The following is a 72,089-nucleotide window of genomic DNA, read 5'->3' on the forward strand; positions in this document are numbered from 1 at the left end:
CGTTGACACTTCAGCGTGAAAAATACTCAAAGCATAGGCCTACCTGAAGCCGGGGTTAATGCGCCTGGGATGGCTTTTGAAGTAGCATCGCAAATGAGAGAAAATTTAGAAAATTCCACAGACAAGGGGTGCTCTTGAACCCTCTCACCGTCTCTGAAAGCATAACCGTGGCTCAACAGGTAGATCTATAGGCTAAACTCATTTTTCAGGCACCTGACCGACCGGGTTGACACTTCAGCGTGAGAAATCGTGGGTGTGGCGTGTGAGTGTGTGAAACTAATCAAATGCGTGTGTCTCACGGTCAATGCGTGAGAGTTGGCAGCTATGAGACTTCCACTTTCCAAGTTTCACTTTCACTGTCGTTGTGAGCTAAAAGGCTACTATATGGGAAATACTTTGAAGTTCCTTTTGAGTCCAAACATGAATGGGTTTCTTTAACCTATGCTACACTTTTCCACCAAGTTGTGCGAAAATTGTAGGCTACCCGGAGTTTTTTTTATGTTGACAGACAAACCGCACTACAGTAGCCTACATGGTGCAGTAAATGGAAGCTCTTAGCGTGCAACTAACGTCTATAAAAACAATATATTTATGGAATAAAACTAGACACCTCTGATTGCTGTTTAAGGTTAAACTGCGATGATGTGAACACCAGCCAGCGGAGGGCACTTACATAGCCTAGGCTACCATGCATGGACGCGTAGGCTATATTTCCTAAAGGTGTTTGAGTCGTGACTCACTCGGATCTTTCACCCGTGTCTTTAAATTAACCCATGAGTCGCGAGTCTCTAGTATCATTAACTTGGATCAGTTGAGTCCTACTACAATTCAATCTAAAACGATAAACAGCGCCACACACAAACCTCTTGCAACGTTAGCTAGCCTCCTAGCCCTAGCCATCGTAGCTGCCAAAAATATAACAATTTCGTAGGCAACCACAACTCCACAAATCAACTCAAGCGACTGAGTGAGCAGCCAGTCCGAGATAACTGGTTAACTTCCTGCAGAGCCGGAATCATTGCAGACTCACAGACTATGGGACTCAGATTGGAGCGGCTGAGTAGCAATCCGGGTTAGTCGGATCAGCCGGCCGGTTAGGCTACGTTGAGTACGAGTCAGTCTAATCAGCCGGCTACGTTGTCATGAGTGGATCTGCGAGAGTGAGTGGATCTGCGAGAGTGAGTAGCTCCTTCTCGAGGTGAAAAGCAATTCCACAACAAAAGCCATTCTTTCACTTCTGAAATAACATTCAATGTTCTGCATGTAGCCTAGACATAATTAGATTTGGTGTATAGATGTAGCATATTAAAATGCAATTAGGTCGTGCAGACAGTCCGAACTGCACGCTCATGGAGCTGCTTGAGTAGGCTATCTACCCGGGTCAGTCAAATCAGCCGGGCGGGCCGGTTACGTTGTTATGAGTGCGAGTCAGCCGAATCAGCCGGCTACGTTGTCATGAGTGGATCTTTAGAGAAGCGAGTAAATCCTCATCAAGGTGAAAAACAAATCCACAACAAAAGCCATGCTTTCACTTCTGAAATAACATGTTCTGCACGCATAGCCTACTATAAAATGCAATTAGGTCATAAAGACAGTCCGAAACATTGCAAGCTCTGTATGGAGTTGCTTGAGTAGGCTACCTGAGTCAGTCGGATCACCCGGGCGGACCGGTTACATTATGTTGTTATGAGTGCGAGTCAGCCGAATCAGCCGGCTACGTTGTCAAGAGTGGATCTTTAGAGGAGCGAGTAACTGCTCGTCAAGGTGAAAAGCAAATCCACAACAAAAGTCATGCTTTCACTTCTGAAATAAATGATAGCTTCAGCGAAAGTTCTACTAGGAAGACTCGTAGTGTAGCTTACTCCTCCCATGCTTACACGGAGCCAATCTTAGCATTGCCTACTTTCGGGAAAGCCCTGCAATCTGATCATTCACTCATTCAATCAGCGCTAGCCTATAGGAATTCAGTGGGCTGGACGGATCCGAGACGGGGCCTACGCCAAAGACTGTTACCTATTCAGGACTCTATCATGCTGGCCCATCTAGTCACGCCATCAGTCACATTGATTGCTGACTCGAATTGCCGTTTTAGCAGGATCCTCTGCAAATAATGTGTACTCTAATTTCCATTCTCCTATTTTGCCTTGGCTGTTTTGTTTTTGCCAGATATGCTCACCAAGGTGATCTACACGCCTTCCCCTCGCCAGGGAGGACGCGCAAAGTCCTTTTACATTCTCCTCCCAATCTTTAATTTGCTAACCCCTGCAGGTGCATCATGCCTCCCCTCTTCTGTTGAGTGGATGCAGTTCGTCAATGGAGAAGCAGTTCCACATATCACACTAACATCTACTTTCTTACAGGGATGGCAGTGCGGTTCACGGAATCACTAGTCACGCCATCAGTTACGATGTGGAGATCATAATGTTACTCCAGTTCATACTGGATCATGTTTCAGTTCATACTGGAGGGGGATCATCCAGTTCCGCCTTCACAAATCTCCCCGAAGGCCAGCGCTTTGAGGATATCTCCTCTTAGCACGGCTTAAAACTAGCCTTCCTAATCCCAGCACTTATCACCTGTCTAGAACTGACTCTTGACTGTGTAAAACCGGCACTCACGGATGCACTTTTCGTTATTGTGCTCTACCTTCTAAATTGTTTTTAATTGTGGGAGAATTGTTTTAGCTTTAACCTGTTTGCCGTCACGTTGGTCTAGGTTGCCCTAGACGCTGGTTGCCCAGCTCACTGTCCAGGTTGCCTTGGGCGCCGGTTGCCGACGCTCATGTTTGCCCTAGACGCTGGTTGCCCAGTTTGGTCCAGGTGGCCCTGGATGCGGTTGCCCGGCCGCCATGTCTGTCTGGGTTGCCCTGGACGCTGGTTGCCCAGCTCATGGTTCAGGATACCGCTATACGGTCAATGTTAACTGCCTGATTCCGGACTTCGACGCAATTGGATGACACTACGTCTGTCATCTGTTTAGATCGCCTCTGGCCCGCTATATCAGCTACACATATATTGGTTCCCCGCGATGCAAGGGTCAAAAGTTACGTGCATCATACTCCTTGCCAGACTCAAGTCTCTCCCTGAGCAAACGCTTCCGTGAGAACTCTGGATTCCCAGGGTACATTGTCAGTCGCTTTGATTAAAAATGTCCTGGCCACATGGAATGTCACGTGAATGCACACCCCTCCACTCACTCAGGGGCCAGTGCTTGGCGCATGACTAATATAATTTCTGCATCCAGTTGGGCGATATGTATTGCTTATTCTCTCCTCATTGCTACCTTTACTCATTGTCTCTCCAGCAGCCAGTTCTAAACTGTACTATCCTGCCACAGTGGTGCAGCTGGTATAGCAAGCTCGCGTTAAGTCATTCTCAGAGCTCCTCTGCACTCTGAGATGCATAAGCACCATGGTGGTACCCCAGCACTCATCTGTTCGTTGTCTCGTCATATTTCAGTTACATATGTTTCTTCCTCCTGTCACATACAGGCATGAATTGTCCTGAAGTCCTTTGTTCACGCCGCAAGGTCATGCTTCCCTCGCGATTACTGATGCTGCTCATCTTATTTTGGGGGGCTTTCCAAGAGCAGGTGCTAAGGTGTAGCTCACACGCATCCATCTTGGCCTTGGGTCTGCAGCTCAATGCATTCATCTCACTCTAGCCGCTGCAGGTGAGCTATCGAACCAGAACACACATCTGGCTTCACAAGCACTAGTCTTCTACAAAACTAGTCATAATGCTTATCTATTCTAAATATTAAACCACATGACTTCGATCTTGAATATACTCAAGCACCCATATCAACTAACTCATTGCTCTGGTCCCAAGCATCTGCAACCACAAGCTCTATTCCCCTGCATTGATCCTGAGTACATCATGTTTAACCTTTTAACCCTAACCATGTTTTGCTTCCCTGGTCCCCGTTCACTACCTTAAACTACGGCTCACACTTTACCTGATTTTCAGCAGCCATCTAGCTAACGTGCTGCTTAAATGTAACCTCTCTTCAAAGAGGTTCACTTCTCACTCATTCCGCATCGGCGCAGCCAAGACTGCCGGCCAAAAAGGGCTATCCACGTCATCCATCAGGATGCATCAAACTAACTCCTCTTGACATTTTCGATGCTCAGAAGTTGCTCTCCCATGTTAACTCAGGTACCTCATTTTACCTTCACAAATCCTGGTGGCGGTGGTTAAATTCTGGCATTCGCCTTGCACTAATCGCTGAAACATATTGGGGCCCAGCATGCCGGTAGCTTGTGGTGATTTAGTCTCAGCCATGGGCATGTTGCCCTTTTCACTGGTTGCCCAGCTCGTTCGACGCTTATGGTTCAGGTCACTTCTGGGTCGCCCGGCTCGCGGATGCACGCCTAGGTTGCCCCAGACACTGGTTGCCCAGTTTGGTCCAGGTTACCCTGGATGCCGGTCACCCGCCATCACATCGGGTCTAGGGGTTGCCCTATACGCTGGTTGACCAGCTCATGGTTCAGGTCGCACCAGTCGCCGGTTGCCCGGCTCGTGGCGCCGCCTAGGTTGCCCTAAACGCTGGTTGCCCAGTTCGGGTCCAGGTTGCCCTGGATGCCGGGTCGCCCGCCGTCCACGCTGGTCTAGGTTGCCCTAGACGCTGGTTGCCCAGCTCACTGTCCAGGTTGCCTTGGACGCCGGTTGCCCGGCTCATGACGCTCGTCTAGGTTGCCCTAGACGCTGGTTGCCCAGTTTGGTCCAGGTGGCCCTGGATGCGGTTGCCCGCCGCCATGTCTGTCTAGGTTGCCCTAGACGCTGGTTGCCCAGCTCATGGTTCAGGGTCGCTGTCGCCGCCGGGTTGCCCGCTCGGCCGCCTAGGTTGCCCTAGACGCTGGTTGCCCAGTTCGGTCCAGGTTGCCCTGGATGCCGGTCGCCCGGCCGTCACGTTGGTCTAGGTTGCCCTAGACGCTGGTTGCCCAGCTAATGGTCCAGGTTGCCTTGGACGCCGGTAGCCCGGCACGTCTCGTGGTCTAGGTTGCCCTAGACGCTGGTTGCCCAGCTCGCATAAGCACTAAAGTCCAGGTTGCTCTGGATGCAGGTGGCCTGGCTCGTCACGATGTACTAGCTTGCTAGTCACTGGGCTTCCCAGATCGTGGAAGTGCTTATGGTCCAGGTTGCCCTGGACGCCGGTTGCCGTCTCGCCGCCGCATTGGTCTAGGGTTGCCCTAGACGCTGGTTGCCCAGCTCAAATCCCACTAAAGCCGCAGCATGCTTCTAAATCCCAGCTAAAAATTCTGTCGGCGCCCTGGCAAACGCACCCCTCGCCCAGTCATGCTGTTTAATTCATCTTGTATGTATACCCCACCAGATTACAGTCACCCCCTGGCGGGCATCACTCATCCTTTTGGGGTATGGTTAACAGATCCTCTCAGCTGGACTCTTAAAAGACTGTTACCCATTCAGGACTCTATCATGCTTGCATCCAAGCCCTTACAATTAAATTGTTAACTGATTCTATTCTGTCTACTGAGTCTTTCTGGTAGAAATGATAGCCAGTCTACTGGAAGACTGTTTAATCCCTCCCATCTTGTCTTATTGTATAAAGCCCTAAATCTGTCATTCACTCATTCAATCAGCTAGCCTATAGGAATTCAGTGGGCTCTTTAAATATGACCACCAACACTGAGTTACTTTGAGTCCACCTCCCTCCAGCCACCTGCCAGCAGTCCACGCCCATCACTCATCCTACCACATCTTCCTTCAGTCACCGCCACCAGTTGGTCCCCTCGCCTGGGTCGGTGGGCTCCTGCCTTCATCCATCGGCAGGAGACGAGATCCTCTCATCGCTGGACGGATCCGAGACGGGCCCTCGCCAAAGACTGTTACCTATTCAGGACTCTATCATGCTTGCATCCAAGCCGTTCCTTTACTAATTAAATTGTTAACTGATTCTATTCTGTCTACTGAGTCTTTCTGGTAGAACATATGTTCTGCACGCATAGCCTACTTTAAAATGCAATAGGTCGCGAAGACAGTCCGAAACATTGCAAGCTCTGTATGGAGAGTAGGCTAGCCTACCTGGGTCAGTCGGATCAGCCAGGCGGGCCGGTTACGTTGTTGTTATGAGTGCGAGTCAGCCGAATCAGCCGGCTACGTTGTCATGAGTGGATCTTTAGAGGAGCGAGTAACTCCTCGTCATGGTTAAAAGAAAATCCAAAACAAAAGCCATGCTTTCACTTCTAAAATAACATATATTCTGCACGCATAGCCTACTTTAAAATGGAATTAGGTCGCGAAGACAGTCCGAAACATTGCAAGCTCTGTAGTTGCTTGAGTAGTCTAGCCTACCTGGGTCATTTGGATCAGCCGGGCGGACCGGTTACATTATGTTGTAGTGTGAGTCAGTTGAATCAGCCGGCTACATTGTCATGAGAGGATCTAGACGAGCGAGTAGCCTAGTTTCTACTCGTGTCAAGGTGATAATAATAATAGGCCTAATGAGAATAGTAGTAGTAGTAATAATAATAATAATAACAATAATAATAATTTATTCACTGCAGGGCATTTCTACGTTCCTGTTTCTATGTCTACATTGAAAGTCAATTGCTTAGGCTAGGTTAAGACAATAAATAGTCTGGCTCAAACTGCTTTCTTTCCCGTGAGTGGGTGGAGGTTTTGATGCTATTATATAAGGTTATATTATATTTTTATATTATATTATATTAGGCTACCTAACAGTATGATTAATAGTAATATTAGTTGCCTAGTGATAGCAGCCTATTAGAATAGATTCCTAGTAGCCTACTATTAGTATATAGTAGTGGTAATAAACATTGTAGCAGAGTAGCATTAGACCTAGGCAAACTTTTCTATTGTTAACACAACAACAACAAATAATTAATTATTATAATATAGGCTACCCTCTCTGTCAATAAGATCAAAGTTTCTGAACATGAGCACCAAAAAGATGAACAATGTGTGGATGCACTTTGACCAGGAGAGCAAAACTCTAAAGGCTAAATGCAAGTACTGCAAAAACCTGGTTTCAAATCATGGAGGATCCACATACAACATGAGAAGGCACTTAACGAAATGAAGCACCCCACTGCACTGCTTGAACGTGAGGACTGAATTTCTTTTAAGATTTAGCAATACTGACTCAAGTGACTCAAGTGACTCGTTCAACCCGGATCAGTTTAGTGAGTGACTCAGAATAACCCGGATCCTTAAAAGGAATCGAGTTTGACAGGCCTAATATTTCCCCACAAACCAAGCGGCTGCTTGGACAAATCCACTTGAGGGGTGGGGCAGAGGGGCGCGATCGTAACACACACTGAACCTGTCATGAAGAGGCCAAAATTATTGACCTGTCACCCCCCAATCCAAATGGATGCAACTGCATTTATAGGCTAGGCCTAAGTCTACACAACGGGCCGCAAATAGGCTAAATAACTTAAAAATAAAAAATAAAATAAAAATCCCGGAGGTCACCGGCCCACATGTGGACCGGCCCACGGTTGTACAGATTACCAGTCCGAGCCTGACCACACCTGTCTTCATGGTCAAATTGCTGCTAATTGACTTACTATCCATTTAACTCTGGATGTCGCTCAACACATAATGTGTTAAATACATAAATGCATTCGACACATCATTCATGCTGCTTCTGACAAGCGCGAAAACCCCCCACAAACCTTTACATAAGGCTTCACCTGTCCCGGGTCTTTTCCGGTTCGGTGTCTGTGATGAAAAGTTCGCCGGTAGAGAGTGTTGTTCTGTTGAGGAAGGCCCTGGGGGCCCAGGGGAGTTGGCCCAGAAGTGTCAGGCAATAATTCAAACAGAGAGATCCTCTCCGGCCCGCTCCATATTTACACACCAAACGGAGCCCCGCGGGACGCAGAACTAGGCTTTCTCTGAAAACGCCATGCAGCGAATCTCCAAAGCACTTTTTCCCCTTCAGCAGAAAACAAAAACTTAGGTGGTCAAGTTGTGGAAGAAAGCGAAAGCACAAAGGTTGTCTTTGCCCTTGTGGTTGATTACACTGACCTGTAGGACTAGCCTACTTAATTCTACTATGAGTAACATATAGGCTACATCAAACATTTGGTGTAGCCTAGTGTGTGTGTACAATATAAATTCACTTAATAGTAATGTCAATTATTGTTGTTCTGACAGTAATATAGGTATCCTCCTGTATTCTCAAAAGTTCACTATACTAGGCCTTAGCCTAGGCCTAATGCACCTACTTCACCAGTTCCTACGGATCAGCCTGGGCTTCTGGGATTCCCAAACTGTGGTAGGCGTACGTACCACCGGTAGTACGCGAGCTTATGGGGTACGCGAGATAAAAAGGGCAATGTCGGAAAGGTGTCAAATCTTAAGCCTATGTTTTTTTCTTTGTGTTTCATAATGTTGTTCTCCACACTGTTTTTTAGTGCGAGAGCTCATAGACCAGTTGCACATTTTAATTTTGTTATTTGTTATTATGTAGGGTGGCTAATTAAACATGATGCCTGGAATGCATTAATAGAATGCGTTACGTTTTTTCATGTGTCGAATGGTGGGATCCGAAGGGTGTAGCCTATAGGTGGTGGTGCGCGGGGGTAAAGTTTGGGAACCGCTGGCCTACATGTAGTTCTTATCCAGTGCATGTTGTTTTGATTGGTCTTTCGAGACAGAACTGTGTAATTGTGCAGTTTTGAGACTGCAGAATTAATTAGCCTACTGCCGAACTGTAGGATCTATTTTCACCATTGACTGTATAAAATAGGTTCTAACCATAGGCTGTGGTGTTAACCTGATGTAAAGCCGTTTGGGGCTTCTCGTTGCTAAAATGATGCATTCTGAATGACAGATGGCGCTGTCCAGAGTCTCTCACTAGAGCTCTGGCGCTGTCCCTCCTGAAAATTCTATCTGGGTGATGTAGGTTCTAAAATCTAAAACCGAATACTAATCAAGTAAAGATGACGTGCCTTGAATTCTACTTTGCACATAATACCATGGAAACAAAACAAACATTTTATCAATTGCTGGCTTTTGACTTTGGAAAGTGACTCGCAAACGAATTTCTGGCTTATCTTTCAACATTTAATAGTTCAAATATTTCATTTTTCGGCCATCGTCTGATTTGAAGGTAAGTCGGAATATGCGGTTTAACCGTATTTTAGTATTTTACCCGTATTTTAGCTTACTTCTAATGATTATAGCGTTTTCAAGATCAAGACCAATTGAATTTGAGGATGATGACTTGAAGTGAGGGTGTGTGTGTGTGTGCGTATGTGTGATTGGGGTGGTGTGGGGTAGCCTATCCTAGAGCTTAGGCATATAGTCTGTAAGCCTACAGGCCTATGTTTTTCCCTTGACCGAAGACAAGTTAGGCTATATTAGTCTACATTTAGCGAATTTGGTAAATTAAAGGTCAATTTGTGATTCTGTTGACAGTTATCTGGTATGGAAAAACAGACAACACCACCAGTTGTTATGGAGGGAGCATCACACCATCACTCTAAACTCTTTGTTGACAAGGCTCAGCAGATCAGAGAGAGCATTGGGAGAGATAGTGCTGAGGTGGACACCCCTATGAACGTTGTTACCCAGAGCATCCAGTCTGACATTGAGGTAACTCTGTCAAAGACCAGGAGCTGTTTGGGTGGAGAGACCGCTAAGATGAAGACTGATGTGGTGGGTCCTAAGGAGGAGGTCACCCCGAAAAAGCTGGAGCCTGCCTCTAACATTGACCTCAAGGAGATTGAGATGTATTTCAGCGCTCTTGAACAGGACCAGGGGAGACTACAGCAGCTCCTGCAGGAGGAAAGAGAGGAGCAGGAGATGGAGCTCACGGCTCTGAAGAGGGAGAAATGCAGGAGAGAGCCGGGTGGAGAGAGAGGATGCCCTGCTGTCTGCTCTAAGATCTATGGCTGTCAGCAGACAGAAGTTGATGAAGGAACTCAGGGGCCAGTCAGCCACTCTGGTGGTGAGATATGGTTTCTTGCTTTTCTAGACTACAAGATTCATCATTGTTGATGAGTGCCATTGGATTGAAAGTGGTTGAATGAGCTTCCAAAGCAGTTTAACATTTATATTTTCGTGTGTTTTATCTTTCAGAGTATCACACACCTGGGTGCAGCAACTGCAGTGAGCAAAGAGGGGAATATCAAGAAATGTTGGTGTTAAAGAAACCCCCCATTTGCACCATGGGTTGTGCTACTTCACACCATGAAGACTGACCAAGCAGAGGATGATCACATTGTACTTTTTACTTTATAAATATTATTTTATGTCTTAAAAATATGAAATATTTCACTTTTCACTTTTTATATATTTTTATATTTTGCTCTCTATATTAAATAAATATTTAGATATTTTTACAGCAGTTTTCTGGACTGTCAGCCATTCATTTCTTTATTTTGCACAGTAATGATATGCCCTGTAATTAATAATCATTATACCTACACTACTTTCTTATACTGAATAGAAAAGAGTGAAAAGTTCATCAAATGCAAAAACTACAAATAAATAAAAAAAAGCAGGAGCTTTTGTTTTTTCATCCAAACACAGACTCACAACAGTGGGGTTGAGAATCGAACACAGGGCGACCAATTGTCTGGTGTTAACAAATGTAGATAATAATGCCCCTCACAGACTCATCAATTCAATTATATTAATCTGCATCATCTATATTCACACAAAGAGGGAACCTCTCATTATAGCTATAGCACAGGGCCAGGCTAGGCCAGGGTGACACAGTGCATTTGGCCTTTGAGGAGAGAAAATGGAGAAACCCCCTTGGTTTGGTCCACCAGGCCGAATGTGAATCTTTCTCACTCCTTCTTAACTTTAGGACTGAGGACAATGGTCTCTCATTTGGTTAGATAAATGATATGAGAATATGAGTATGTTCTGCTAGATTTTACAATGCCCTTCCACACAATTTTGAGACTCTTGTGGTGAGTCATAGTATCGATACTCATCAGATGTCTGAAATTATCCACAGTTATAACGTCATTTCATGTGTGGCAGCGTTAGAGTGAGACTGAGGGAGACTTCATAATGAATTGATTATGACTTAACCAGCTGCAGAAATTGAATACTGATGGTATCTGTGTACCAGACAAGGGACCTCTAATGAAAATTAATCAGTTTTCCAGTGACATATTGTTCCAAGATGTAATAGTGATTAAAATCTCATTAAAAGTTGTCTTTGCAGTCCTAGATTATATAATACTATGGTGTTAGAGAGGAGATAGAGACAAAGTGAGAGGGCACAAATCTGTTTAGTGAAAGAATACAACTAAGCCCATTTCAGTTATAATTGTGGAGTTTAGGTCTAGTAAATTACCCACCTAAAAGGCACACAGGTGCCTTGCAAACCCCACCAATAACCCATTTTGCACTGATAAAAGTCTTCTATCATGCTGACATCTTTTGGGATTGTTGGTGATGTCATGGTTTCTTACATTGTCGTGGGGTTTTTCAGACCTGAACCACAGAACACTTCATAGCCTTGATGGCTAGTGGGAACAGCAGTAGTGTCTGTCTGTCCTTCACGTGACTATTGCATCGCTTCCTGTCACTCTCCATTGTCCTGTCATTAAAGACATAATAAGCCCAATATATACTTAAAAAAAAGTAATTGCTTATTAAAACATGAAAAAGTGGCATTGTTTGCATATGTTGCTTTAATGGTGATGATATTCACTTACTATGCAGTTGAATGTATGAATTTGAAGAGAGTTTCCCAAAGTATTAGAAATGCAACATTTCCCTGAGATGTTACATGGTAACATGGTAACATGGCGTTGAACAAGATGGCTTCCTTGCCTGAGCTCTCTTGTTCATTATTCAGTAGTAAGCAAAGTGTACACCCATTCAGATGAAAGGAACCCATTTGTGCATCTTATGTTGTGCATAACAGGAGTTTCTGCTGACTTTGGTGCACCTGAACTTGGCATCCTGACTGCACCAATCAGATGGGATGCGTCGCAGAGGCACTGAAGTCCCTTTTTCATTATGCATACAAAGCAGCCGGGGAAACTCTGGTGGGAGCAACACTCATACTCATTAAAAAAAAAGCCCAAGCCAAGCAAATGTATCTGTTCTGAATTGTGCTCAAGAGGCCCGGTGCTGCTTCAGAGTGCATCACTTATAGAATACGTAACATTTGCTCTGAAAGTGCTGGCTATCACAACACACTGTCAAGCTCTTCCTTAAATACTTATTCCTTAATTTTGTGGACTTAAATAATTAGGGTTATAGGGTGATAATGAATTAAGACGATTAATTCATACAGATCGTTATTCTAGAATTGTGATTTATTTTGAATATCAATATTCATTCTTGCAAATGATTGCTGCCATTTTTGTATTCTATATATTTTCACTGTGTCTCCATCACAATGCACAATCTGATCCTCTGTTAAATATGAGCCTGTAAGGCTGTCAGACACTAGAGGGCGCTGAAGCACCACCAATGCTCTCTGACAGTTGACACCTGCGTTTTCATCTAATGGCATGGCTGCGTTCTGGCTCCAGCAGAAGATCTAATGAATATTTTGGTTGGGTTATTGACCAGGACCTGTGCACAGCTGGGATGGAATTAAACATCAGTCTCATTACCATAAGTTCCTGGCCACCACTCAAGTGACTGATCCTACTGCAGGTTTCATTTGGTTTATGAGAAGCAGATTCAACTCTCATTTCTACAGCAGTGGAAATAATTATTATTTGAGGGAAATCATTATCAGAGGGAGTCTCTCAATGACCACTGGCACTTAGTACTTTGAGAACAAAAATATGATGCTGTTGAGAAGCCAAAGTTCTGCATAGAACATTTCTCACATGCAAAACCCTTTGGTTCATCATTGAAAGTTGCTGTGTGTGAGAGAAGTTCAGAAGATGGCTTGACATAGAATAGAGTTCCATGGAAAAGAACTCTTGAAGGATCATGATCTCATTTCTTCCTCTAAGAGTATAACATGCCGTAAGCTGCTTTTACACCTTCTGTAAAATGACTAAATACAACATCCGTCCAATATCCCCTTCCCATTATTTTCTCAGGGCCATTCTGTGGTATTTTCTGGAGGTTCCTCTCAATCCCCGCTGGACACTGGCTCCTGGCTGACTCCGTTCGCTCTCTCCCTCGGCGAGGTGAGCGCTGATCTCCAGATGTCTCGTGCCCCCCTCTCTCTCCTGGCTCCCCGCATTTGCATGCGCCTCCCTGGCCACCTGTTTTGTTTCCCGCTGCAGCAGGCTGCATCCTCTCCCTGCCAATTTAGCCTCTGATCCAGTGGCACTGCCTTTCTCTGGCTCCGGGATATACTGGGGAAATGGGGGGATTATGTGTGTGTGTGTGTGTGTGTGTGTGTGTGTGTTTTGTGTGCGTGCGTGTGTGCCTGGGAGCGTGCGTGCATGTGTGTGTGTGTGTGTGTGTGTGTGTGTGTGTGTGTGTGTGTGTGTGTGTGTTATTATCATGAAAGAAAAAGAGGGTGAGAGAGAAAGATAGAGAGAGCAACCATGTGATATAATAGCAAATTATTGCCACAAGTCACATCCGCGGGTGGCCTCAGTATAGATTTACATGTTTGCATAGGCCTTAATTTCATTCAGATTAATGAATGACCTGATCAAATAACATCTGGAACATTCCAAGAGGCTGAATGTTAATTATTCATGGAGCTCCACAAACACCAAATGAGTTTTTCGCAGCTGACTGAAGAGTATGTCAAAAATAAAACCAGAGAATGGCAGGAAATATTATATGAAGACCTCCAGAAATGCTAGGACTGGTATATTTAAAGAAGAACAGTTGTATTACTTGGCCCCATTTGATATCTTTTTGGGTTGAAATTTACTACAAGATGAAATTGAAATTGAACCAATGAATTTGGCTAACACTAAAACCATCAACTTCTAAAAGGCTATACAATGAAAGTGTACAGGGCATATGGAAACAACAACATTTCCACAACCAATGAACATTTAGACCCCCCAAAAAAAGTAGTACCCACTACCCAGGCTGAAAAATACTGGAGTTCTCCTTTAAATGCGCCTTTATTACATAGTGTTAGAATCCATTTGCTTATTTACTTTTTTCTGTAGACAGATAAATTACGCTTTAAGTGCACTCTTTATCTGATTTGAATAACAAATTACTGTCCTTCTCCATTTGAAAATATAACCCGATACATAATAGCATTAAACAGATGGATTTGTGTTTCTAAGCTATTGGCAGAATCAGTCCAGGCCTTTTGTTGATTCTGAAATGAAGAGAGTAGGCTAACTCTGTGGTCTTAGTTCATTTCTCTCTGTTGTAATAAAGTGGTACACACAGCAGCTGAAGTGGTTGACTTGAAGCTGTAGTTATCGATCTCTGCATCCAGGTAGTCTAACCAAAAGGCTTAACAACTATGGCTGATACACTTTTTTCTTTCAGTTTTCAGTGTATATACAACTGCCTTTGCTGAACCAAATCACTGAATATAGAGGTTTCATTTTAACTTTTGAGTCATGGTTACTGTTTCTTAGAGAAATGTTCAGTGAGGATGTTTCTATGCATAGGCCTTTGATGATACAGAAGGTTTTTAGAGCTTCTGGTGTCAAAGGAAGGCATTTGCAGAATGAATGTGCAAATTGTCATTCAGATTCTGATACAAGGTCACAAGTCTTTTCCTCTGCCCACACACACACAAGTAATAACAGCCGTTTGATCTCTTTGCTGTTCTCCGTCTGTGTAGAAATGGATTATTTCACGGCCTCCTGAATGCCATACCTGGGAACCTGGCCTGTGATATACCTATCCTATCCATTCTCGTTACAGACCAATTGATTTCAGGTGGCGTGGTGGACACGCTTTGGAAAGTAGGTCATCGAACCCTTATACTGGCTGATGGGTCGCTTTGATATAGAATTGGGCTTGCACACCAGTCCCCGAAGATTTTCATCTCTGACACATTTCAGAGTAAGAAAAAAAAAATCAATCTCATCTGTGTCTGTCACAAACCAGTGACAGAAATAGGAATGGGGCTAAGGTGTCTGAGGAAAGCCATGACTCAATTACTTTTTTCCCACTCAAGGCTTCCCCAATTTCATTGTGGGGTAGTACAGTGCAATTTGAATTAATTAGTGACGACACTTTCCCCTCTAAAAAGGCTTTCGAGTAATGGCCCTTTTATCAGGCAAGGGCGATTAGGAGTATTTTACAGTAGGGTGAGGTGGCTGTGCAGGCCACCAACAGTATTTTTCATCCTGATCAAGAATGAGATTGTGAGGGCAATGATGACGATCAGAGATCATCATTGGAATGTGATGTGAGAGTGTGTAGATGTGTGCGTGTGTTTGTGTGTGTGTAAGTGTGTGTACTGTATATGTCTGTACAATGTATTTGTCTATATCAGTTGTGTGTGTGTGTGTGTCTGTACATCAGCTGTGTGTGTGTGTGTGTGTGTGTTGTGCGTGGGGGGTTGAGGCGATGCTGTAATTACTTTTTGGTGTGTCACGCTCGGCTGGTCGAGGTGAGTTCCCTCTCCGGAGGATGCAATAGCCACTCGGGTGGACAAGGGAGAGCCTTTGCCAGCAGTCCTCCCCGACACACACACACACACACACACACACACACACTCCTCATCTCGTGGTCTTGTCTCACTGATTCCCCTTGGTGCCTATAACACAGTGCTGTGCCTGTACCCATCACAATATGCCCCGTTGGCCCACAGAAATCAATGCTCATCTTCACCCTGCTGCTATATTTAACCAGGCATTACAGCCTCCAGCATTGGCTGTTGATTGGGAAGCTGGGCCTCGCTGCTTTACCCACACAACCCCCATCTCTTGCTCTCTGGACCTTCTCTGATCACAGATACAGATAAGAGTAATGAAACAGAAAGGCTCAGGAAATGACCTTTAACTGAGCGGTAATGTGCTGAAGTGCACTGGACGATGCTTATCAGTCCGTCTGTAAAGCAGTGGTGCTGGTCAGCAGGGGGTCCACAAAGGTGATTGTCCGGATTAGATAGAAAGAGTCCCTGGCATCTGCCTTTTCATCACCAGTTTTGTTACCTTTTTTGAACCAGAGCAAATATTCACGTTAATTAGATTTGGATATTGACTTTGGAGTCGAGGGGAAATCATTTGATGTATTTGGGCAGCTGGGTACAGAGGCATCACAGAGCTTTTGTAGTTTAATCAGATGATTTTATTCAAACACAAAATGAATCAAAAGTCATAGCAGGTCTAATGTTTTGAGAGCAACTACTCATCTCATTCAACCTTTGCTTCAAGTTTACAAACAAGTTTAGCTTTGAAAACTCAGACTGAAGTGGTGATGTTAGGAGGAACATTTCCCCTCTTTTTTTCCAACAGAAGAAAACAAAACGCTGTTTATGGCTGATAATTCTCTAGTGAGATGGGCTAATCGAGCATTATATTTGTATCCTCCAACCTTACCTTCATACACCGTGTCAAACACAGACGGTGCCAAGCGCATAAACAATTGCGAAAGCAACACATTCAGGTTGTAGTTATAGAGCAGTTTAAGCTTTAATTGGAGTGTGTGGCGTGGCGTTCCTGCTCCCAGCCACCCGCCATCAATTATACAACAACACAGTCTGCCAGGGCTATGGAATTTCCCAGAGTTTCATCATGAAGGAGCAAGTCGAGTCTCTAGAGTGATTTGATGTTGCGTGGGCAACCTGGGGAGAGGCCGACATGACTGTGAGCTTCTCCCAGTCATTACGGGCATGTCTCTGTCTCGGTTACCTTGACCTATGTGTTTGCGTGCCTCTAATCTCCATCGGCCCTGCTCTCCCAGTCAGCGCCACGGGGCTCCCCTGCTTGGCGGGTAATTTGCTCATTTGCGGCAGCGCACGAGGAGGGGGTTCAGAGTGGGAAATGGACCTTCAAGAACCTTGAAACATTTTAGGCACTAGAAACGGGATGTCAAATTTAATATGATAGGGGAATTCATAAAATGATAGAGTGCTGTCGAGAATGAGGACAATCCAACGACATTCCTTTAATCTTAGGCCTACTGTAAAATTGCACTCTAACCCTAAGTGACAATTTGATAGACCACAGTCAAATGAACAGTTTTATCATATCATTCAAAGAAAGCTGCCAAAGTATGGCATGGAACACTATGTTCCCTCTCCCTGACTCTCTCTTTCTCTCTCTCATTCATCTATCTACTCACAGCTCATCATTGGTCCACACGTTGATGGGGAAAATTGCAAACAAGTAATTAGGAGCACCCAACCAGACTACGGACTAAATGGATGGATAATTGCATCGGAAATTTTCGTGCCTCCTGTGTTGCTTCTAGCATGTTATTTTTGCAACGTTAGCAGTCATCTGACATGCCTTCTTGAAATATACCAGCAACCCCCTTCATCAGTTATTATTGGAAGTCAAATACCTTCAGGGTCATGCCATGCATCACATTACCATGTGGTGCTACTTGACATTTACTTCAGATTTTGTTTTGTACTCATATTTTATTTCAATACATCATGTATTTGTTATACAACAAACAATATTACCCAAAGAATAACAAAATTATTTTCCACATGTATTTCAGTTTTTATTTAACTCAACCATTATTAGGATTAAAGTGTAGCCTCTATGTGAAAACTTTCCACTTATGTGAAAAGTGTTTCCAGTTTTATTCCCAGAAGGTGCTCTTGTGCCCCAAACAGTTACTTAGTACTCAAAATAAACATCTTATATTGCAACCCAACCAGATGGCACCATTTTCATATGCTTGTAGCCTACATATGTTAAATCCTCTGAACAATATTTACTTTGCTTCAGGAGTGTTGAAAAGGCCTCTCTATTTGCTTCCAAGGGTACTGACAGGATCTCTCTCTCTTTCTCTCTCTCTCTTCTCTCTCTCTCTCTCTCTCACACACACACACACACACTCTCCTTGGACATGGCCAGCGATGTGTGATTCGCCATCTCTGTTTTAGACAATCAGTTTACATGGCGTGAGATGACAAGTGGTCATCGAAGGCCCTCAGTTGACTTCACGCTGTGTGTTTAGTGGCTTTGACCCCTACATGAGCACAGCTCTCATCACGTAGGAATAAAAAGCCATAAGACACAGCAGCAGACTCACAGCAGGGGAGCTACAGGGGGCCAACAGGGACCTCGGTGGGGGGAGAACAGGACAGGAATAAAAGACAAGGCAAGCAAGCTGGAGGGAAGAATAGAGGGATGAAGATAAAAGGAGAGAAGGAGGACAAGCACAGTTCAAAAGGGCTCAGGAAGAGTTTAGCATGAAATTCCTACAGAAAGGTGGAGCCATGCGTCAACCAAGCTGAGAGTATGGCCTCAGACCATAAGAATGAGTATAGAATGAAGAGTATGTTGTTTTGTGATTGATGAATATATATAATATGCAGTATACTACATGTACAATCAAGAGTCGGTTTAGGTCTAGTAGTGTCAGTGTGTCTTCTGAATATGTTACTTTCCCATGTACTTTGAGAAAGTGTCTGAGAGGGTGTCATCATGCACTGAAACTAAATAATTGACTACAACATTCTGTCCTGGCATCACACAGAGAGCGGCGACTGTCTTACTGCTGTGCTTGTCCAGCCATGGTCAGCCCATCAGCAGCATAAGTGGCCGCGAGCAAGTCGATGTCTCGTCCAGCACAAATCTACGCGTCTGTCTGAGCCTGAACTCCTGCCTTAGGAAACGCTCAGCAACCTCAAAGCTGCCGCACCCAGGCAGACGTGGCATGGCATAAGAGTGAAAGCTGTAGGCGCTCTTTGAGACCACTGCCACAGCCCAGAGACTTCCCTCACTTCTCTCTGTCAGAGAGGCATACTGAACAGCATGGGCAGGTAGGGCCTTTTACATTGTGTTTGTGTGAGTGTGTGAGAGAGAGCATGTGTGTGCATACACTATCATTCCTCTGTGTGTGTGTGTGTGTGTGTGTGTGTGTGTGTGTGTGTGTGTGTGTGTGTGTGTGTGTGTGTGTGAATGCATGCCAGGCAGGCAGTGATAAATATGCATGAGGTGGGGCAGGGCTCCCGTGTGCCCGTATGGAAATCAGCGTGCGGCAAGATGAGCCTCCTCGTTTTTTTTTTTTTTGGTTTTTTTTTCTGAGGGATGTGAAATTCGACACGGGCTGGGAGCAGTAAATTATCACAGCTCTGCCTCTTTTCCCTCCCCAACACCTCCCCCCTCTCTCTCTTTTCTATCTCTCTCTCTCTCTTCAACTATCTATTTCCCTCTCTCTCCATCTCCCTCTCTCCTCCCTGTCCTCCCCCCATTGTGGTGAGAGGCAATGTAACTAGGACCAGTTAGTAGAACCTCCCTCACCCCTCCTCCCATCCAAACACACACACACACACACACACACACACAACACACAAATATACACAAATACACTCACACACAATTTCCCCCGACCTTCCCCCACCCACAAACCCTGCAACACTTCATCAGGCTCATGTCCATTACAGAAGGAAAAAAACAGGCGTGAGATACAATGTGGCGTAGCACTCAAGCGAGAGAGAGAGAAAGAGAGAGAGAGAGAGAGGCTTCTAGAATTATGCGGAACGGTGTGGAAATTGCCTGGCGTGGACGTGCGAGAGCAGCAGGGCCCGAGGCGCCCGATGGCATTGGTCAGCGGCGGGGATGAGCGGAGCGGCGCGTGCCTCCAGGCCTGCAGGCCATTCATAAATTAATGAGCGGGTCTTCAGCGGCGCGCTGCTGTCTCGCTGCATTTTTTCCCTGTGAAGAGGAGCGGAGAGAGAGAGAGAGAGAGAAAGAGAGAGAGAGAGGGGGGGAAACACATCGGAAAGAAAAAAAAAAAACGTGGCTATAATGTGGAGGCAAGCACAGGGAGTCCCACCACACCGGCTAAAGAATTTCCAGAATTTGAGTCAAATGTATTAGGGCTCCTCAGTGTAGCTTAGTAATTACAATCTATAAACCCCCAAACTACACCCAAAAACACACATTGTAGCAATGTGTAGCTATGTAAGAAATACACTCTGTAACTGTTAATGTACAGTGGGGTCCAAACTTATGCCCCAAATGTTTTTACTGTTTTTACAAATGGTTTTACTGATGTTTAAACATTGGCGGTGATTTATCTGTAAAAGTACGTTCAAGGAATCAGAATGTGATCAGAAAAACTGAAGCCGGATCTGAGCATCGATGGATATGGTGGAAATGATGGTAGAGAATGCAGCAACAATACTTCAGGTCTTAGGACACAGCCAACTGACTCATTGTGTGTGTGCTGGGCATATCAATTTAAGAAACAGTGCGAGGAAACACTTTGAAGGTGTTAGGGTTTGAAAAACAAATATTGTCTTTGATTTAGAGATGCTACTCACTTACGTGTTCTGATTCTGAGCAGGTAATTTGTATGTCGGCACAGACAAACCAATCTCAAACACGTAATATGGTAGCCCAACTGCAGAGGCCTTCCAGAACAAACAAAAGGCTTCGACTCACAGATGCTTTAGTGGTGCTTGACTCCATTTCCAGGCTCACACGGCTTGATTTATCGATAGAGAGCACAATGTTTTTGATCCGAGCAAATCTCACTGTTTGCTATCTGACACCATGCAGACAAGGCGCGCCCTAAACTGTGATGACTTCAAAGGATAAAAAGTGCATGTCTGTTTACCTCTCCAAACAAGAAAAGGCTTCAGTGTAGCTTTCATTCTGTGTGTAAATCATGGGCCATGCTACTGAATCGTTGTGTTGCTGAATCCAAAATCCCCTCTTAAACCTTTGAGTTGTTCTGGCATCCTCTAAGGGAAAACTAAAGTTTTATTTACAGAACATGTACTGCCTAAATTTCTTTACATTCTTTACATTCTTTTACATTTCTTTACATCCCATTCTTATACTAATATACTGTTATTATGGCCTTAAATTACATCAGTTGTGGTAGTAATACCACATGTTTGTGTGGTAAGGCGTTATAAAATGGGCTACAGTTCATTTCCTGTGTGCTCAGTGGATCTCTGTGTTAGTTCCAGTAAATTTACATTTGGCTAGAATCATTATTGTCTGGAAGAGACCGTTTACTCAGCTGGACTTTTCTCTCACAGTCTCTAGGAGAGAGAAAAATGAATTGCATCGAGAAGGCATTGGTTCATTCTCTTAACGAACAATGAGACATTATTTATAGGATGGAGTGCAAATACATGCACACGAGTTGGATGGGGTAACTCTCCAAATACTGGCACAACACACGTTTTTCAACCCGATACACTATTGAATATGAAAAGTTTTAGGTCAGGAAATCTGCAGTGCTTGAAAAACGCTTGCTTATGCAGCATGGGAGATCCCCTACCGTCCCAGGTACTCACCGTCCTCCCTCTCTCTCTCTCTCTCTCTCTCTCTCTCTCTCTCCATCCAAATATATCCCACTCTGCCCAGGCTATGCTGGTGATCTCAAATGCCTTGCGCTCTCCCCACAAATAGTCCTCATTTGAGCAACCCTTTCCATGTGGGTAAAGTAATCTCTTCTGTCCTGTCCTTAAAGCTACCCCCTGCGCTTTTATGCATGTGATTAGGTTTGAATGAGAGCAATAAAACCCCCATTAAATTGGGGTGAAATGAGTCATTACCGCATTCGCTGGCTGTTTGGCTGACTCACATGTCCTTTTCATCCACCCAAGGATTTGCAAGACTGATGTCCCGGCTGCTCATATTTGCTGTACGTTTGGGGTGGCGCCAGTGACTGGCATTTTGATTTCCACAAGTCTATCCGTCTTGTTTCTAGAACCCATTCACTGTTATTCACTGTTACGTGAATAAGGTTCATGAGAGTGCCATGATGGTGCCTTTTGTTTGGAATGAGAATTGGAATGATGATAACAGGTTGAATGACTTCATAGGAACTGTAAAATGTTGGTGAATTGTGGATTTGATTTTTTTTTTCTATCTAGAAAAAGTGTTCAGGTCAGGATCATTATGCCACAGCGGTGCTCAAAAACTATGAAGTGGTTTGTATGCATCAGCTGGCAAAAGCCAACTCACAAAATCCCTGATTAACAAGTAATTTGTTTTCATAAATTAGCTATGTGTATTTTCTGGATGCAGCATCGGTCCTGAATTAAGGCTTACTTGAAGCACTTGGGTACATTCCTTTGAAGCTGTGCCCTGCACATTACATCAGCAGAGAGAATAATTTGATGACTTGTTCAAGCAGTTAACATGTCTACATGTGCATAAATCATTTTTAATCCAAATGAAAACCATTTTGAAGTCCAATCATCTTTCAGTAAAGAGAATATTAAAATAACCTTGCTAATTAAAGTGTGTGATTAAAGCAAATGAAATGTTCATAATTATAATCTATGTTGACATGCAAATGATTAATTTGTTGATTGTAATCACGGGCATTAATTATGTGTCTACCCTGTATGCATGTGTAAATCAAGATTCTGTTTTTTGTGTGAATTTATTCACGAATGCATTCATAATTTATGTCAAGAAGTGGTCTCATGCAAAGTATAAAAAATGTCGATGTCAATATTTCACAGATTATCAAATATATAAATTAAATATATTCAATTCTGTTTTAATTAGATATGCTGGAAAAGCATCTTAGACAAAGTAAAGTAACGTAAAAACTTAAAACTTTAGGACACTTTATAAATGATTAATAAAGGATTTATTAAACACTTATGAATGCTACAAACATGTTACACAGGCAAGCATGTAAAAACAATGTGAGTAAATGACAATTGACACTGTGTGACATATACAACAATGGGTTGTAAATAATAGGATGGTATCGTATCACTGTCAAGTAGGAAAGCAAGCACACGTAGCTAACATGACAAATAACACAAAGACACCAAGACACCACACACAATGATTTATGAGAGCTTTTCTGTTACAGGCTCATTATATCATGCACCATATGAATGCTTTGTATAGACAGAGAAAATGGTTATTGCAGTGATATGATTCTAGACATTACTGATACATGCTGAAGATTTAATAGGATAGCAACATATACATTATATATAGTATGTGGGTGTGCATGAGGTGGAGGTGGTGGAATGGGGTAGAAACTGGGAGTGGAGTGGATTGATGAATAATCCTGTGTGTAGGTGTCTAGTCTCTATTGTGAGCGCACCATATTTGGTATGGTAGCTTATTGCGGTTATCATGGAATGTTCCAGTCATTGAGAAGTGAAATTCCACGGCTTATCATGGCAGCCACTGAACGGAGGCGCGCCTCCTCCACACACACGCGATCTGAGTGGTGCTCAGATTTCTCATGGTCAGAGAGCCCGGGCTCATGACAACTGAGCTCCTGCCATTGTTGCCGCGGTAATAATAATCTGATCATCATCATTAGGTGGCTTCTTTCCACTTGGCTAATCTGGACCCGGCCCCCAGATCGGCGCTATACGCCGCCACGCTCCCTCTCTCAGGTAGATCGGCCAGATACGCATGGCTTCCCCGTGCCACAATCAGCGAATACCAAGGACAATTTGTCTCATTAGGAGACCCCGGTGTTTCCATGGCGACGCTGATTAAAGAGGCTGTCACCAAAATTAGGGGTCTAATGGAGTTCTCCTCGCTGATAATGCCGGTGATGAACCCGGGTCATAAACATCAGGATCGAGACCCCGTGGAAGGAATCATCAAGAGAGGTCGCTCGCTGTGCCCCGAAGATGCTAAGCTAGTCATAAAACAGCGCTAGGCAGGGATCTGTGAGCCCTGGCGGGCGTGAGTGTGTGTGCTCGGGGAGTGAACTGTGAGGGCCTCATACATAAATAACTTGTGAGAGAGAGAGATGCAAAATTCACGTCCTCCTCTCTCAGTTTATCAGTATCCCGATTCCTAACAGGAGCCTGGAATGTAGCCCTCTATAATGCATGAAGAATTCATTCAGGGCAAGGGTACAGCTGATAAAAGATGATTCACTGACACTGGAGAAATGCAAATCTGTCTGTTGTGGGTGAAGGCATGGTAAGTACTAGAATAACATATTCGTACAGCTACTTGAAGATGAGATCAATTTTCATTCATATTAGCCATTAAATTGGGCTCTCACATACTGTGTTTTGAAGTACTGAAATCACAAAATCACAGAATGTTCCTTCATCAAAAAAACGGCTTCAAGATCTTTCTGAAATGAGATAGCATCTATTATACATAATCCTTATTTCTTGATATTTCTTAGATTCATTAATGATTAATTCATGGTTAATAGTTCAAATGTGCCACAGACAACCTTCATAAAAAACATTATATGTGATATCTCATGACAGTGTGAATTAAGTTCTTGAATCTTTGTTTTTTGACTATCTAAGAAAGCAGATACTTTGTCCCATTTGTTTTTGTCCTCAAATTTTCTTTGACTGATTATTCAGACATGCTTGCTTTCCCCTCATTAAACAATCAACAGAATATGAATGATTTACACGGTATAAATGCATTATGGTCTAATTAATGCTTTTTGTTAACAGTGCTCCCCTGACTTTCTGCCTGATTGATTTCAGCTGAGTGCATTGACTGCTGTGAAGGTAATCTTGAGGAAGAAAGGGAAGGCACTGTTAGCAGTTATCGAAATGCGCAGATGTGCCTCGCCTCCTCCCCAATGCCACATCCATCAGACGTGCACTTTGGGAGGATGCTGGGCCGGACCATCTGGCATCGCTTAAAAATAAACGATGGGTCTAAATCAAGAGGGACACCTCCATCCGTCTGTCTGGTCCACGAGCCAGCCTGATCTGCCATCTGAACCTCCAAGGACCGCCGAGACCCTGCCTGTCAAAAACGACGACTTGGACTATGAGCTGGGTTCAGCCCCATCCCTCTACACACACACACACACACACACACACATACACCTTCACTATCATGTTTCAACACCAGTAGATTGCTACTTCTGTTCAGCGTGATGCATCACAGCTGTAGCTGCAGCTTTGCCCCGATCATTTATCTAAGGTGTTCAAGGTACTCACACCCTTGCAAATGGATAATAAACAAAGGTGTTTGCGCTGGAGTCAAACAGGACAGGTGTGGGGCGACAGCTGCCAGTGAGCGAGTCAGTCTTGTCTCGCCACAGTGCTCTACGCCGGCTTTGTTTACTCCATTTGCAGTGAGGTTCCGGGAAAAGGATTATGCACAACGTCTGTGGCAAAACGATTAAACAAAGCCAACCACAGAAAAAAAAAGGAAAAACTTTCCAGTCTGGAATCTCCCAGGCCACCACAGGCAGCCAAAGCACATGCCAATAAATCACTCAGCCACCCAGGCAGCCTGTGACTCTAATGACAGGCCCAGAAAAAAAGGGAGGGCGGCTGTATTAATTTCATTGATTCTGAAATGAGGCGCGGCGATAAGGCTATCTCTGCCTTATCTGTGGCTGACGGGGGGTGGGCATAATTAAATGGACGGCAGCAGCGGCTCGGCAGCCAGATGACGAGCGACTGGCCCAGGCAGTCAGGCAGGCGGAGGAATATGAGGGCTGAATCATCTTCAGCCTGGTAGGAGCACATGGTTGATTAGATTGGCGCCTAATTGCTATCGCTGCTATATTTAGGCCTAATCAAAACCCCCTAAGACTCCTCGCCTCCCACCACCAAACCTTCTACACACACACACACACACACACACACACACACCGCCCAAGACATCGACACCACCAACCCCCTCGTCCACCCCCCAATCTTGATGAAGGTCAGATTGCTGTATGAGAAGCTCTTGTTTTTGAGCTTGATGGGCCTGCACACGAGTGGGTCCTGATGAAAGGAGAGACAGAGAAAAAAAGAGAAAAGAGGGACCCACGCCGTGCCCTCGACCGCTGCTCCCTGGAGATTGCTGGAAGATTGAGGTTAAGAGTAGTGGGAGGGACAGGGCCAGCGTCTCAAAAGGGGACATTGATTTGAGAAGGGGCACAACCAGCGGAGTTATATTGAACATCGGGGGCAAGCCCATGGGCACTCCACCGTCACGGGCACGTTTCAAAAGTTGGTTGGAGATTGTTCTTTGTAAACTCTTCACAAAGACTCAACATGAATTATTAGAAGAGCTTGGTCCCCCTTTGACATTAATTTGTCTTAGGTGGTTGTGCAAGAGTCTCTTAGGGTTGCTATTGTCTCCTCAGGCATGTCTCAGTCCCCTGCACTCTCTTTCTCGTTCGATGAAAAGCAGCAACTGGAAATGATTATTAATGTCGAGGATGATGGTAACAAATTGTTCTGTTTTCTATTTGCATGATTAAATGGAAACACAATTTCCATGATTCGATTACACAGTAAAATCACTACCTCTGCGACAACGATAAATCAAGATGAAAGTGAATTTTGTGAGTTAGGGTTGCATTCTCACCTAAACAAGGGGCCCTTCTGAGTCACTTTCGGGAAGCGTGATTCATGATTCACACGTGTTTTAATATTTTATTAATGACTCAGCTCTCAAGGGTTGTAACATTTGGCAACGATATGCCACACAGTAATTCAATAATGGCATCTTGGAGCAGTAATGTTTAACTACGGAACAGAGAAGTGTATGCCTCAACCAGTGTTCAGAGTTCCAGTACGTACCAGAGTATAACTGCAGCGCGGCAAAGACGACAGCGGGACTTGACTGCCTGTGTGGGAAAAACAGAAACGGGTTGTGTGGAAGAAGTGAAAACATATCTATATTGCATCAAAGCCCAAACAATAACGCCACTGGATAGGTGGGCCCGTCACATGATGGGAAAATGAATATTAGCTGGAAAAGAGGGTCTGGGAGAGAGGAGACAGAGAATAGGCATATGATGGTAGAGATAAGCAGAGGCAGAATAATGATGGGAGGCCATGGCACACTCTGAGCGGAGGAACTGTCTGGGAAAAGTTGAATTACACAGACAATATGGAGATGTAATGAGAAGATGACTCTATTGTTAACCGTGATTGATGTTTAGCGTGAGCCCATGGCCAAGGGCCTGGATGTTGAAATCAAACATCTTCACTTCATTCACCTTTCCCAATAAGATAATCCTATAATGACTGTCCTCTTATTCTAGAGGCAGAGGTGGTTCTCTGGCCGTAGTTGCAGTTCTCGTCCAAAAGAATGCAGGAATCTATAGGACTTCTATAGTGTACACCACATTCTTCACTGGGCACCATTCATATGGCCAAGACCATAAATCCTCAGCTCAAACAAAATACACCATGATAAGTTTCCATGATCCCTCCGCAGATGTAACCGGGTTAAACTTTTATCTATCTTTATGAGAGTAGAGTCACTGAGCACTTTGGATGCGTTAAAACTGAGTTAGACTGTAAAAAAAACTATACCACTGCCTTTTGATTGCTTCTCTCCGGCAAGCCTAGCCTCCATTTCGCACCATGCCCCACAGGAGTGGCGGGGGTCCTAAACAGCCACACTGTCCTGAAATCCTGTATCTCAGTTTATTTCCATCTATAGCAGACACACTGTGTGGGAAATGTGAGATAATCATCAGAAATTGCAGCCCCTCCATCCATATCTACCATTACAGTCAGGCACAGCCAATGTAATCTGGTTATCCAGCTGAGCTGTAGCCGCGGGCTCCTCAGAATGATTTCTTGTGATATTTTCATTATTGCATTATTGACATGTTTTCAAACTATTGCGAGATACAGCCGAATTGCATTTCATATTTGAATGAAACCTATTTATCTTATTCATCGTGTAATTTACATGCGGGCACCTTTTTTTTTTTTTTCTGAGCCGGAGCATACATTTCTTGTCAAGGTGGGAGAGTCGGACCAGAACCGAGGGAGTCGGTGGGGAAAGTGAGCGGGTGGCGCTGAGTGGGAGTGAGGCTGGGGCCGGGGCAGGAAATGGGACGGGAGTTTAAAAACCGCAGCAGATGTAGCGCTCTGCGGTGCGGCCATAAAGCAGGCACCTCCGTGGAGGCGCGGTGTAATGAAGGAGCATCACTCTCCCCCCACCTCGCTGGCGGCTCCAGACATCTGCAACCCAACTACCTCCCGCTGCCCCTGTCTCACTCTCGCTCTGATGGAGCGCCAGCCCCCCCCAGCAGCACCAGCTGCCCTCCACCTCTACCACCACCAGCACCAGCACCACCACCAGCACCAGCACCAGCCAGCACCAGCACCACCACCAGCACCAGCACCACCACCAGCAGCAGCACCACCACCAGCAGCAGCACCAGCAGCAGCACCAGCAGCAGCAGCAGAACCACCCCGCCTCATCCCACTGGTAGCACTGTTTGTTTTCGGCGGCCCCTCTAGCATGAAGGGGTACGGGGTGGGGAGGAGTGGGCAGTGGAGGAGGGGGAGGCGGAGAGGGGTGGGTGGGGGGGGGTGCTGCCCCCCCCCTGTCCCCCTCCCCCTCATACACCCACCATTCGTCTCCATTACACCCCCGAAAATACTATTTGTCACTTTGCGGGGGAGAAATAATCAATATGTCTTGTGGGGGCAGTGAGCGCATTAGGGGGAGCAAATTGATGTCTCTTGCCCCAGCGCTCCTCTCTAGCGGGCTGGGCCGTATCTAATGGGAAGCCCGGCGCGTGGCGTTGTCAGGTAGCGGGTTTTCAGCCGGATGGTGCTCGCGTTTTCTAAAGGTTTTCTTGTTTGGAGGTGTGGACTGAGCATCGGCTGTCAGGGACTTGACATTTGTTTTTAAACAAGCAATAATGGAAGCAGGCTGCTATTGGAGCTCTCGGGGAAGATAAAGGGGAAACAGGAGGTGGGTGGGGGGTGGGTGCTGTCAGGATGGGGAAATGAATGGTGGAGCTGATCCTGCTGGATCTGGCTGTGCTACAGTGGCTAACAAATCCAACGTAATTGGCCAAGTGGGCGCAGGGTTTAATTGGTTTGTCTGATAATCTGTTGATCAGGACCAAGCAGGCAGACAGCATGTAATAGTTTGGATCTTCTCCACTTGCTTCTACTAGTCAAGTATATTAACTTGGAACCTGAAACCACGCAACCATATGGCAGATAGGATCCATACTAAGTGCCAAGTTAATCTAGGGCATATTAGCAAATATGTCATGACCATTTTCGAGGAAATACTTTCAGAGGCCTATTTAGAAGACATGTCTCACCACTGGTACGGAATCAGGTGTTTTTGGTACAACTGCTCTAAACTGCTGGCCTTTGTCCCTAATTGTGCAATGGTTTCCCTCAAATGTCTGTATCGTAAGCCATCTATCTAGGCACAGCAGCCACCTGTGAGAGGCATGATTCATAAATCACGTTAACAGCTCGGAGAACGCCAGTCGGAGGGGCACCGGGTCGTAAATCTCATTAGCTAAGCCGGCTGACCCCAGCTTTCAATCTCTGCCATTATCCCTTGACCTTGCCCATCTTGCGGACACAGGTAATTAGTCCTCCGAACGAACGAATGAATGAACGCACACTAGCTGCTGGGAGGGATAGTGTGAACACCCCTCCGACACCACTCACCCACCCAATGCACACAAGGCAGTGGCTAAGCAAGCATCAACGTCGGGTCCGACGTTAAAGAAAAGAAGATAGCGTTGATGAGAGTGTATGTGTGAGCTGGGGAGGATTTGTTAAACTAGGAGATATCACACCCCTCGGGTCTCCTGGCCTCTACCCTAACGCAGTCCCTTTTTACAGATGTAGGCTACTGTATCCCCTTGGCCCCGGTGTCTTCCACATGACTAAGCTGTGGATGGTGATGTTTCTGGATGACGGCACTGGGCAGGCTCAGAGTCCCAGCTGTTTCCTCTGGATTAGGGGAGCCCCGGCAAGGATGCCAGAGAGTCCGCCGAGACTCACCCTCCCTCCACCTCCCTTCTCCGCCCCTCCTCCTCTCCTCTCTTCTCCTCTCCTCTCTTCTCCTCTCCTCTCCTCTTTCTCTCCTCTCCTCTCTTCTCCTCTCCTCTCCTCTCCGCCCCTTCTCCTCTCCTCTTCTCTTTCTCTCCTCTCCTCTCTTCTCCTCTCCTCTCCACACCTCACCTCGCCCGCCTATCCTTGCCCCTCGCCCCCCCATCCCCCCAAAAAATCGAAAAGCTGCAGGAACCCTCGCACCTCCAAAACCCGCAGCGCCGGTATGCATCTAAACACAATTACGCAATTGCCAAAAAGTCATTTTCCCTCATTTGGGGGCTGATTTAATTTGGCCTTTTAGCGTGGGGGAAATCTCAATAGACGGTTTAATTAACATGTGCGACGCAAACTCTTGTGGCGGGGTGAGGGACCTGTCGATCAGGCGGCTTTGTGCCATGCAAAAAGCTCTGGCGCCATGTCTGAATGTAAATGAGGAGACAGGCGCCCGCAGAGATGCCGTCTTCTTTTTTGGTTAAACGCTTTCGCTGCGTCTAAGACCCTGTTTACAATGAGCCTAATCAGATTAGAGATTGAAACAACCTTAATCTTTCCTGCACGCACTCACACATCCAATTTTGTCACAGCAAATGTGATATGTATGCTAATACAGTATTTGAGGAGTTTTTGTAATTCTGTGTAGCATCACATTAGGAAACAGTGTTTATATGAAGGTGGAAGTTAATATCACAGTAGGGGGATTAGGCAAAGGCATAATAAAAACATTGCTTTAGAACTGGATTGAATGGCACCTAATTTGTATCATCAACAGATCCTCTATTGTGAAAGGTAGAACAAAAAACTCTAATAATGGCATCAAATAAATTATGACATTCTTCATATACAATACTTTGTTTTCAGGTATTTTCAGTTCTGAAGTGTATGATAGAATAGTCCACTAGTCTAGGCAACAGCTGTGTCTAGACCAAAAGCGAACCAGGGCCAGATCAAGTACATAACCAGATGCCATCTGGGAGTCACTGAACATAAGGAATGAGGGGATTACAATTTGCTTCTCAGTGAATCTGTGCCTAACTGTTACTCATAAGTCCCAGAAAATCTGCCAGTTTTATGTCATATTTATATCTACCATACTGTATCTACACCCATCACCATCTTAACCATGATCGCAGCATAATCTGCTGTATATTACACGGCATATGACGACCTGAAAAACATATGGCCTGACAACATGTCCTTGGCCACAGTTTTCGCCTGATCGGCTGGTGTTTGCGAACGACAATACTGTCTGGAGCTTTCACACAGAAAACAAAGTACCCAAATCTGCCCTTCTGTGTCTGATGAATGTCATCACCCCGCTGGTGGATGCCAAGTTTACTGCTGACATTTCTAGTCTAGGAGCTAATTAAACCTGTATAAACCTCATTCTAATCCCTCTAATACCAGAATCCCAGTCCGAGATATTGCAGCCAGCCAGAGGAAGTGGACTCATATCGCCATGGAGAACACTGCAGCCCCTTGGTGAGCCTTCCCTTGTGCTTGAATGGACAAGGTGTGGTATACAGATAGCCAAGGATTAAACAGTATCCTGACCCTGAGAAATTATGGAATCAGAAATTAGGACTTTCTGAAGAGATACAGTTTGTGGATTAAAAAAGAGATAGTGCTGTTTAAAATCTCATTAGCACTTAACGTGAATTTTGTAAAAACTATTCACGAATGAATAGTTAATAGTTAATAAATAGTTAATAAAGAATGAATAATAAAACGATGGTCTCTTAAAACACTGAAAGGATTATTTGGCAGATAACATGTTGTAATAAGCATCTTCTCTTTGAGGGAAAAAGGAATTGCGAAAAGAGTAGCTGATATTCTCAGCCAAATGGTTAGAGTATGCCAAAGCCCTGCCAACTTGTCAAAAAAAATCAATATTCATAGTACTGTGGGGCCATATGTAATGAGTGTCTGACTCGTCTTTGATCCGTGTTGAGGGCTGTCAAATGGCCATGCTAACAGATCTGCTTTTGAAGTGAAGACTGAACAGCTGCTTGTGCTGATATCCAAACACTGCTTTCCTAACTCTGTTGGACACACAGTAGACACTCATAACACACACACACACACACACACACACACACACACACACACACACACACAAACACAAACACACACACACACACACACAATCAACCTCCCTTTTCGTTCTCTCTCTCACTCTCTCGCTCTCTCTCTCTTTCTCTCTATCTGTCCTGCAAGGACAAATTATCACTTATGTGTCCATAATCTGAAAATACCTTTATTATAACTATTACAGTGCCTGAGTAAACATCCTTTTCTTTATTTCTGGATAAGGATCAATATCACCAGTGATTCTACACCACATCATACCTCTGACTATACATGATGAGAGAGTCCTTTCATTTTGCCTTCAGCAAAGACTCCTGGGATTCACTTCTGAGCTCTTATACAGCCTAATTGTACCACTGCTCTCTAGCTATACAAACATTTGAATTCATCTTACATCAGCTTTTTTTCCCTTTGAATGTGTGTAGTTTGTTTGATATTCATGGTTGATGTGTAAAGCACAGATCTGTCTGCTCAGAGGAAAATTCAAACAGAGATGTTTGTCTAACGCCTATTCTCTGGAGAAATAATATTATCGGGTTTCATTTATATTGGCAACAATCCTTTTGATTGAACTGATTCAAACTCACATCTCTATTTGCTTGGCTACAATTTTTAAGCAAGAGAAGCAAGTGCCGGTTGAACAACCTAAATGGGCATAATGAATGAAGATGAATTCAAGCCAAGCAAAACTGCAGCTGCCTTCCATCTGACTGTTTTTATTCTACCACATGGTGTATGAGAGTGTGAGGCTTTCAGATTGGTGTAAAGCAGTCATTGTACAGACAAAGCCAATTGTACATCCTCACAAATAAAATATTTAAAGGGATCAAACACCATGCTGTGTGAGCCAGTTCTTCTCTCACACCAAGGTAGTGATGGAAATTGTGGAAAAGTAAGTGTTGTGCAACGATTGATCTTTATATATCACTAGTCAACGTATATTACAGTAAAAGGTAGGCTATCATTATTTATTTGTATATCTAGAGTTGATTACAATGTTCTATGTAAAGCATTTAAAACTCAAAGATTATGTGTGAATGTAACACAGTTTCTTGTAAAGCATTTAAAACTCACATAGCCAAGGAAGAGTGAATCTCGGGAGAATGCCACTAGAAAGGATGACGTAACCCTGGAATAACCGAGGGTGATGTGCACTGACAAACGCATACTATAGGCCACATTTTAAAACTCCTGAGCGAGATGGCCATCACAGTGGGGATATTGTGCAATCAAGCATTTGTGACCATGACAAATTACCTAAGTCTAAGAGGCCACGCATATTATTGCCTACTACATGACTGGCAAGTTAAGTTTCCCTATTTTAAACTGCTAAATTGCATTGACAGGAAGAACTTGTAGAATATGTAGAGGTATAGCGCATAATTATGACGAAGAGACAGCAACAAGTATTTAGGGAGACATTATGACCATTGTATTTCAAATGTAATTTCGCAATGACAGAGGTGACTAAGTTGAATCAGTTTGAAGATTTCAAAACACAAAATAAATATGGCAGGTATACACAAAAACACATTTTGACATAAGTGAAGACCACTTCTAGACTATAATTTTATATTAAATACAATATAGGGGGTGACCCCCGGTCCCCTAAAGCATTTAATCTCGAATGAATATCTTGGTAGCAGTCAGAAACGTGACATTTTCCAACACTGCACTTGGCGCATCCCTGGTCCATATCTCTACTGAAATATTAAGCCTACAATTCCCTTAAACTTCTTCAACACGTGAAACGAATTGCAGAAATATGCATCTTTGGTCTATCTGTAGTTTCGAGTAACAGAGCAATTCCCTCTGTAAGAACCCCTTTCTCTCCCTACTTACCACTGGTTGCCTCCTATTACAGTCGAGGTCCACGCCGCAGCTCTGCAAACTACCGCAGACTCAGTCGGGCTTGGTAAAAGAGACACGGCAGAGGGCGGACGGGCCAACCGAAACACAGCATGAAGAAGGGGAGAGGAAACCGCTGGTAGAAGAAGGGCTATAGACAGCCACATCACTCCCATTCGCCGCACACCCCTATCTCTGAAGATGAAGTCGCTTGGTCTGCCTCTGTGAAACAGAGTTCAAATACCGTGAGCTACACTTTTTCACCATACACGCCCCCTTCCATCCCCTTCCTTACCTCCGCGTTACGTTCGATTTTTATCTTTATTACAGTCACCACCCATTCTGATTCTTCTAATGTGCTTTACTTCCTGTTCATTCACGCGCCAGCTTTTTTTCTCTCTGTTTGTGTACAAAACGTCACTTCAGTAGCCCACCTCAATCGTTTTTCACAGTCACAGATAATCAGCAATCTCGAAGTATTGTTTCTCTTTGCAGTACGCTACTTGCTGGATTGATTCGACACATTGTTATTTTGCCTTGATAGTGTAAGGCTATTAGCGCCAATGTTTGCAGGACCCTGGACAGCGCCATTTCAGCAGAGAGACTGGAAAGTGAAAGACCCTAATCAAGAACAACAATAGGATTTTCTTACACGTACACAGGCAGGCACATACACAAGCACGTTAGTCAGGATATTGTTAGGCAGTATTGCTCATTTACCAGCATCTCATAATAAAATGCCTATTACCAATGAGAAATACATCTCATGAGGTATGCAGTTATCCTTGATCCACATTAATCTAATCTTTTTTCATATCTTTGCAGGGTCCTGGAAAAGCCCTCGGCTGCTGGCCTACTCACGCTGCATTGTAATCACATTCTAGCACAGTACACTGCAGCAGCTGCTCTGTTCCACTTTGTTCCTCTCTTTGCCTGGTTCATCTGTTCCCTTTTCCCAGGGTTCCTCTTTCGGAGAGGGGCTATGTATTTTCTCAGGCAGTCTATTGGAAGTGTGTGTGAGGGAAGCCCTGCTAATAGCAGCGATATTGAGATGTATGTATTAGAGGGACCTTGTAAGACACCCATCTGAGACATGAAATGCGATCCATTTATCAAGATGACGCACAGGCAAATTGTTGCCAGAGAGGGCTATTCCTCAAGCGGTGGGGCCACACACGGACAGCCCAGTAAGGGTCTGCGGGCTTTTTCGCTCTTTTATTTTGATCCCAACAGACATTTATTTGGTGAACCATTCATTTTCCACCAGACGTTTCCAAAAAGCTTCCTCTGTCAGATATACAGCTATTTTATTTCTGCAAAGTCATCTTTGATGGGGTTTTCCTTGCAATGTGTGTATTATTTAGAACCAAGAGCAGGTGCATGATGGGTGGTGTGATATTGATTTAAATGAAACATTTATATGAGACCTGGGGGTTGGATAACAACCAATGTAAAATGAGGATCTAGAACCATGCTTCAGGAGAACCACGTGCCCAGTGAACACCTCATGCTACCAGCCTGTGTCCCTCTGTCTCTGTCTGAGGAATGTTCAGAGAGCCATTTATCACTGTTTGTCAATAACACATGGCTCTCAGGTAAGAATGGATGTGAATGGATCTGTCCCTTGATCCTGACCTGAACCCCCATATGCCTTAATGACATATTCTTGTCTCGGTATAATGGGGTAAAAAGTTATTTTTAAACTGTTGGTTGCCGCATCAAATCTTTTTTTTTTTTTTTTTTAAATGCACCATTGATCAGGAAAGTTTTTGAGTTGAGCATTATTGCTTGCTACTAACTACTATTGATTGGTACACCCTTAATGTCAACAAGACAAAGACATTACTGGTATTGGATAAGGATAAGGCTTACTAGTAAATTACACTTAAACAGACAAGTAGGTTTGAGAGAGATGCCGCCCCATTTTCTCAGCAGGGGGTTAGCCAGTGCGCCTCATAACGTGCCCAGCTGTGGTGCTGTAGCGAAGGTCAGAAAGGGTCTTCAGGGGGATGCTGATGACAGCCTACATGGTCCCCATCACGGCAGGGCGCGAGGAGAACATGGGCCCCAGATAGCATCAGCTTGTTAAAGAAAACCTTCATGTCACATGGGGGTCAAACGTTTGATCAGCCGCATTCAAAACACTCAAACAAACCTGCAGATAGATGCACACACACACACACACACACACACACACACACACACACACACACACACACACACATACACACACACACACACACGCACACACTCACACACACACACACACACAGGCACATAGAAAGGGTGGATAGCATGACAGTCCAAGTCTGTGAAGAAGGAAAAGAGAAGGTGTGGGGGTGAAGGTCATCCAATCCACCCCTTGCAATTGGCACCTGCATTTAAGTGCACTTACATACAAGAAGTTTGGAAATAAGTGTGCTACCATAAACAGGGTATTCTCATTTTTAACTTGTCTGAACCCTCAAGTTTGAATGTTTTCAAATTGAAAGGCACTGATGCTGCATTGATTTAATTTTGCCAGTGGCTAATTATATAGACAAATCCTTGTATGAAGGCTCCTGTCAACAGGCTCTGAGAGAAAACATGCACTGAGCAAAAGCTTTTAATTTTTAAAGATGATCTTAGGTTTCATTCTTCAGATTTTCAACTCAACCTTACACTCACACACTCAACCCCACATACACAACCATGTGTGTGCGAGTGTGCAGTGCAGGGATTAATGTGATTAATATTTTTAAAGCAGTAATTAGGTGTCAGCAGAGCCTCTTGTCATCCTGATGGGTTGCTTTGCATTATTTAAGATGGTGCACACACCACACAAACAAGAAAGCCTGTATATTCCACATTAGCGCATTCTTTCACATTCAACACATTTTAGCACAATATTTTTCTAGTAGGCTACCCACAATGGCCAAATCATTTCAGGCACTCTCCAAATCATGTTATTTCAGTGATGCCATGCTGTACATGATTCATTTCAGTCTATTTGACAGGAGCACGTTAGGCATTTTGGTCAGACCGAATCCAGACGAGCTCAGTTTTGTCGTTATTTAGAAGCACCTGTGCCCGTAAATATTTGGGCACAGGTGGGAGACCCTCCCACGGCGACACATGCTACTGACCCAGCTATTTCAAGCCCCTTGTCTCTCCTCAAGCACAGAAGTTACGTGAACTGATGAAGCCCAGCCTACTTTAACCGGAGCACACATTAATCTACCTTACGGATTCATTTGTTCCCTTTGTCTTCATTTGCGGTCTCTTGAGTGTCCACAAACTTTTCGCGATAAGTTTGATCCCTGAACAACGGCTGGTTCAATTACCTTTGGATAATTGTACAGAACAAATTGGCTTTTCTTTAGGATACTTATGCTGCTGTGGGAAGTGTTTATTATAGTTCATTATGTCTTCGTTATCGAGAATTTGATAAGCGTTACAGTTTTTCTCGATCGTTTTGATACCTGTGTCAACTCTGAAATCACACTCAAAACAGTTAACACCCGTGTCTGAACAAAAGCACTCTGGACACTCTCAAAACACTTAAAACATGCAGCAAAAGCAAATCTTGCCTTCAAACACTACAACTTGTTGCCAATTAAAAAACACTCTTTAATCAATCATTACACACTGGACAACAAAATGCAAAATCTAGTTCTCAAAATGAGCATTTTTGCTATGTTTGTTCCATTACTTTCTCATTTTTCTGGTAGGCCTATCAGAAAAAACTGTGAAAAGACAAAATGTACTGAATAAAAAAATAATTTATTCATTCCTCCCAAGATGTAACTGCCATTGACATGTAAGACATACAGTACGTAAATACCTAGCAAGATACAGTAAATTTCATTGAACTACAACTTCAATGACAACGTCATTTTTCATCGAAATAGACCTACAGTAAACACCTTTTGTACTGTTTTCTCCACCAAATAGGCAATACAGTACTTTGTCTAAATGTGCATTAGATCCATACTTGCAAATAGCAACACAGAACAGACATCTCTTATGTATAATGAATGATTGCTGATTGAAGAATTGTGCAAAGGAGTTTCACACATGTGTATCAGAGATTCAGACTTATGCAAGGAATCTATACCACCTGTGAAAAGATGTTTTACTTTTGTTTAGCATGGGAAAACCAATAGAGTTTGGGGCTTTTGAATGACACCTGTGTTAACTGTTTTGCAAAAGGGTGTGAGAAATGTGTGAACCCAATGAAAATGTGTGAACACATTCGCAAGAGATGACTTTTGCTGTGCAAAGAAAGTAGTCATGAAGATCAAGTGGGTTCCAGTTTACTTAAGCAGGTAAAAGCAATCGAGAAAAACTGTAATATATTGTTTAACTGTTACAGTCAAGGTTACTCAAAAGAGTACTATGGGAGACAACTAGATACCAATCTAGTTCGCTTGAATATCTCGTTTTAATTAGATAAAACTAAACACCGTAAAGAACAAACATTTTCCATAGTTAGATATTCTGTTGTCAAACGTAAAGTAAGATAGCATGATTATAAGGCCTGTATTGTTACAACAACAACAACGATTCACTGTGTCTCTCGTTAGCAGTCATGCATATGGCCATGTCCTCCTATATACTAAAGCCTCCCTCTCCAATCCTTAAGACTCCATGGGTGCGAATCGTGAAGCTCATGAAGTATGCCGCAAGTCCTTGGCAATGTTGCTTTTTGTTTGCTTCGCCCTCTCCATGTATATAGGCTGCTCCCATGCCTGCTTCAGCTCGGTTGACATAGTCATCTGCAGAGGGCAGAATTTCTCGGCTGTGCCAGCCAACCTCAGTGACCTCATATGGCGCCTTGACCTGGGCTCCAACGCCATCACCTCCCTAAGCTCCAGCTGGACACCTCGCCCCCTGCTCAGGCTCGAGGTCCTGGTGCTGGCCCAGAATGCCCATGGCACCATTGTGCCAGGCGCCTTTGTCAGCACGCCTCACCTCCGCCACCTGGATCTGTCCTCCAACAGGCTAAAGTGGCTTATCGGGGGGATATTCAAGGGGCTCGGTGAACTCGAGGAGCTGCTTCTGTTTGACAACCACCTGGGTCGGATCAGCGGCTGGGCGTTCGAGGGCCTCGGCGGCCTCCAGAGGCTCCATCTTGGCAGGAACCGGCTCACTCAGCTGCCCCCCGAGATGTTCGACGGCGTGGTGTCTTTGTCCAAGCTCAGAGTCTTTGATCTGTCCTCGAACATGCTGTGGGGAGTCCCAGTGGCTTCCATCCTCGCTCTGCCTCCCTGGACGCAGGCTGCCCTTTACCTGCACGATAATCCTCTGGTCTGCACTTGTGCCCTGCGCTCCATGTTACAGCAGTGGGCCGACAAGCACTACAGGACAATGGTGGACTTTCGACATGGCCATCCCTGCCTCAGAGGAACCACTGGAGAGATGCTGAACTGCTCCTGGGGGCTGCATGACTCTACTCACCCGGTCAAGGTGGTGTCCCAGGTCAGGCTAGGCGAGCAGTTACTTCTTCTATGTCTGGATTCAACAGAACAACAGGGGTCATCAGTGCACTGGGATACCCCAGACCAGGAGGCCTTACCAGGGGAGGACCATCACCTGCACGTGCACTCAAATGGAACCCTAGAGATCCAAAGGGTGCGCCTGGAAGATTCTGGAACATACCACTGTAAGGTGATCAGTGGGGGGCAACAAGGCTCTGAGAAGTTAGTGGAGGTAGTTGTGAGTGACAGCGAGATAGCATCAACACCACACCAAAGTGAAAATGTCCACACAGGATTCACAGCTTTGGTCTCTTGGATGGTCAGTATAATCCTGCTGCTGTCCTACCTCTACTTTAGTCCATGTCATTGCTGCTGTCGTCGCAAACATTTGGGTTTGTCACGTCCTGCAAAAGGTAATCCTCAGCTTCAGGCACAGCCCAGCACAGCTAAAAAGGTGGTTTTTGTGGAGCCTTGGATGGAAGTTACTGCCATAGATGTGGCTCACTCAACAGGAGACTCAACAGGAGCAGCCAATCCAGTCACCACCAGAAGCATCCTGAAGAATGGTGGAAATACCTCTGATCCTCCGATAAGAGAAATATGCCACCTGATCTAGCCACCATGTTACACCAGCACCACTGAAACACTCAGGTCTTTTCATTGTGTCAAAAGAAGGGGGAGAAAACAACACTGACAGGTTTTCTATAGACAATCAAGTGTGCTGTCAGGGAAAGTTCCTCTGATTGCAATCAGACAGCCAGACATCTCTTGTCAAAAGCTCAGTGGCTGCTGCTACATATTTTAGAGTCTTGATTTTGATGGAAAGTCCATTTAGATAGATAAGGCTTAAGCTGTTACATTCTAAAATAACACAGTTTTGAGAGCTCTTTATGATAATCCAAGCTTTCTGGTTAAAATGCAGTGGTTATAGTAGTTGTAATGTTTAAAGATGTTTCTTGTTTTGTTTATATTAATAACAGAATCACCAACTAAATCAATGCTAAAAATATTTTTGTTTTTGTATGTGAGCCATTTGCATAATGGCCTTGCAATATATCTTGTCAATTAGTAAAATGTGCATTAAAGTCTTGTGTAGATGGAGGGATCACTGGTGCACACAAATGTTGAAGTTGCTTATTTCTGATGGATTCTGATGAAGATGTAACCTACATTGAAAAAATAGTCTTTTGTTGCAGCGTTCAGATATATGTGTGTGTATATATATACTGTACATTAAAAAGCAACTTAAACATCTCTGTGTAGTGATCCCTTCCTTTTCACTGCATGATCGGTCCTCTCCTGTGAAGCACCAGATTATTAATCAGAAGCATTGTGGAATTACCATTTTTACATGTATTGAAGTGTGTTTTGTTTGGATATAAGTTCTTGTTGATGCCCTAATTTCCACCAACAGGATAGGGTTATGAATACCACTTTTTACAGTCTTTTTGGACATGCCCCCAGTTTAATGATTGCCAATATGAACTTGCACACAACCCTCCTGTGATGTTCTGTCTAATTGTCAATGCGTCTGGACACATATATCTTTAACCACATATTTTAGTATGACTCATCCTTGACCCTTGATTTATAAATAGGATTGTGTGCTCCTCATTCCCATGGCCATTGGAATGTTTTGTGTGCTGAGTGGTTATGGAAGTTTAAACTTTTGCTTTTTTGTTTCACAAATCTTTGTGAAAAAGATTGACAAATGTCTTATTTTACAGTTATGCTATAGGAGTACTAATTTGCTATAGTGCTTCCCACAGAAGTTCAGCATTTGGCCCTTTCAAGACATGTATTTCATGTATTACAGTAACAATAATCATGTAAAGGAAGACTGTCAAAACACACAATTAGATGTGCTTGGTTTGCTTCTTTGTCAGGAAAAAGAAAAACAAGAAAAACAAGTAACAAATTCTGCTGAGTATTTAAACAAACTCAAATGCAATAGCCTGCTGGAATAAAGATTTTTTCCCTGTTTCTGGAGGAAAGGTGGAGTAGCAAAGATGCACTGAAATTCATTGAGTGAGCACTGCCCTCTACTGGAGTGAATGAAACAGTACTACTGGCGAATGAAACAGTGCAGAGTGTGCCTGTTGATGTGGGATCCTGTGCCATGTCGGTAAACTGTATCACTTCTCATTTAGGTATACAGTACATGATAGAATGGGATGTTTGAGTTATATCATTTTACTGAACCACTTTGTGTGGTATGCCACCGGAAGCCTTGATGTAGTGGCCTGGCATGAATGGGGTGCTTTGTGTCGGACATGAATATATCAGCCATTATGACATGATTAAATATGACACATGGGCTTGGCTTAAATTAGATTCATTTGAAATATAGTATTAACATAGCAGTACCATAGCGCCACCACATGAAAGGGATGATCACTTCACTTTACCACAGATATACACAAGATATACAATAGATATCTAAAGGGATTAAAACACAGGTCAACACACAAAAGTCTGGATGTTCAAGAGCGGGACATTTACATGACCAATGAAGTGTTGAAATATATGGCCACATCATAAAACTTTCAACACATTGTTATAGTAATACGTTGTGAGACACAAAATGCATCAGCCATATTATAATTCATTCAACAGCTTGAAAATGTCATTCCAATCTACAGCCTATAGGCTGTGCTGAAACACTCTGGTATTCACTTTTGCTTGCAATTAAGTGAATGGAAAGAGTCATTGTAACATTGACATAATTATGCAAACTATTTTATGTTCAAATAGAGATGATTAATCTTTTATTTTAATCAGTATGGTTAAAGTAATAAGCAGTATGATTAAGTTTAAGCTTTAGATTAAAATACTGATGTTATGAACTTATGAATGTTATGTACAAATCTCAGATAACAAAATAATTCACTCTAAAATATAATACTTTTTCACTCTAAGCAGGCTCCTTGTCGATAAACCCTGGAGAAGGTATTCACTTTTATTGTTTTCCTTGACAGCAGCTGGTAGCTCCAACATACTATAAATTAATATGCATATTTTATTTGGCTCTTATCTTACACTCCAGAAGCATGGGAGTTGTGCAGTGGCAATATATCAGATTATCAATTTTATATGGCTCTTATCTTACATTTGCTTGCAATTAAGTGAATGGAAAGAGTCGTTATGCAAAATTATGCATACTATTTTATGTTCAAAAATAGATGATTACTCTTATTGTTTGGCTTGACAGCTAACTGGTAGCTCCAACATACTATAAATCAATATGCAAATTTTATTTGGCTCTTATCTTACACTCCAGAAGCATGGGAGTCGTGCAGTGGCAATATATCAGACTGTGCGTAGGTCTCTCTCATTGTGATCATTGTTTTGCTGCTTGCCCTGCTTGCTTAGCCAGGAGTTCACATTAGTTCACATGAAGATAGTAGACTATGAATGCTATCTGATGCAAATGGCCGACCATTTGTGTTGTGTGGCATATGATTGTATGCTGGTCTGGAAAGAGTAAAAAATGGCAACACTACTTTATCTGTGCACAACATAATGGAACAATGACTTCTTTCAATATCATCATCATTTGAGATGACCTTCAAAAATGCCTGCCACCTGTGCACACCAGTGAAGATTGTTTCCACTCAAAAAAAAGCAAGGCTTTACTCTGAAGGATCGGTGTTTTGAACTGTGTGCTGAACCCTGAGACTTTTCATGTGGAGACGCCGTGGACGCTCGGGGTCAGAGTTGCCTCTGGAAATAGCCCATTGACAGGAGGATGACAGATAGAGGTGAGAGAGGATGCTCCAGCTTCGACAGGAACATGGAGGCAGTGCCTCACTCCGTCTTTATAGAGATGACACCTTGTCGAGTGTGCTTTGCTTGCGAGTGCTCTCTGTCGCTGATGCAATTGTAAGTCCTTCCCACAAAGCTTGTTAAAATGCCATCACAAAACCTCCCGTGGCAGCAAGGAGAAGCCATGGATCACTGAGTTGTGAAAACACAAAGAGAATTCACTGGTGGTGCAGATCTGGTTTAATGAAATGGTGTGGAGGACGAGTGATGAAAGATGCTTGTGTTGCATGCTGTACATTTACTGAGGTGGGAGTTCATTCCATGCATTCTCTGTCGGCCTCCTGATCCATTAAACTTGACGAGAGAGGGATGGCTAACTTTTTCATATTAGTTTTCATGTTGAGAAGTGCACCGATATCAGGAGAAAACATAGACGGAGTGACATAGACTGTGATTTTAGCTGGCTAATCTAATTGAGATGAGGATACAATGATGGATATAAATTAGCGATTGAATATACTCACCAAAAATAGCTCTCAAATAACCAGGGATGTAGAGTAATACTGTCTGTATAAATTGGTCAAGTACAGGCAAGAAGTTGTTGTAACTATGTTTGGTTAAAAAACATTCATTATTTGACAAGTTGCAGTGGTGCTGAGATATTGTTCAAAAAGGTGTTTCAAAATACAGTGTACAATCCAATGGTTCATATATTTTATTGACTGAATTATAGATATATGCTTGACCTACTTTTGGAATATTCTTTAGGTTAGGCTTGCCCTTCAGTCATCCCTCCCTATGTACTGTATGTAGCGTTGTGCTGCAGGCCTGTGCATACATGCTTCTGTTTAAGCAGGCCCAGCTGGAGTGACAGGCTTGCCATTTTATGTCTTTCAGTGTAACTCATCCAAGGACTGCAGTTTTATGCAGAGGATTGAGGGGGTTCGAAGTTTTCATGTTTTAATAGGCCTTATCATAATACTGACTCATAACAGAGAAAAATAGTCCCGCCAGTTAAGTAACAAAGTCAGCAACATTTATGCAGACACTTTTTCTTTTGTCAGCAGAATGATATAGTCTGTCGATATATTATTCTCACACCAAGTGCATTAGGTACTGAGCATGCTCAAGACATCAGTGGTTCCATGTACGTGCTTCCATTAAATGCTTCAAAATGCTGTGGCACAATTTACTAAGAATGTTTCATCACATGAAGTAGTGACTTTGCAAATTATCTTCCATTTGCTTTGACACTGTAGAATTCATTGCAACATCTGAATGCCTACCGTCAGTACATGCTTCAATCTATATAACACAATGACATTAAAGTGACATGTCATATTTAATGTCAACTTAGTCTAAACTATTTCATTTGAATTAGTTGCTCAAATTGGGTCATCCCGACATGAATCACTTTTGTAAACCGAAAGAGAAATGTGTTCATTTTACACTTTTCATTTAGTGGGACCGATGTCCACATTACAGTTAAGTAAAGATGTACAGATGTAGATGTAAAGATAGTGATCAAAGACAAACTAATCAGTACAAATATATGAAATTAAATGGAAAAACTGTGAGGCATTTATTTTTCTATGATATGCAAGACTTTTTTGGCCCCAAGAATCAACCACTCTTCTTCAGGGTTGATGTAATAGATGTAATTCAATTGTAATTCAGTTATTATTCTTTGCTTCCTACACTGTGAGGGCCTTATCTTTGTGTGTAGGGGAAAGGTAAAGAGACCTAGGTCTTTGTGGACAGCCTGGCAAGTGCAGGCAAAGGGAATTAACATGGTGTGAACAGTGTTATCTATCGTCCCACGCATCTCGCTGTCCACTCCATGGCCGAGTGTGCCGATGTGTCCTGTACAGGGACGTGGGTGGGGACAGAGGGGCCTGATTAGATGAGCGCTGGACGCAGAGTGGCCGTTTGTTCAGCTGCTCGATGGAAAAGTACAAGGACCCCTGCGCGTCCCCGACGTCATCACTGTTTGTGCAATTCCTCCATTTTTTCTCCCTTTCTTTCTGTTTTTTTTTCTTTTTCTTTTTTGGAAAACGACTGGCGCATGACACCCACAGACAAAGTCCTTGTTTGTTAGCAGCCACCTCATGAGGGGATGGCGCACTTATAGCTTGAACAGAGCAGAAACACGCAAACTTCCAAACACATGTACAAACGGACAAATATACATATCCGCACACCAACACACACACACACACACACACACATATATATATACACACACACACCTACATATACAGCCCCCACACACACACACAGCCTCAGAATTTGGACAAGCACGATATGGGAAACTGATTTGTCCAGTCCTTATGGTACCAAATTCTATTAACTAAGAGGAGGGTGTTGGACAGCTGTTTGCCTAGTCTTGTGCTTGTCATTTTAAGGTCATGATCCCCTCTCTCTCTCTCTCACACAAACTCTCACACAACACACACACACACACACACACACACACACTGATGGTCATTGCAAAGCTGTCCTCAAAACAAGGTCATGGGGAAAATGATCTCTTGCCCTTAAAGTAACAAAGTGCAATGTTTACCAGGTAATTAGTAGGTAAAGTAACTATTTCATTGAGCTAATAACAGACTGGGACATGTACTGTATGTTGGATTACAACAGGTGATCCTGATATCTTGATGCTTAAATGCTGACTGACCAGCGTTCACTTTTTTAATCCAAAATTCTGGGTACTGTCATTAGAAAATGAACTTCATGTTGTCTGACAATTACAGCAGAGCTATTGCGTGTGACTGTATATCTTGAGTATGGGATCTGCACTTCATTAAAGTTATTTATATTACATGTATTACATTTAGCAGACACTTTTATTCAAAGAGACTTAAATGAAGAATAACACTTGAGCTACAATGCAGAAGAAGCCTCAGGTAGCAATACAACAGTACATCAATCAATACTATAACTAGAGGATGACGGTGGTAGTGTGTTAGGTTGTCATAAGTGTTAGGAGAGGAGGTACCCTCAGAAGGGTTGGGTCTTCACAAGCTTCTTGAAGATAGAGAGGGAGGCGCCATGGTAACACTTGGTAGGCCACTCCACCATCGTGTGATTACAAATGAAGATGGTCTCTTATAGGGTCAATATTTCGTCAGACCTTTTTGCATGTGGCACAAACCAGTATTTGTTTGCACGATGTATGGCTACCTAAGGAGCATTCACTTGACCCTCTGTTGGCCACGTGTGTGTGAGGGTGTTTTTGTCTGCCGAGCGCTCAGGTCTGGCTACGTGTTGCCTCAGCTTGGTGACTCCGTTGGCCTCAGCGAGGGCACGTGCTGCCTGGTAACGTCGTTCACATGCACGTGCTACTGCGTGAGGCCCGGCTCCACATCTAACCGTCTGCTGTTGATGCGTTGTGACCGCCGTCTTTTATGAATGGGAACCCTCATCTGTGGGAGACGAGCATGTTTTCCTCACATGGACGTGAACAACAGAGAGGCTCGACCTCGCAGCCCCCTCGCCCGACTCTCACCACCCACCCCGTCACCCCCACCCCAACCCCAACCCACCCAAACGACCTTGTCAAACAACAGGGGTCCGAAAAATAACTGTCCTCAAAGTAATTATCTAACGCCTTACATAAGAGGTGCTCTCAACAATTGGAGAAAGAGCGCACAGGGGCGGAAGAATGGGGGAAGTATGCAGGGGCGCTTCCGAGCTTGGCACGCTGCTTATAACAGCACGGAGGCACCAACTTTGGGATGTTGTTGTGAGGATGAGAAATGGCCGCCATAGAGACTGCCATGTTTTTCTAATGCAAGTGCTTGGAAAACTTACTGTAATGTGCACGCACTGTAATCTGTTCTTATAAATTAACTGCTAATACACCACATATTTATATCTAATTTATATTACTCCAAAGTGCCTTCTGTAAACCAACTGCATACTACTGTCTACACTGCACTATATTTCTTGTCCTGCCTATATGCACCGCCTGTCTATACTTTGTATATCACATCACACTTTTCTGCTTTTTTGCACTTAGACGCAAAGTGCATTTTGTTGGCTTTGTACTTGTACTGCAATAAAGTTTAATCTAATCTAATCTAATGACAGTTTTGTTTGAGACAACATATGTATGTTATAAATTCCAATAAAAAGATATCAGTGAATTGGATAGATAAAGATAAAGATATAGATAGATACAGAGAAAGAGAGAGAGAGAGAGAAAGAAAGAGAGAGACAGAGAAATCATCATATTGAATCATTTTCAGCATATCAAAATCAAACCAGTTGCTGACAGCATAGTTTCTTAAATATTGTATTCTTTGAAACAGTGATGGAAGAGTAGAAAAAGAGACACACTTACAACATTCTACAAATCCTGACTCTTGATCCAAGTTGAAGACACTAAAATTCAAAATTTGCTGATGAATATTCAATTACCTCAGTAACGAAAGGAATGCATATAGTGCATACCTAGATAGCAGGAATGACATGTGTGTTCATCTGTCCTTCACATGACCATATACAATATCAAAATCAATTTGCTGGGTAAAAGTGGCAAATTGTTGCATAGTGTTGGAGGAGGGGCAGACCTTTCACACAGTGAAATATAATAGTTTAATATAGACCCTTTCAACAATAAAAACAAAAACAATGCTTGAACATTCTATTTGGTTCCCAATCTACTTCCTCTGCATTAAGATAACATGTTAAAACGGAAGCCTTGTGGGGCCAACTATGATGCTGATAATGGAACTCTCTTGACAGGGTCTATTGTAGCTTAACATAGTTTCACTATTTTGCACTATTTTCATGTATACATTTGACAACGGATATAGCTCTATAATGAAGTGTATTAAAAAATCCCTTTTCTGAACACCATCTTCAGATACACATAATCAGTGGCTTGAATACACCTGCACTGGTGCAGAATTCATGATGACATCAAAGTTCAAACTGAAGCTGTTTGAGCCAACTAAAGAGCTTGGTCAAATGATGGGAATAAAGTGGGGGAAATAACAATGACCTGTGGCCCACAACTACATAGAATCTTACTTTATATGTTCCTATTTGTTGACATTACTCCAGCTGCTGACCAGAGCCACATAATAAGACTGCAGGGGATGAATGCTGCATACCAGATTGGTTTGTTTATTGTGTCTCCTTTTAGAGCCTTACATAAAGAAAAAAACAGTGGCCAAAAATACAGCTAACCACACATTCTTATGCCTGACATTTATTGAACTATGTACTGACAACAAACCAAAATTAACACCAAAAAAGGGAAAAAGACATTATGTTGAAAACAACTAGGCTGCAAGACAATAAGAAAGTATGCACTAATTTGCTGGAATTTATTAAATGTTTTGTTTAATTTGTTTTAGTGTCTTTTCCCCCAGCACGATAATTTAAACTCTAATCAATGGATTCCTGCACAAAGCACATTTACCTTTGTTGTCCATTGAAATTGCCATAGATTCTATCATTATATATGTTTATATAAAACGATTTACTAACTCTTGCTGCCAATTTGATGTTTAATTTGATGTTATACTTGATAAGTATTGATAATGGTGCATTGCCACTTTAAGCGAGTCTAAACGGTTCTCATAACGTCCTTTGCCAGCTATTGCTCACAATAGATAAGGCTGATAGCTGATAGGCACTCTAGCCTTGTTTGTTTGCACCGCATTGACAACACAATATTAAGTTATTACAAGGTGCCTTCGTTGTTAGGATATGGAAACATGTAATGAGTTGCTGCTAGCATGACATTTCTGTTTACAGTTGGCCATTAAAAGTGCAGTATGAGCATGGTAGCCACCTAGCTATCTGAATGGAATAGGCTATGTTTCAATCGGCATTATGCTTAACAAACGCTAGTTAGTCTGTTAACATTCATATTTGCAAGCCTCCAAGTACAGACGTCATCCCTTTAAATCCTACCTGTTGTCTTTCACCGTCCACTTATTTAACTGCTGTTGCATCCCTTGACATGCCATCTCCTTTTCCCTATTTCTTTTTCTATTTTTTGTCGTCAACAGCTCTTTTTTGCTCTATCCATCTTTTTCCATAGACGGCAACTCGCTCGTAGGCCTATCTGCTCGCCCAGCGCTCACGGCGCCCCCACTGCCTCTTCTATGTCAAAATTCTATAATGGAATCTGGAGATAGGGTGCCTACTCTAGCCTGTTAGTCCTCTAAAATGTTATAGAACATTGAGAAAATGTTGAAATGATTTAGAAATGGACAGCAGCAGCTACATATAGAAAATACCAAATATATTATTTTAATATTTGTTTCATTTCTTTTGCGCCCCTATGCGCCGCATATAGCGCATACCCACTTTTTGCGCCACTGCTAACAGCCATAAGCCATTCTGATTACTGATACACGCGGAGGAAAGTAGCAAGACACACACACACATGCCATGCTGAACACAGGAAGCTTGGCAAGAGACCAGGCAGGGACGTTCACCACATTCCAACTGAGAACAGAATCAACTGTGACTTGAGACATTAAATTACTTTGTCCGAATGTTATGTTACCTGTTTGGACATGTTGAGTGTACAGCAGGATGTCCGAATGTTATGTTACCTGTTTGTACATGTTGAGTGTACAGCAGGATGTCTGAATGTTATGTTACCTGTTTGTACATGTTGAATTTACAGCAGGATGTGTGTTGGGAAAAAAGATAAGTGACCTTTTGCCCACATAAACAGACCCCCTCTGTACCATCAGAACTAAAATGGATACTTATGCCTATTACTATTTACCAACTGTATTCAAACCAGGGTAATACTAACCTTCATCTACAGATAAAATAATTTAATTTGATTTAGGAAAAGCCCGTAAAAGTCCTGGCAGGAAGCGATTACATCAACGTTTTTTGGTATATCCAGTTTTTAATATATTTTTTTCAGACGTGTTCACAACTTAGTGTTAACTAATAATTGTTGCAAACTGGACTACGAACAAAATATTAGTGCATTCCTGGATCTACATCCTTATGCATGCTTTCTGCCAGGACTTTTACGGGCTTTTCCCAAATCACGGAAGAAACGTCGACGCAGCGGTATAGTAGCAGATGCAGAGGCAAATGTTACTTAAATAAACTCCTTAAAACTCCTGGTGCACTTACAAACTTTCTAATGCCTCGTTATTGGACTCCATGTCAGAATGAAGTGACATCTGTTTTCAGAGCCTCGTTGTGAAGGACAGAGGAGGCAGGGGTTGATCTGTGTGCCTCGGCTGCATCTGTATCAACAGGCCCAATGCACTGGACGCGAAGAGAATGAGATTCCCTGAGTGTTTCAGATGTGCAGGAAAACATCCTTATGTGTGTTTGCCCCCCACAAAAAAGCCTTGCAGACATACAGATGTTTTCACAGGGTTGTGGGGCAGTACCCTTCCGGGACATGTGTTTATTTATTAACAGTACAACAATATGTTTTCCTAAAATAGTATGTGTTCTCAGCTGTCATTTCCTCCCATATTTTCTTTGAACAGCTTCCACATGAACAGCTTCATTAAAAACTCATCATGTTGGAAAATGGGAACTAAAGTTAAGGGTTGATCTACCTACTTGAGTTGCAACATATCAGGTGTTGCAACATATCAGGTGCCATAGGCTTACACTAAAGTTAGACTTGTATTTCTTTGTCACTCGTCAGTCAGACTGTACCTCCCATGTGAAAATGCCTCTGGCCACCCATCCCATCCCAAACAGACTAAATACCTTTTGATTGCTGTAATGCAGTGGTTCTCAAACATTTCACGAGTACCACATCGGAAAACAATTGGCTATCCAAGTACCACCATTATAACTGGCATTAAAATACAGTAGCCAATTTAACTACATATTTTACATTGTATATACTATTTTGCCTTGTTTTCCTTTTTTTTCCAAGAAAGAACATCTTTCTTTTCCAAGAAAGAACAAAAAAACATCTTGGAGTACCCCGAAAGAGAGATGAGAACCACTGCTGTAAGGCAAAAGCACACACACACATGGGAGGGTAAAAGTATGACTCGCCCCAGATGGATTGTTGCCAAGAGCATGTTAACTAATGAGTATGAAAAGGCCTTGTGTTAAACCACTGCAATGCAATGCAGCTACTAAGGTGACGTTTGACAAGGATATTCTCTACAGGCAATATATATATATAAGCATTAAGCACTGCATTTTGAAATATTAGGATAAAATTGGGGCAGCCGTGGGCTACTGGTTAGCACTTGTACTTGGACCTGTAACCGGAGGGTTGCCGGTTCGAACCCCGACCAGTAGGCATGGCTGAAGTGCCCTTGAGCAAGGCACCTAACCCCTCAATGCTCCCCGAGCGCCGCTGTTGATGCAGGCAGCTCACTGCGCCGGGATAAGTGTGTGCTTCACCTCATTGTGTGTTCACTGTGTGCTGTGTGTGTTTCACTAATTCACAGATTGGGATAAATGCAGAGACCAAATTTCCCTCACGGGATCAAAAGCGTATACCGGTATATACTTAAAATTTGGCTTTGAGTTCAGCCGTAAATGCCATTTAAGGAAGACTACAGGGGGACAAGGGCCATCGTGCTGATGGTCACTCCTGGCTATACCCCTTAGCTGTCTCCATGGCCCCTTGGAGAGAGTGACTATTCCTGCTATTTGGGTCATCCTCTCTGGCAGGCCAAAGCAAACGTCCCAATATAGCCTGGCACGCTGTCGTCACTTACAGTCACTAACAGTGTCAAGACTGCTGGGTGGGCAGGTGCAGACACTGTGCCATCATTTTAACATTTCAGTCTCAAATTATTCTCAAACATTTACATTACAAGTGGTGACAATGATGTGATATGCCATTCAGTGTTGAACTTCTTGTATGCCATTCAATACTGAACTGCAAAAGCAACAGAACTTTTTTTAAAGAGCAAAAGCATTCTCTTAAACAAAGGAAACACAGATGGTTAGCAACAATGAACAAGCAAAATAGACCACTGAGTGACAGGGGAAGTTATGTAATGGCACTCACCTATAAACCAAGCCTGTTTGCAGTAGTCAAGACTAACAAATGACACAGCCTCTGTTCCACACATATAGTTCAGGGGGAAAAATCTATCAGTATTTATGGTCATCTGTCACAGAAATGTTAATACAAGACAGTCAGTAGCACTAAGAACAATCACCTCATAAGTGCCAGGGCTGTGAACAAACTTTCCATAGGAATGTGCTATTCTGAGCATGAATGTGACAAATTATAACATTTATGCTGTGTAACAGAGCACAAGTATACATAAGGTATCATATGCCCTTGTTTACTTATTACTTTTATAATTTCCTTGTTTGTTTAACTCCTGCAGCTCTGGGAGATGCCAAACAGAAACAAGGACTGTGTTTACTATCATAACACGTGAACATGTGTTTACCCCCCCCCGAAACATGGTCACTAAGTGCAGCGCACCAAAATCAGGCCACTTTTTAAACGTGCACGTGATGCATGGCCACAATAAGCTTATGGAAAGGGAAAGTATGCCACTTCCTCTCCAATGTCACCTGATTCTGTTACACGGCCTCCTAAGTTATTCAAATCAGACCCACATTTCATAATTACAAACAAGATTACACACTAAAACTGGACCACTGTAATCAATGTCAGCTGCTAAGCAGTGCGTTTACTCATGTGAAGAGATTACAGAGGACTTTGAACCTAAATTATACCATGAAATCTTCATCTGACCGCACTGTTTGTCTACGCTATTCATGTTTATAGACTATATGTCTGCATTGGATATTTTTCATTTATGATAATTAAAGATCACAAAGATGTACTGATAATTATTGACTGAAATGTTCTTTTCAGTCATGGTGATATGTTATCAAAATCCCGTTCACATTATTTCATCTTGTTTTCCTGTTAAAAAGCACAGTATCTCAACAGTGATAGTAGATAGCATACTGTATATTCTAAGTACTTGTGTTGCTTTCATGTTCTTGCACACACACACACACACACACACACACACAAAACAGGCAGGTAACACACACACACACACACACATACAGGGGACATGATGAGTGGTGAATGCAGTGCAGCTGGTAGGTAAGCGAGGGGTGAGGCAAGAGCACACACATCACAATCATACACACACACACACACACACACACACACACATGCACACATACACACTGCAAAATCCAAACAGTCACAAACCCAAATTGACTCAAAATAACACAACACAAACTGTAACAAACACATACACATGCACACTGCAAACCCAAACAATCGCAAACCCAAACTAACTCGAAATAACACAACTTGATCATTTATAAACATACAGTAACGCATAGCTATTATTTTTTTCCAATTCAAATAAATCCATACATTTTGATGATAGTGGGTAGTGGGTGGACTCCAACAGGCCATGTTTGCAAATGCTCCATAGTTTTATGTACAGTGAACATTATTGAATTGATATTATTGACTTAATTGCCTTAAGTCACCTTAAATAAATACTTGTGTTACTGTTACTAATTTGTTTTAGCTTAATTTGATTGAGTAAATAAAATACAAATTTCAATGTAATTAGTTTCCTCAAACATTTTGAGTTAGTTTGACCATTTGGGTTTATAGGGCTATGTACAGTGGAGCAGGGAGACACCTTTAAGGCTGAGAGAGAGTGATAAATCCCTGTGCCTGTCAGCTCTGCTGAGTGATGGTGGGGCCTTGTTTGCTCAGCCAGACTGGTGGCACACTGTCTCAAAGGTGTTCTCCGAAAAATGGGCCGTACTGTACGTTAAGAGCCTTAGGCTATTCTTCACCTTACATAACAGATGTGTTGAATTTACAGGAATCGTTTCTATGGCATTGTACTCTGTAATGTCACACACAACATTTTCAACTAGGCTACATTGTTACCTAAGGTGGTCTGCCCTACATAGCCATGGTGATGGCTACCCACTTCCCACCCTGATGAACCTTTTTGAATGGAATGAGAATTAAGAAATTAGGAAATTACAAACATGTATGGATGGGGGGAGGGTATATGAAATATAACCAAATATATTGGTTAACACTGAGCCTTCAGACTTAGTTCTTGGTGTGCAAAAGTGTCAATCTGTGTCAATCTTTTTCCTGGCCTCCTCCCATAATACTGGATAACATACAGACACATGCACACACACACAAACACACACACTCACACACACACACACACACACACACACACACACACACACACACACACACAGAAAGAGAGACACACTTTTACAACATGTCAAATTCATTTTGTCATTAACACAGGGGAATACAGTTTCATTATCTTGAATTTCCTTATCTTGAAATATAAATACCAGTAATATATATAATCAGTCAAGATCTCAAGAAAATGCTTCCATACTTTGCATCAATTGACCTTAACAACATCAACATTACATTCACTACAAGGACAACTAATACTGAAATGGAAAGATCAGTTTTTCAAGCCAAAGGTCATTCTTTGCACATGTATGACAGCTGTCTGACACCATCTCCAATAGTTACCAAACAAAGCATTCTCACATACCTGCATTTTTTATGGTAGTGGGTAGTAGGTGGACTCCTACAGTGGCTGTTTAGTAGAAGTTAGCCACCAATGCTGCCGTGTAAAGGCAAAAGGCAGTAACTTTGGTTGAAAATTAGTTATCATAATTTTTGGGATTTTCAATTGTGTTGACGTGCGCTTTCATGGGCAGTTTTTGTACATACGGGGGAATACCTAATTACACTTCTCCTCCCATCTTTTTACACAAAACTCCCACTTTCCTAAGTATATGCATGATATGGAAAAGCGCAAATTGCCATTTTCAGCTCCTGCGACCGGCAGTCTAGACAGTCTAGTCTGCAGTTTTACCTAAGAGCGGCCTGTTAGTACATACCACGTCATGCTTGGGGGCAGCTGTGGCCTACTGGTTAGCGCCTCAGACTTGTAACCGGAGGGTTGCGGGTTCGAACCCCGACCAGTAGGCACGGCTGAAGTGCCCTTGAGCAAGGCACCTAACCCCTCACTGCTCCCCGCTGCGCCGCTGTTGTTGCAGGCAGCTCACTGCGCCAGGATTAGTGTGTGCTTCACCTCACTGTGTGTTCACTGTGTGCCGAGTGTGTTTCACTAATTCACGGATTGGGATAAATGCAGAGACCAAATTTACCTCACAGGATCAAAAGAGTATATATACTTATGTTTTTATGTGCATGTTGCGAAGAAAATACGCCTCAAGTGGGCGTAAACGCAACAGTAAATCTACCCCTCTGCCTTTGTGTTAATATAATGACACCAGTGCTTGAATTTCCCCTGGGGATCAATAAAGTATCTATCTATCTATCTATCTATCTATCAGTAACTTCCAAATAAGGATCGAAGGTCAAGTTTAAGCTCAAGATTGTTTTATGTACACACATTTCTTCATTAAGACAACTAATTGCCAGTGATTTCCAGGGTCCTACCAATAATAAACATTTGGCTAAACTTTTAAGTAATTTGCTTTCAGTTACTCTCCATTATGTGACATATACCAGCTGGTTTAAAGCAACATGAAGTAAGAAGAGTTATACTCCTTATAGTCCATTTTAAACATGGTGGATACCCATTCAGCACTGCAGCGATACCCAGTGTGTCGAAGGAGGAACATGTTCCTGCACGCACGGGGACGCTATCAGAGACACTATTCTCTGTATCATAAATCAGCTAGAAATTTAAAATGAGTTAGAACCCATTATTTAAAGTTAAAAGAACTACTAAAGTATACGTTTGTTTCTTTAAAATTAAAGTTTCTTTAAAAAATTAGACATTATAGCAAGACCTGTGATGTTAACATATAATTGGGATCAGTTTACATTCTCAACCACCTCATCATCTGATAAATTACAAATGGAGATTTGGGGACAGCACACACTCTAAGCCAAGACTAATAAGCAATGGCAAATGATATCCATGGGACAGTGAAGATAGACAGCCGGACAGCAGGCGGGACCAACCTGGGACCCGGGTATGGTGGACCAGTGGGATCGCTGCGTGCATCAGCCAGGGCACGGGTTTATCCATTGGACTCGGGCGCGGTACAATTGGGCTTATGATCATGCCTATGCAAAGTGAATTCAGTTCAGGGTGTGTCTGATCCAACCAGCACAACCTACATCACTCATTCACCACAAGTGTATGCGTGTCCACAAAACAGAGCATTCTGCTAAAGAAAGTGGGCAGAAAGGCAAACAAAACGATGTGTTGCGTAAAAAGGCCTCTTATCTTTCTACAAAGCAGTTTATAGGAAGAAGACATTACAGCAACTACTTATCTTAAAATATAGCTGCAAGCAGCAATGTGGGGGCCAAGCAATGTGCTATAGCAGGAATGGCATTGCCATGCCATGAGCAAGCACTCACAGCAAGTTTGATTGCAATTGGATAAAGAATAGCTGAGAAATAAGCTCATTTACTTTGTTACAGCGCCCCTAGAGGCCAAATTACACCAATGTCCTTGTGCGTTCTCACAATCAGCTACCATGTCCCTCTACCAAGTTTGGACTTCATACACCAAAGTGTTGCTGAGATGTGAGCTCACTTTCTTTATTACAGCACCCCTAGAGGTCAAATGAGACCACTTTCCTTGCATGTCCTCACAATCAGCTAATATGTCCATGTATCAAGTTTGGACTTCATACAACGGTGCGTTGCTGAGATATGAGCCCACTTCTTGTATTACAGCACCCCCCCTAGAGGCCAAATGATGCCAATTTCCTACTGTGTCCTCACAATGAGGTACCAAGTCCCTGTACCAAGTTTGGACTTCATACATCAAAGCGTTGCTAAGATAGGAGCTCACTTCCTGTATTGCAGCGCCCCCTATAGAGGCCAAATGATTCCAATTGCTCACTTCCCTTGTTTGATTACAGCTGAGATACATGCCATGTGTGATTGGCTGTCACGGGCAAATAAACTTGAAATTAAAAATCTGACAAGTATCGTTTGTGCGCTCGGTCTCAAGATCATCTCCGCCAAGTTCTGTGAAAATCGGATGAAATTTGTAACCGCTGAAACTTTTAAGTAGTGTTTGGACCAAATCCAATATGGCGGAGGTCCATATGGCGGAAAGTGACGGGATAGGAGTCGATGAACTTCGGGATGGTCCAAGGACACAGGCGCTACCTCAATTGTGAAAATCAGACAAAGAGTCAAAGGATCATCGCATGAATGCTTGTCCAGCATTGAACTGGTGGTGGCGCTAGAGTGTTCAATGTATATGCATAAAAATGCTGTGAGTGATTGGGACAGTGTCCTGACTAATGCTATCGAAGTTTTGTTATGTTAACTCAAAGCGCCACAGGAGATGTTAGTCCACTTCCTGTTTGGTGGCTTCATCACCATATTTGATTGGCTGTCAAAAATGAAATAGAAAAATCTGACAAGTATCGTTTGTGCGGCTGGGGCAGAAGATCATCTCCGCCAAGGTCTGTGAAAATCGGATGCAATTTGTAACCGCTAAAACTTTTCGTAGAGTTTGGACTAAATCCAATATGGCGGAGGTCCAATATGGCAGAAAGTGACGTAATAGGGGTCATTGAACTTAGGTCGGTCCAGGGATTCCAACGGTGACTGATATGTGAAAATCGGACGCACCGTTCAATGGTCACATGCGTGAATGCAATCCAGGTTCGACCCATTGGTGGCGCTAGAGTGTTGGGCATAGAGTTCTGGAAATTGGTGAGAGTGATCATGGGACAGTGCTGAATCAGTGTGCCAAATTTCATAACTTTAGACCCAGCGGTTCAATTTTCGGCCAGATTTTGACCTGTTGGTGGCGCTAGATGGCTGGGTTTAGAGGTCCGTAAATGAGTGTGAATGGTCAGTGGAGTGTCCCGAAACTTTCTGCCAAAAAATCTACACTTTTTAGCCAGGCGTTCTATGGGCTGCCATAGACTCCAATGGCGGAGGAATAATAATAGGAAAAGCTAGTAACCCAATGGGTGCCTTCGCAGCTTCGCTGCTTGGCCCCCAATAATAGGAAAAGCTACTAACTCAATGGGGTCCTGCAGCTTCGCTGCTTGGCCCCCAATAAATACAGCAGTATTTTGTTGTACGCTCAGATTTACTCAAAATTAATCTTTTCATCGTTGTATTCTTATTTATTATGACCGCCGCTGGCGAAGCGGTCATATAATGATTGTTTTTTTTTTTTTTTTTCTTCCTGAATTTATGGTCAACGATACCTGGGACACCGAAACACCGGTGCACATGAAATTTGGTGGGTATGTAGCCCCACTAGACTTTTTTCACCGGAAAAAAATTAGTTTTAGATCCCCAGGGCCACTCCCCCGTGCTGGGCCTCCCGAACCGCAAAAAAAGCAGTTTTTCCTAAATAACTACCTGAACCATGGCACTGAGGATGAAGAATCTTTTATGGTATGTTGGTCTCAAGGGCCCACATCAACCTGGCCCATAATCACTCATTTGTGATTTGCACCCCCCCAGTAAAAAATGAAAATGCAATATCATTCTGCTTTAATCGCCCCTATCTTCAGTTAAGATGTTCAGAACTGCACCAAATTTTATGTGTATGATTGACCTGGCATTCTCTGGGGGTATGTTGTTTTGTAGAATTTCATCCATGGGGGTCTAAAAATTAGGTTATGTGTACATTTAGTGACTGTACACTCATTGGCCTGTAGATGGCGGTGCACATATACCCATGCACACACACACACACAGGTGCGCCATTATTACCATCGGTATTAGAACAGCAGATACATAATTACAAATTCAGTAGGATTAAAAGAAAGCCAAATATTCATCATCATCATCATGGCTGCATTTCCAGTATTGGCGATAAGTAGTCGCTTTGTCCACTAGATGGCGATCGTTGCAGTGAGGCGTAATTTTGTTGGAAGTTAAAAGTGGGTTGGAAAACAATGGGCCGCTTCCTACAAGGACTGTAGTTTACCGCAGAGAACGCCTAATAAGGATAGGGACGATGTTCACATGAAATGTAATTCCCATTTCTTCTTGAAGCCGAAATAAATCTGAGAATGTTTATCGGACATGCTTGGTTTTTACTGCAGGTAGGCTACGTTAATCTTATAATATCAATAAGGACCTAGGTACAATAATGTTACCGTTAGTGTTGGTTGAGTGATGGAGGCCAATTTGATTGCATTTGTAGAAAACTATAAATGCGGTAATACCAAGCAAATTGATAGCAGCACTGTAATTGTATCTTTCGACTGTCATTTGTTGCAATTGCAACAAAAATCATTCTGTGCAATGGAAGATTTACCAACGTTACACCGGTCTGATACAGTTTTGCCTATACATGCGTGAGACTGAGACGCCTGTTTATTTGTTTGAAGTGTGTGCAGGGTGTGAGAGGGGAATCGATGTGCTTTGATTCCAGCTTGGTAGTTGTAGTCTGTGAAATTAAAAAGCATGTGTGTGTGAAGTATCCAAACAACCTTCATTTCATTATGGCTGCTTTAGCAACACATCTTAAGCTACTGTGTAGTGGGTCCCATTTAGAAGTGGCTACTTCATTCGCGCTTTCCATGACTCATGGAGCTGCATGCATTTTATTACAACTTTTCGCACGATATGGCAGTTTAAGTCCGCTTGATACTGTAAGGCGTAAGCCATTGGTTTCCAAAGGAGATTTTATTTGTGTCGCCAGCATAGCCTATTGACAATTTATGTTGTAAATAGGCCTACCTTATAGGCCTACTTGTAGCTTAGGGAAGCTAACAGCTTTCTATTATGATCTAGTTTGTTAGTTACAGTTTTGTCATAACTCCCTGATGCATTTTTGTATTTAGAATAGCCAAAGCGTGGGTATCTCAATCGGAAATTTAAACAATATCGGGCGCCTATGGACAAGGCTGGGTGAACCCAGCCTGATCTGCCCGCTATTTATTTTTTGATTTCTTAAAAGATTGAGCTTGTTCTGGTGAAAGCCAGACAAGCCATGGACCTCAGTTACACAATGCAAGGGAACATGAATCAGCCTATATTTGCACGAACAACAACGGACAACAGCTCTTCAACTTTGGCCCGTTAAAATGTGTATAAACAGTCTAGCGACGCATTTCATCAAGGCCCATTTGGACATATCCAAATGGGTGGGAAGGGGTAGAAAAAAGACGGATTAAATGGAAAGATCTATGGGGCATGGAAGCTGGTAAGATCAGATTTATGTTAGGTGCTACATATGATGTGCTCCCATCTCCCAAGAATTTAAGTCAATGGTTTGGTGAAGATGATAAATTCATAGCATAATATACATTTGCTGACCCAGATTTGAGCCGCCATCTTGGACCGGGTCATCCCTCCACTCAGTGGTTTGGCAGTCTTCACCATTTCATATCTCACTGAATGCAAGATTCTCACCCATTTTTGCTGCAAAGGTCATACATGTAGCTATGATACAGGACACATGATTTAGCGTATTTTAATATTCATAGTGGGTTTAACAGTAATAGAATATTTTGATATATGATATAGTGACCTTCGTCCGATATCAAAACTGGGAACATAATCCATGTTTGACAGCATAGACAAAACTAGTTTGATACAAGTTTAATGAGTTAAATATAGTTCACAGTTGACAGAAAAGTTCCATCAACAGCATTATTCACAGTCCACAGAAAGGTTCCATAAACATTTAAGTGAGATCAGTGCCATTCAGACATCTGAGGGGTATTCCAAGTAGGCCTATGTGGTTTAGTGACAAACTTGGGTAAATTGACTCAGAATAAGTTGTAAACCTCCCAGTAGAAAAGCTGTATGATACAGGAAACATGGTTGTGTATATTTTAATATTATCATGGGCATTAACAGTTCATCAATTCAAGACAAAAAGGTGACTTGTCACTTGAACAGTGTCAATGGGTTCATCAACAGCATCTGTTATTTACAGTTCACAGAAAGGTTCCAGCCCCAATGAAGAGATTAAATAAAAGGAATTAAGAAACATTTTAGAAACTGCTAAGATCAACCCGTTCATTGCAATCAGTAAAGAATCAGGGAGTGTCTTCACAGGCTCAGTGAGACAGAGTTACCGTCATGCAGTTGGTTCTATGATTTCGACAACTGGTACATGTCATTTTGTATGTTCCCACCTTGCTAAAATTGCTTGGGTACACTTTGGCTGAGAACAAAAGTGCTTCAGACAGCAGGTGGGCAAATAAGATGGCATAGTAAACTGGGTACTCCATAAAAGAGGACTGAAGAGTCAACCAGGCGATGGGAAAATGGGACACAGAGTGGCGAATGCAGGTGATGAAGGTGGAGCTCATAAATCAAACATTCAGTCACAGTGTAGCAGATGCCCTGCAGTACTGCAATGAAGAGCTGCACCTTCCTCAGTTCCAGGGGTGTGAGGAGACCGTTCAGTTCATTCACAGTCTTCTTGAACAAAGCAGTTGTTCTGGAGAGATACAAAATAATAAATAAATGAATGAAAAGGAATTTGAGAGGCATCTTATTCTTTGTCAGGGTAAATGACATGAATAATACAGTGTTGGGCAAGCTACTGAAATTTTAGTGAGCTAAACTATCAGTTACTCTGCCATGAATAAAACACTACACAAAAAACCACCCAGTCAAATGTATTAGTAGCCCTAACACAAACACAGCAGTAGGCTAGTTCACTACATAGGAAGCTACTTTAAATTGTGCTAATTTCACATGACAAGAAAAGTGTAGCTTGTCTGGCTAAGCTACTTGATAAATAAAGAAGTTGAGCTATTGAAAAGTTACTTTATTCAGGAAATAGTGAGGCTACCACCCACACACTTATGCTACAAGTAGCAGCTAGCGATTGCCCAATAGGCTAGTCTGTGCCACTTGTGTAAAATTCGCCGGCCAAATCTAGTATGATTTATTTCTACAATAGCCTTCTTGTGTCAGTTGTAATCTAAGTCAGTGTTATGGAATATGACTTATCAAGTCTCAGTTCATAGCCGGGTGAACACCGAGTAAACATAGCCTAGCTATCGTAACACCCCCAATTATCACCACTTTTGTTCAGAAATTCTAAAACAACGATGTTTTTTAACACTTCAAAATAACATTTACTAAATGAACCTTACATTTTTCAGTAGCCATAGTTGTGTAGATTTGAACAAAATCTGGTTTGGTTCTTAACGGGAGCATTTACTGCCTGAAATATCCGATTTTGTTTACCACTCTCGGAGTTATAGTGCTGGCCTGATGGGTCAGCCCTATTTACACCGCTTTCAACGGTACATGGACGGTTAGACCGAGAATTGTCGTCTGAAATTAAAATTCCACTGGAGCTCCAAGCGGTTGTGTACACGCAGCCTTACAACACTCTTTACAGCTCCTCGAGTCACGGTAAAATGTCATTTTTGGTACATAGCTAATTTAGATACACCTATGTTGTGGGTGGTTGCGTTTCTATAGGAGTCCGCTGTCTTGGTTTGTATAGAAATGGATATTAAGTGACACATACACGCAAGACGGTGGAAATACGGGACCGGTGGAAATAGGGGGAGTTACGATAGATGGCTACGATTTTCATACAGTAATATCAAAGATTGCTCCTTCTCAGCTCTCTGGTAATATTCTATTCACAAAATACAACCAATAGTACGGGTTATGTTTAAATCTTACTTGTGAAAAGTAAATCCCAGTATGGTCCGCCAATTTGAGAAGGAACATGCTGTACAGGGCTGTCATCTTGTGTCTTCTGCTGCAACTTAACGAGGAGTATGACCGGTCCAAGATGGCGGCCGCATTTCTTGTTTCCAGCAGCCAATGCGGTGTCTATGTATATTATGTCTATGGTTTACTTCATTGAACTCACTGTTCCTTGGGAAGACAGAGTGGAAGTGGCCAATGAGCTGAAGAGAGCTAAATACACTGAAATAGCATAGGAGGCAGCTAAGCGAGGTTGGAGTGCACGATTAAGGCCCTATTGAAATCGGGTGCACGTGGGTTTGTGGCCAGATCTGCTATTGGCTTGCTGTCTGAATTGGGCATTTGTGGTCGAAGTCTAAGGCAGGTGGTTAGTAACATGTCTTTAGCAGCAGAACGGGCAAGCGAATGGTTGTGGGTAAGGAGAAATTACCCTTCCTGGGGCGCAAGCTAAGGTAAGCTAACTGGCTCATTTGTTTTGTGTTTGTGATGGACTGTGCCTAGGTTGATGGTACTTGGCTAAGGTCTTTATGGTTTATGGTTCAGTCCGCATCAACGGGACAGACCAACCTAGCCAACTTAGACCATGCCTAGGTTGGTTAAGGGTATTTGGATGTTTGTTGTGCCAATATGGTGGCAGCATGGGGCGTAAGCTAACTGGCTAATTTGTTTCGTGTTTGTGATGGGGCCTAAGCTAACTGGCTAAGCTAACTGGCTAATTTGGTTTGTGTTTGTGATGGGCTGTGCCTAGGTTGATGGTCGGTTGGCCAGGGTTTTTATGGCGATGGTTCAGTCCACATCAACGGGACGGACCAACCTAGCCAACCTTGACCATGCCTGGGCTGGTTAAGAGTATTTTGGGTACTGGATATTTCAATGTGGTAATATGGTGGCAGCATGGAGGGGAGTGTCTCCAGGACGCTGGTTTCACTGTTAAGCCTTCATGAGGTGTCGTGGGCCTAACTTAACGAAACATCGGTGAATGAGGGTGCCCACTTGATAACCCCAATGACATGCCGCTTACTATATACTGCTGTTGGATAGGCCATTTGTATTGTGCTTGTGACCATTTGGTAGTGTGCTTTTTAAAGTTAAACTTGAGCAGGGGCTTCTGAATGTGTTTTTACCTTGGATTTTGGCACAAGGGATTTTAACATCTAATCCTGTGTATTAATGTAAAACATATCAGTTATTTGCACCACTGGTTAGACGTAAAACATAATTTCGTTTCAGACTACTGTTACTTAATTTGTGCATTGACAATAAAGCATCACATGAACTAAAGATGACTAAAATCTTATGCAGAAGAAACATTCACATACCTTTTCACATTTATGATACCTTTTGCTTTTCCCAAATACAATGTAGCCTACAGGTGTAAGTGACCTTTCATCAATCCAGTTGCAATGGATGAACTGTGATGAACTGCCCTACTTGTGATTGTTTAGAGATTTTAAAGGTTTTATAACAATGCTACAACTTCTTTGGCTATTCTACAATCTATTCACCTTTTCAGCCAGTAGGCTACTACTTTCTGTGTGCAGCACACACACACACAGGCATGCCAAACAAGCATACACAAAAGTTTCAAGGCATGGAGTAAAAGATGGAGACAAATTGATTAGTGAGATTTATTTTCAAAGGATGTTGAGCTCATATTTTGTACCGCTTTGCAGTACATCTAGTTTTTGCTAGAAATTGAGTTAAAAATTGTTATAGAACAAGTTAACAGTTAGAAAACCCATACACACTGTATGTTGAGATTCATCATGAACAATATCTAGATGCTTCATTCCTGACTGTGTTCAGTACAGTGAGATAAGATTGTTCATGACGTGGTGATTTCTAGCAATTCTACAAGCAGTTCAAAGTTATTTGAGAGGTCAAATCTCATGGCGTGCCTATGAAAATGTTCTCCACTGCTGCCTTTGAACAAGTAATAATGCTCTGAATACTGAGTTCATGTCTGGATAGCCTGTGTCCTCGATCCACCTCAATTAAACCAATCTCACCCTAGGTTGAATGATATTGATACCCTGTGCTCACTGTGCACCAATTTCAAATCTGCTGAGAGAAAATGGCTTAGATCCAAACTAGCCAATGATCTCACAAGCTACCAGTCACTCCTATCCTCGTTCTTAGCCAGCATTACTACAGCAAAGATCAGACTCCTCCAGCTAGGGGCACAATCAACAATTCTGTGACCCAATTCTTCAAGACATGCAGTAGGAGACAAGACCACCTGAGGCCCTGCACCTTAAGGTTTGTAACACTAATTGTGTGTGGGAATTCCCCCAAGACACAGATAAGCTGCAGAGATGGGACAGAGACATGTATTATAGCTATTTATCTTATCAAATAGACAGAATTCCTGAGAAATGAATCAGAATCATGCCTTTATTACAAAAAAGACCATATGATTAAAAACACTTAAGCCACAGATGTAGAAGACTTCAGATTGTAAGACCAAGGTACTGGCAGCCAATAAAGCCTACTAAAGCCAATAGGCAAGTGGATAAGTTGGGGTCAATTGAGTTACCTGAGGAAGTTGGCGAAATCAACTCAGCAAACTCAGAAAAGAACATCATCAACACATTGCAAGGCATAATGTTCCAACAACATGCCCTTTGGATCCTGTCCCTTCTGCTCTACTACAGTCTATCACACCTGCTGATCTGCCGGCAGGTCACAAATGTGTTTAATACTTCACTCCGTTCTGGAATAGTTTCTTCTTCTTTTAAACAAGAAATGTACAGTTGATCCAACTGATGTGTATACTGCAAGATCTTTCCAAGTAAGAGATTGTTTCCACCCCGTTTTGAACTGGGGGCCATTCAAGTGTGAAGCGAACATGATAACCACTACACTATGGGAACTTGTGGCAAGGATTACGTTTGACACAGTAACACAGTGAGTTCAAAAACATAATACTTCACCAGCAGTGTAAAGCTGTACTTTTGCCAAGGAAACCAGCAGTCGCCCAAATAAGAGATTGTTTCCACCTGTCTCCCTTCTTCCTTTCAAACCCTGTCAAAGGTTTTGGAAAAAGCTCCCATTTGGCTATCACTGCTATACGGACGATACTCAACTTTCTTTCCCACCTGAGGACAGCTTTTCCCAAACAGATTAAAAACCAGCTGGACTTATCTTCATGACCCAACTAGATTGGCATGGAACTTGGGTGTCATAATTGATGACAAACTTAACTTCTCATGTAGTTCTCATGTACTTCGCATGTAGCCTCAATTGCAACATCATGTTGATTTGTCCTTCACAACATTAGGAAGATCTGACCTTATCTGACACAAGATTCCACATAACTTCTTATACAGGCCATGATCATCTTCAAACTGGACTATTGTAATTCACTGTTAGCTGGCCTGCATGCTTGTGTAGTGAGATTGTTACAATTGATTCAGCATGCTACAGCACGCCTGGTCTTTAATCAGCCAAAGAGGACACATGTAACTCCTTAGTTACTCTCATTGGCCTCCTATAGTAGTCAGAATTAAATTTAATCTCTCATCTTGGCCTGGACACTTACTGATCTGCTCCCTGCTATTTCAATTCTATGATCTACTCTCAGCTCTACGTCCCCAACCACCCATTGCAGTCTTCTGATGAGCGCCTGTCGACCAGCCATAAATGCTCAAATTCAAGACTCTTTTCCTCAGTGGTTCCTCGTTAGTGGAATGAGTTGCCCAGTGCTCTGCATTCCTGTGATAGTTTTGGATCTTTCAAGTGGGGTCTAAAATGTATCTGTTCAGCTTACACTTTATTAATTAAGTGGTTCTTATGAGTTATGTTATGAGTTAAGTTTGTATATTTATGGTGTTCATTTTCATTGTTGATTGTTATATCATTGTTATTTTCCTTAATGTAGTCTTACCGAACTTTTTAACTGTTTCTAAAACTGTTTACTGTTCATTTTTAACTATTGTATTGTTTTATTTTGTAAGTCCCTTTGGACAAAATGTGAAGGTGTGAAGTAGCTTGTTAATGTTATGCTAAAGCCTCATAAAATGCAGAAAGAAAACCACCATACAGGAACAACCTACCACTGGCGCCGCATTCACCGATTCCTGCCAATAGATGGACAAATTGAGAGATAAGTACACTAAAGCCTAATGCACAAGTTAGGTTATAAGCCAGTACCCAGGCTGCATGTCAGTATAAAGTCTTATCCTTAATGCAGCCAGTAGCAGCTAACCCATTGCCTAATCAAGTAAATACCTCAAATGCAAAGAATATCCATAAATAAAACAAAACGAAATTGTCCGAAGAAAACAAAACGGAATGGTCAGAGACACTCAGAAACGCTACACTGAAACACTTAGAATGGTCAGAAACACTTAGAACACTTCATTTGCACTTACCATGACCTTCTTCTCTATCCTGTCCTCTCTTCCTTGGCTTAACTTGACCGTGACCTTGTCACTCTGAACAAAAGCTTAATCTAAATTAATGAATAAATAAAAAGTTCTTTATAAGAAAATTATTTCATTTACCTTTTTTAGAGTATAGGCTTATTTCATGCCCAAAAAAATTAACTTCTGGCCACAATTTTACACACAATTTCACTTGAAATCACAAGTGAGCTCCTCAAATGAATTGGTTTAAATAGTGAGTCTGATACACATACTGTACAATTGCAAGAATGAACTGGGGTATACAAGTTCTGATTAAATGCTCATTGTGTAAAACAAAATATAAATTAATGTGAAGCTCTAGATTATACGTTTCACTGAGGAGGGAGGGGAGGAGAGGCAATGGTTATTTTACGGAAAAGAGAGCAGAATGAGCAGTAAGTTCAGTCAACATATGAGGTGTCAAACTGAAACTGGTGTCCTGTCTTTTGTTTCAATTGAAACTGGTGGGGTTGAACACAAATGAGGACGGTAGTTCATGAAATGTTTTGCATGTGTATTCACGAATGAGGGCTCTGAATGGGCTATATGAAGCATGTAACCTCTGAGATTACCAAAGTACACATACGTTCTGTGCTAAGTGGAGGCTATTCATCTTTAAATGTCTCTATCCAGGATCTCTTTACAGACACAAAGCATTGTAGAGGAGTCTCATTGTGCCATCGTAGCTGACAGACGACCCTACCAATTGAACTGAAAAGGGGGTGTGAGCTGTGTACATCAGCATGCATCTCTACACAAATAATTCATACATTTCCAAAAGTTGTAATAGATCCTCTTCACCTCCATTCATTGGAGCAAAAAACATCCATTATAATATCCATTGAGTCTCTATGGCCTTAAAGGAACCGTATGTAAGAAATGTATTTCAATTAATCATAAAATGGCCCTGATATGTCACTAGACATTAAGAAATCATGTTCATTTTAAATACAACAGTAGTCTGGCCAGGATATTGTCATTTAAAAAGTGAAGTTGCAGCCCTCAACTGATGTTGATGTTGTCATGTTGTGTTTTGGCCTGATGCGTCACCCTCCACCTATCTACTAATCACAAAGTCAGTAGTGTTTTGGCATCCGGGTTGCCAGCTCTGCCAGCCAGAGGGGAGGGGAAGGGGATACACCACTCTACAGTAATTTGAAAGTGATTGTAGTACCAGTTTTGGCCACAATCTTACATACAGTTCCTTTTAATTTATGACAGTCAAATGAAAAAACTTTCCTAACTGAACACCTTTCACAAGATCTCAAACAAAACATGATAAGTCAGCTCAATGCTCTTATGCACTTTGCCCATTAGTTAAATTAGGGCCTCTAAAATCCCTGTTACCAGGGCCTCATAAAGACAGAGAAACCCTCACTCAGTTAGACATAAACAGTCTAACAACTAACAAGAGAACAAAAAAGTTTTCTGAGCAAACAATTGACCCCACAACCACTTATGAGAGGGTGTAGGCCTAACTAACCAAACTGTTTGTCAGTTATGAAGTCTGATCTGATCCACTAATTTAGAATTAAATTAAAATGTATTTTCTTGTTGAGCCATGGTTCTTGTAGAAACCTCAGGCACAATTGGGGTACACAAAACAAAAAATCTATATGTATACTAACTTAACTAGATGTTTGTCGACAATTTTGCTTTACTTATATTTCACTATCATTGATAAGCTATAGCCAATAGCATGACAACTCACTACCCACTGCGCGCAGAGGCCCGCCAAGACCCCACACTCACTCCTTCAGTGTGAAATATGATGCTTGAGGAAGGTTGCCATCACATGGTGGAAATTTCCAGTCTCTTCCTTGTTAAATGGGCTGGTCCGTATGCTTGCTCAACATAGCCTGCGTTGGCTTAGTTTACGATTGGTAGCGCTCTGAAGTCTTCACTCAATTGATAGCCTTCATTCAAGGTGGGTTGCTATGCAAACTTATATTGTAGTGCAACAGTTGTTATTTCATATTGTGCATCTTTTTTCACGACACGCTTTTTTAATTTAAACATGCTTCATTGTTGTGACTTCTTAATCAGTAACTGGTTCTCATAATGCATTCTCAGACTATGCATATATTGTTGCCATATCATAGACTAACGTAAACAGGTTAATTGTGCAGACACTATTTTTACGATTGTAATGGCTTGTTACATTGTAAAGTCAGCTACTTGTAAGGTCTACATTTTGCCACTATTTGTTACAAGTAGCCAACCGTGTAAGCATCTTTAGCTGTCCATAGGCAAGGCGAGGTTTTCTGAACTGACCATGGGGTGTAGCCATAGAGGCTGAAAGCTTTGGCGGTAAGAATTGAAAACGGATTATAACCTGCGCTGACTGGTAGTAGATGCACTAAATATTTGTATTTGGGAACAGCGTGGTTTCAGTATCCGCACAGTATGACTTGTTTGTTCTGAAGTAAATAAGTGAAAAGAGGTTATATTTAGGCTATTCTCTGTCGTGTTAGGGAACTGCAGCGCATGGCATAAATAACTCAAGTGTTTGCCCCCTCCCCCATATTCATCTAGGAAATTGCTTACATTTCCTGACTGAAAGAACCGAAAGAAAAACATTAGCCTACATTTTAAAGGTTAGAATAAATTCTGCGTTATAAGTGCCATGCAGATGTGGCTCCTGATGTTAAAGGGGTGGTTATCCCAGACGTTTTTCACGTGTTTAAGAAACGTCGGTGATTACATAATCCAGTCAGTATAAACAAAGATGAAAATGAGTGAATGTGAACACAGGCCTACACTGAAAAGTCACTCTCTCCAGGAAAACAGCATGGACTTGATTATTTGGTTTTCTTATTAGAAAATTGTGAATATGAGCACTTAGGTTTATAACTCAATACCAGCCTTTGACATGGTGTTGCACACTGGCTATTACTAGGCCATTAAAACTACGTAGCTCTAGTAGGAAGGCTGAGGGGGAAGTATCAGTGTAACAAAAGAATAGCCTAGTTTAAGGCCTGGCAAAAATAATGTAACCTATGTTGCAGGTCGAAGATTGTTGAAGTTGTTCAACGTGGAGCAGACTGGTCTGAACCATAGGCCTACTGTTGTTAACACTTTTTAAGAGAGGTGTTTGAATTTATACATTTCCTGTAACTTATCGGATAAATGTATGTTTTATTTCTATATGGTCGCCATTTGGTTCACATCGAGTAGACTAGGCTTCTTTCAGCATTGCCAATATGCTGAACACAATTGTGCTGTGTTTAGACTACAATAGGGAATCATCTCTGGTTACGCGCCCGCCTACACGTGCTAGCTATAACATAGCTGCCCTCCTGATACACCTTACACTTAGCCAGTAAAATATGCTTTTCTTAGTTGGTTTTGAAGTTGTTTGGCTTGTGGACAAAGATTTCAGAACTGGTTCATACGAAACTTGCGTTGTAAGTGCGCTCGCGGGTTGCGTAGATCGCATCAACATGGTTGAGGCATGCTCTTGTGTAGTGTTGTTGAAGTGTCTGTAGAAATGTGGGCTAGGCTTTCCTGCTTGTTTTTATGATGGTAAACTGGATTTGGCAGAACATTTGATGGACAACTTTGTTATAGTCTGCTTCAAAAGTAAGTGGTCTACCACAACAATGGCTCTTCACCAAAACCAAAACATTAAAGCAGAAAGACAAAAATCTTAATTTATATCTTATTTATTTTTCATGTTATTTTACACAGGTCTTTTTATCATATGTCTTTTTACACAGGTCTTTGTCATATGTGTGTTTTTAAAGAGAACCGCTGAAGAGATAATCACACCAAGGTTGCATCAGACTCTGCAATGCTCCTCCCTCTAGGCTGCTGTGACAGAGCAGCTTTCATTGTTTTGGGTAGCAGCTAAAGTAGGCTGTTTAATCTCATTTGAATTTGAGCCCGCCCACATAATCAATATAGTGATATATAGTGACAAGAAATATTATCTGAACCATTCCACTATTAGTACCTCTACCCCCACACATATGTGTGAATGTGTGCATGCGCATGTGCATACACACACACGCACACATTTACATACAAAAAATCCCCTCATGGCAAGGAAACAGACTCACGGTACCATACACTAAAACAGGTAGCCTATCGCAGTTTTACAAACAGTTCTGTGAAGTGTGATAATCTCACGCATTCTACTGCCACTTCATTTTAGTGAACTTTGCCAGTGACCAGAGGAAGTCATGCAATAGGCTGTTTTCAACACATGCAGCAAAGCAAGCAACACAAATGTCACATCAAATAGATATGGATATAGATAAGTCTCTCTCTCTCTCTCTCTCTTTCCTTTTCAAACATCAAAAAGTAGACTTATTCCACCTCTGAGCTTAATAAGAGAGTTATACCTTTTTGACCATTGAGAGGTTACATTCTATCACTCATGTTTCCATAACGATCCAAATGTGTGAGCTGCGTGCCTCTGGGACAGTGTCCTTGCAGCCCTGTCCAGGTGTGCCAGGTATTTATAGGTCAGTCTGTGGAGCCTTGCTGCCAGAAGGCCACCAGGGTCTGTGAGCTCATCTCTTCCTGTCGACCATAAGAGACCCCATGGGCAGGCAGTGGTGGAGCGGCAGTGAGGATGTGGGTCACACTGCTGACATGGCGTTCGCTGCGCATATGGGAGTGTGTGTGAAGCACCAGCCAAGGGCTTGCTCCTCTGGAGTTGATCAGTCAGTATGTCCCTGATGTAGTGACAGGAGTCAGTAGAGTTAAATCAAGATCTGTTGCACGGTAACATGGCTGCTGTAGTTGTGTGGAAACTTGTCATCTGCATGTGGCTTTGTGAGGTAGGATCATATCACATTCTTTTGTGTGCTCTTTCCTGTAACGTCTGTGGATACAGGTATGGTACCTGTCATTGGGGGTGCACAATATTTCACCTGTGTTCGCAGTGTGAAACAGTATCTCTGTTTCAGTTTCACTGATCATATCACAGCTCTGCCTTTCATATGCAGTCTGTCATTTGAAATGATCAGTGGTTTACAAAAAAAACAGAATCATCTTATGCAGAAATATTTATCAATCTGCACGTCATAGTGCCAAATGTATGTTTTGTTTTGTTTTTTACGCATGGTTGGGTATTATAATATATTGGTAATATATCAAGATGAATGTGGGCATTCGCCACAT

General features: G+C 42.6%; 2 protein-coding genes and 1 long non-coding RNA gene across 4 annotated transcripts; 2 read left to right on the plus strand and 1 right to left on the minus strand.

Moving 5' to 3' along the window:
• The first annotated feature begins 9,009 nt into the window (after positions 1–9,009).
• On the plus strand, positions 9,010–10,205 carry LOC125310928. Of its 2 annotated transcripts, none has more exons than XM_048268726.1 (3): positions 9,010–9,099; positions 9,408–9,939; positions 10,071–10,205. In XM_048268726.1, exons 2-3 carry the CDS (start codon positions 9,417–9,419, stop codon positions 10,190–10,192), a joined length of 645 nt encoding a protein of 214 aa, XP_048124683.1. In that variant the 5' UTR covers positions 9,010–9,099; positions 9,408–9,416; the 3' UTR covers positions 10,193–10,205. The 2 variants fall into 2 exon arrangements, with proteins under 2 accessions (XP_048124683.1, XP_048124684.1); XM_048268727.1 differs by having other exon boundaries at positions 9,492–9,939.
• Positions 10,206–19,401: 9,196 nt separating this feature from the next.
• Positions 19,402–33,769, minus strand: LOC125310731. The gene is made up of 3 exons (XR_007196345.1): positions 33,688–33,769; positions 26,506–26,552; positions 19,402–19,702 (listed from the first exon to the last, which is right to left on the minus strand). It is a non-coding gene; the product is annotated as an uncharacterized LOC125310731 (long non-coding RNA).
• A 1,395-nt stretch (positions 33,770–35,164) lies between these two features.
• On the plus strand, positions 35,165–39,768 carry LOC125310990 (amphoterin-induced protein 2-like). The gene is made up of 2 exons (XM_048268789.1): positions 35,165–35,288; positions 38,411–39,768. The coding sequence occupies exons 1-2, from the start codon at positions 35,165–35,167 to the stop codon at positions 39,766–39,768; spliced, it is 1,482 nt and encodes a 493-aa protein (XP_048124746.1).
• Positions 39,769–72,089: the final 32,321 nt, after the last annotated feature.

The sequence above is a fragment of the Alosa alosa genome, chromosome 17 (assembly GCF_017589495.1).
Source record: "Alosa alosa isolate M-15738 ecotype Scorff River chromosome 17, AALO_Geno_1.1, whole genome shotgun sequence".
Lineage (NCBI taxonomy): Eukaryota > Metazoa > Chordata > Actinopteri > Clupeiformes > Clupeidae > Alosa > Alosa alosa.

Bases quoted from the DNA above. Each gene is read 5' to 3' on its own strand.
- LOC125310928 (XM_048268726.1), top strand. From the start codon at position 9,417: ATGGAAAAACAGACAACACCACCAGTTGTTATGGAGGGAGCATCACAC. The intron at 9,940-10,070 runs GTGAGATATGGT...TTTATCTTTCAG, and splicing joins GCCAGTCAGCCACTCTGGTG to AGTATCACACACCTGGGTGC.
- LOC125310990 (XM_048268789.1), top strand. From the start codon at position 35,165: ATGCTTCAGGAGAACCACGTGCCCAGTGAACACCTCATGCTACCAGCC. The intron at 35,289-38,410 runs GTAAGAATGGAT...CCATGTATATAG, and splicing joins CAATAACACATGGCTCTCAG to GCTGCTCCCATGCCTGCTTC.